This window comes from Mus musculus, chromosome 14 (assembly GCF_000001635.26).
Source record: "Mus musculus strain C57BL/6J chromosome 14, GRCm38.p6 C57BL/6J".
Taxonomy (NCBI): domain Eukaryota; kingdom Metazoa; phylum Chordata; class Mammalia; order Rodentia; family Muridae; genus Mus; species Mus musculus.
The window spans coordinates 105,674,095-105,746,183 of NC_000080.6; the positions used below are offsets into that span (position 1 = coordinate 105,674,095).

At 40.1% G+C, this 72,089-nt stretch overlaps 1 long non-coding RNA gene and 1 pseudogene across 3 annotated transcripts; one reads left to right on the forward strand and one right to left on the reverse strand.

Moving 5' to 3' along the window:
* On the forward strand, positions 7,732–8,125 carry Gm10076 (predicted gene 10076; annotated as a pseudogene).
* Gm35967 lies at positions 9,257–54,270 on the reverse strand. 3 transcript variants are annotated; one of them, XR_874934.2, is made up of 4 exons: positions 54,239–54,270; positions 15,471–15,634; positions 13,793–13,898; positions 9,257–10,548 (listed from the first exon to the last, which is right to left on the reverse strand). It is a non-coding gene; the product is annotated as a predicted gene, 35967 (long non-coding RNA). The 3 variants fall into 3 exon arrangements; XR_383731.3 differs by lacking the exon at positions 54,239–54,270 and adding an exon at positions 23,189–23,610; XR_874933.2 differs by lacking the exons at positions 13,793–13,898; positions 54,239–54,270 and adding an exon at positions 23,189–23,610.
* Between the last annotated feature and the right edge of the window lie 17,819 nt (positions 54,271–72,089).

Here is a 72,089-nt window from a genome sequence, read left to right on the forward strand (position 1 = left end):
ATGTGATTTTCTTTCTTTTTTTTAATTAGGTATTTTCCTCATTTACATTTTCAATGCTATCCCAAAGGTCCCCCATACCCACCCCCCCAATCCCCTACCCACCCAGTCCCCCTTTTTGGCCCTGGCGTTCCCCTGTACTGGGGCATATAAAGTTTGCAAGTCCAATGGGCCTCTCTTTGCAGTGATGGCCGACTAGGCCATCTTTTGATAAATATGTGATTTTCTACATCAGAATTTTCCAAAGCTAAGTATACTGAATTTTTTTGGTACTGAATGTGTATGTGTGTGTGACTGTATCAGGAGATGGAGAGGACTCAGAGAAGAAGTTACGTAACTAGATACCGGCAAGGCAAGGGAGGAGGCTCTTCTTGTGAATTGATTATTTAGGCTCTTTATCTGACCCATGCTGTCACTTCATGTAAGTGTCTCTATCCTACCGAATATTGATCCCTATCCTTGTTGCAGAATATTTGATCACATGGTGAACCCCGAAGTTGTACTAATTACTGGAAAAACCTGTTTATAGTTGTGGTGTGGCTCATCCCTAGCAAGCACCTTTAATCCAAGAGCTTTCTACTTAGAGTAAACCAGATTGAATAAAGTCAACCATAGGTCAAGAGGTGGAGAAAGCACAGAGTGGACTCAGGGAGTAAACATAGAGAAAAAGAAACCATAGAGAGTAATAGGAAGTCAGGGAGATGGATAGAGATACACAGGAAGTAGAAAGGAGGGAATTTCAGTCTGAAGGATTTTTGAGACAGTATGGAAAAGGAGAGAGCTTTGGGGATATTAGCAGTGGGGGAAGTTCAGCTGGGTGCTTTCTCTGCATCTCTGAGCTAGCAGGTTTTCAAACCCAATATCTGGCTCCCAAGTCTTCATTGGTAAAATTGAACAATGGAGATTTTGTTAAAAACAGCACTTCCTTGGAGCCTCCTTCACTTGGTAGTGAAGAATGGAGTCACATCCATGCCATCATTTGACTGTGGTTCTTGAAGCACAGCCAGGTGACCCTTTGAGCAGGAAGTAAAGCTAATGTAGCTTTTAATAAAGCCACAATTTCAGTTCTGGAAGGCACAATGTGTTCTCATACAAAGGACAGATGGGCTGTAACACACACATTATTAGTGAGCCTTCCTGAGTCACCAACCTTTGGAAAGTTTCATCTGTTGTCATCATGAAGAAGATGCATCACCCTGCAAGAGCATATGAAGGACAAGGACTCAGAGATTAATAATCAGACAGTCAGAACCCAGTCATGGACTAGAACCAAATGCCACAGACAGGAGAGCTCACTGTTGCATGCATTTGTTTATAAATAGCATGTTTGTGCTCGGCTAAATCAGCTATGTATTAGTCAGATTACCATAATAAAGTGACATAGGAAAGACTGTTTAAAGAGAAAAAACAAACAAACAAACAAACAAATAAACAAACAAACTTCTTGCCCACAGTTCTGGAGGTGCGAACTAGAAGGTAAGGCGCTAGCATTGTTGAGCTCTGGTGAGGGCTTTCTGTCCTGCATCTTCCCCTCACTGTGCCCTCCTATGGCATAGAGAGAACGGGAGAGAGTGAGGATGTGAGTGTGGGAGAGCTTTCTGTTCTCTCTCTCTCTCTCACACACACACACACACACACACTTGTGCATATATGCACATGTTCATGTGTGCTTGTAGAGGCCAGAGATTGGCATCAGGATGCTTCCTCAGCTGCTCTACACATTGTTTGTTTGTTTGTTTGTTTTGAGGCAAGTTTTCTTGGTGAATTTGGAGCTCACAGGTTCCATTAGGTTCTCAAGAGGTGAAGGTGAGACACAACTCCCAGCATCTCAGGATTCCAGGTCTGCAGCACGACATCCGGCATGGGTGTGGGAATATGAGATCAAGCTCTCGTGCTTGCAAGAGGAGTGTGTGACTACATCCTCCCTCCCTGTGATCTGTTTTCAGACAATGTGTAAACCTTCCGTGAAGTCCTTCATGGCCTCCTATAATCATCATTACTTCTTAGAATTGCCGTCTCTGACTCTCAGCATGCTGGAGCTTGGGGATTCTACTCATGAATTTTTGAAGGACACAGATGCTCGGCTCAGAACAAGCTCACTGCCTCAGAATACTTTTTTCACATTAAATTTTACTTTGCTACAGAGCAACGTCCAAGTTATTCCTTATGGGGTAACATCTACGTGCCAGGGAATTTTGGCGCTCAGTGTGTTTCTGTTGATTATAATTACTTTCAAACCTTTAGCTTATAGGGACAGCAACAAAAGAATAAATAAGTTGTTTCTTACCACACTATGTCTTTAGAAATACATTCTATTTTTGCATAATGGTGATAACCAATTTTGTAATGCACAGGAGAATATGGTTTCAAAGGTCATTTTAAGGGTGAGAAAATGTTACTTTCACATAGTAAGGTCAAGCTGTCAAGCGCTGCCACTAGCTTATGAATATTAGTTACCTTATACACGAAAACTTACGGTAAGTGGCCTGAAATAAGGTCATTATACCCTGCCGCTTTCACCACCTTCTCCTTTTCTCTGTAACAAGTGCTCACTATTACAGGAAGAATGCCGGCCTTTTCTTTGCAGCTTTGCAGAGCTTTAAGAAAGTGTGGGTCTTAATCACACTCTCCTTTTCTTGCCTGCACTTCTGACTTCTCTAAATTGGCAGCAGAATTTTAAGTCCATCTCCTCTGAGATAGCATCGCTCTTTAACCTTGGATAGTTTAAAAGTCTCTGCCCCGGCATTTCTGGGTACTTTCCCACTCCGATCCTTTATTCTCATGTCAAGGACAAGTTGACTTGAGCCAAAAAACCAAAATTAGAGCAGAGGCCTTACTCTATTTCCAGATCAGCTAAACCAATTAATACAATTTAATTAGAACTTATTTTCTTTCTCTTCTGCAGAAGGGTCTTGGGGTACAGCTGAGTCTTCAGTGTGCAGCTCCAAATTCACTTAACTCTTACTGGGACATTTTAAAACTTAGGCACACAGTGTGTCTGTCTTGACTTTAAATTTCCTGTGCGGTTCTCTGGTAAACTGCCACTTGGAACCCTGTTTTCTTTTTGAAAGAGGAGAGTTGCTTTTCCTTTTGCTCGGAGGAAGCAGAGGCTCACAGGGACATGCATCTTCAATAAGCTATTTATATTGCTGCATCTCGATTCACTTCAATGGAAGCATGTATCTCTGATATCACCAGCCGTGTCCTCTCATCACATCAGAACCACACTTCCACTTTGCTGTTATTTTAAGTAAAGATTCACAGTGCCGATGACTGCCTTTTTCCACCCTATGATACTTACCTTGGACATTTCTGCAAGCTTGCCATACCATGTTGGTAAGATAATCCTCTTATACATTTGCATGCACATACACATTTTAGATAGCAAAATAATCGCAAAAATTCTATATAGAGTATTTGTAAAATCATTCACTGCCAAGGGAAATCCAGTGAGGAAGCCTCCCTCTTCTCTTGATTCCCATTTGTGCTTTGGCTTCCTTAAGGCCTCATCTTAGGTTCTGCCTGCTGTGGAAGCCTTTTCAGTATGTATCCTTAATCTACACAGCTCTGATTTACTTTGCTGCTCTCTTTGGTACTCGCTTGCCCTTCCAGGGTCTCTGAAATCTTGATCGAAACAAGAGAGCTCGAAAAGATGCTTTAGTTTAACTCAGAACTGTGCAATCTGCAATCGACAAGAACCCTCAGAAGCTTACCCCAGAAGAGTATTTAACTCATGTCAAAGTGGCCAGGCAGGCAGATGAAGCTGAGGTGACATCCAGGGGAACAAACAGCACAGGACTCCCCTGTCCATGGGTCATCCCTGCCAGCATCAGTGAGTGGCCTTTAACCCATGGCTACAGGACAACTTCAGAAATGTTCCAAGCCATATTCCAGGCCAGAAATGGCGAGAGTTACGAGAAAATACCAAAGCCTGTGGCAGAAGCGTCTGTGTTACTTCTGAAACTCTTCCAGGAGAGCCTGCGCGGTGATTTCTGCACGCCTTGTTTAGTTACAGCTGAGTACTAGGGCACTCTTGGAGGGCGAATAGTTTTCTTGGCCTCATTATTCATTGGAATGAAACTGGGGTTCCTAGAGTTTAAGCACTTGCAAGCATATCTGATACGCAGTTAGCAATTACCAGCTGTAGCCTCCCCGCCGCCTATATGATGTCTGTGTACACGTTCCGTTTTCTACTTTACCCCTTAGCAAATACCAGAAAGCTCAGGAGACATATTGATTTGTTGTGGTGATTGAGGGTAATGCAAGTGTCCTTTTGAGTCAGGGCCTAGTAATGTTGACCATCATGTAGCATACAGAATTCTGGAGTAATGAATCATTGTCTCGGTTGGAATGTCAATACTGGCTCCCGTTGAGAAGCCCGTCAAACTGAGGAACACTGTTTAACTTCAGGAAGGAGATTGGATTCTGAACTCCTCTCCATTCCTTTTCTAGGCCAAACCATGAGTTTCTAGAATGGTGTATCTTTCTAGTATATGTAATGTTTTACTACCCAACAATCTAGTTATCAGCTTTCAAGATGTCCAGTGCACAATGGTCATGTGGGAACAGCATTAGCAGCGGTGAAAAATTGATTTGGAAAGAGATGAAGTCAGTATGGCATCCTGCTGGTGAGAGTAGCTAAAACCTCCCATTGAGCAGCATGGTACCCAGGATGGAGACCTCACAGCTCTCTGGTCTACTCATGCTTTACTACCGCGTCATGACTGAGTCAATCCTGAGAGTAACAGGGTAGAGTACTTCTTCAAGGGGGCACATGATGTAAGCCCCAAGGATTGCTTTAGGAGTTGAATAGTCACTGGTAAAATGTTGCTCTGTCCTTAGCAAATGAGCTGAGTCTCTCAAAAGTTAGCAAGCTTCTGAGATATTTGCTTCAGCCAGTGCTCTGAGTAATAAGAGCCAATGATTCTTTGTGGACTAGGTTTTACATATTAAAGTATTCCATTCACTTACTTCTACGGAGTAGCCATTGTAAACCTCCTAGTAGTCAGTGCCTTGAGATAGTTAGAAACAAATGAGGTGCTATAATAAGCATTTAATGTGGAGTTTTTCTCCAATGATTGCTACCTGCCTCTGGCAGGAAAGTTATGTGAGCTTATAGGAAAAGTATCAGTATAAAACAATATTGTTAACCTATTAAATCTCACAGGGATCAGACTACGTGAAGTTCATTCAATATTTCCATAATAATCCTAAACAAAAAGTAATGTTGCATATTTCATAAACTCAAACTTTAAGTTATAGAGCAGAGCCACAGTGACTGACTGAGGTAGCATCGGATTGGTATGCAACCAGTCATGTAGGTCGATATAGTATAGAGAGAATAGAAGGAACAGAAATAAATCCACACAGCTACAGTCACTAAAGACAAAACAGCCTCTTCAACATAGGATGCTGAAAAAACTGGATTCCACATGCAGAAATTAGAGCCTTATCCCGTGCTCTGCACAAAGTCAAGTGGAGCAATGGCTTTAACATGAAGCTTGAAAGGTCGCTGAGTCTTGAGGGGAACACTTTAAAATCTAGGGACAGGCAAGATCTGTGACAAAGGACCCAAACAGACAGCACAGGGAATAACCCTAAGGACTGACAAATGAGATTACACTGAATGAAAGTGTGCTTTCACAATAAAGGACGCGCTCAGCAGAGAATACAGACTACAGAATGGGAGAAAACTTTCACTAGCTATACTTCAAACAGAAGAGTTAATATTTAGAAAGTATAAAGAATGGTCAAATTTAAATAAACACACACACTCCCGAAACCTGCCAATCATTAATCAGGATAGTGAATTGAATGGACATTTCTAAAAGAAGAACAGAAATGACCTATAAATATGTTTAACATCTTTAGCCATCAAAGAAATGCAAACTGAAACCACTTTGAGTTTTCAAGTCTCCCCAATTAGAACTATAACCAAGAAAACCAAGGCTGGCAGGGACGTGGGAAAGAGGAACCGTGATGGACTGCTGGTGGAGATTGGAACCTGTGTAGCTACCCTGTGGAAGCCAGAGTGGAGGACTCACAGAACACTAGGGACAAACGTACCTTATGACTCACTGGTACCACTCTTGAATATACCCAGGCACCCAGTCCTCTGACAGAGACACCTGCACATTAGTGTTTAATGTTGTGCTGTTTATAAGAGCTAAGGAATGGGACCAGCCTGACGGCCTTCAACGGAGGGAGAGGGCTGAGAATATATGTGTATTATGAATATATATATGGAGAACTGGAAATTATTATATAGTTAAGTAATCTAGGCTCAGAAAGGCAAATGCCCAGTGTTTTTCTTCATGTAGTTATGCTAAATTGTGTGTGTGTTTGTGTGGGGGGGGGGAGGGAGGGAGAGAGACAAGGAGGGGGAGGGGGAGAGAGAAGGAGAGGAAGAGGGAGGGGAGGGGGAGTGTGAGAGGGAATGAAACTAGAAAAAGGACCATAGGAGTGGAGATCTTAAGGGAGGAGGAGAGGAGAACAAGAGGCACTGCATATGGGTGTTATGTGAGGGCGATGGCTGCTGGGAAGAGGACCAAGCAGGAGAAAATAGGGGGTTGGAGATGGGGATGAGGATCACCACAGTGTGCATGGCAATGTCCTAAATAAGTCCACGACTTTACACACTAATTCAAAAATAAAAATAGATTATTGTCTCCTGTATAAAAGTGGTTGTTCCATCTCTACTCTCATTGCTTATTAGATAACTTCTAAGATACTGTCGTTTTGATTTCAATGTTTTAAATTGTAATATGAGTATAGTACAATCTAAATCAAGTCACACACACACACATACACACACACACTAACACACACACACATACACACACACACTAACACACACACACATACACACACACACACTAACACACACACACATACACACACACACACTAACACACACACATACACACACACACTAACACACACACACATACACACACACACACACACACACACACACACACACACACACACACTAACACACACACACACCTGCTTTGGTACATATCTTTTAGAATTGACCTCCTTCCAGAAGACTGTAAATTCCATCTTGTCTAGTACAGTCTTGTCTTGTGCCTCTGCTAGAGACACGGCAGGCCTAGGTTCTATCTTTCCTTGAATTCGAAGTCCCTGAAGCGTGTCTGAGTGTCCTGTGATACTGACAGGAGTGTAGACAACAAAGACTCTTTTTAACTTAATGTTTAGCTCCTCTTCTCAGAGAACCCTTCAAACTTTCTTGGCCATAAGTTTGCTTCTAGTTATCAAATTTTGCAGAGCCTGGACTTCCATTTGGGTTTCTCCATCTTTTCTCCAACATGTTGTCTCTTACTTTGTCCTGTATTTATTTCTGTTATGCTTTTAGGCCCAGGAAATCGACTCTTCATTTATTTTATGACTGTATTAAGTCCCTGGCTCTTCCCCTATCATAGTAAAGAAGACTGTAAATGTATTTTTTAGAACAAGTGTATACTACATCTGAAGATTTCAGTATAAAGCTCTTGGATAAACTTCCCTTTGGAGAATCTTCCAGTACAAATGTTTATAAAATCATGGCGATGACTGCCCAATACCACAGGTGTAGAAGTAACTGCAATATCATATGTGTTTAATAAAATTTTATTTATTTTATTTTACAAACTGTAGATATTTAAAGGTGCTTCAACATTTCTCGGCCAGGCTAGTTAGCAGTAACTTAGCTGTGCATAGAAATGACTGCAAGCGCTCTCGGTCTTAGCGCCATCTTCCTTGAGACTCCTGCGCCATGAGAGCGAAGTGGCGGAAGAAGAGAATGCGCAGGCTGAAGCGCAAGAGAAGAAAGATGAGGCAGAGGTCCAAGTAAGCCAGCCTGTGCACCTACGACGCCTGCAGGAGCAGAAGTGAGGGATGCTGAGGGCCGGGACAAGCTATCGGACTGTGTGCTGCCATCGGTAATGAGTCTCAGTAGACCTGGAACATCACCTCGCCGCGATCGCCTGGAGAAATGACCGCCTTTCTTACAACCAAAACAGTCCCTCTGCCCTGGACCCCCGGCACTCTGGACTAGCTCTGTTCTCTTGTGGCCAAGTGTAGCTCGTGTACAATAAACCCTCTTGCAGTCAGCTGAAAAAAAAAAAAAAAAAAGAAATGACTGCAAGCATGCAGACACACTGTATCTTGACGTCCACAAGAGTCTCAAATGTATTTTTGAATCATAATTGGTGGCTCTTTTCCACTGTATAATCTATGGTCAACCTTGGAATGGCTGTTCCCTCAATATCTAATGTAACATTTTGGGGATAGATCAAATAAAGCAAAGTCAAATTGGGAGTATGTCATGATTTATAAGAACATAAAGACAGATCAAAAAATTAAATCAATATATACATAGGAGTTCATTTAAAATGTTTGCCGGAGCTAGAGAAAGTACCCATGGAGCTGAAGGGGTCTGCAACCCTATAGGTGGAACAAAAATATGAACTAACCAGTACCCCCAGAGCTTGTGTCTCTAGCTGCATATGTAACAGAAGATGGCCTAGTCGGCCATCACTGTGAAGAGAGGCCCCTTGGTCTTGCAAACTTTATATGCCCCAGTACAGGGGAACGCCAGGGCCAAGAAGTGGGAATGGATGAGTAGGGGAGCAGAATAGGGGGAGGGTATAGGGGACTTTCGGAATAGCATTTGAAATGTAAATAAAGAAAATATCTAATAAAAAATTGGAAAAAAAAAGATACCAAGCATTTGTGTATATAACTTTTAACAATTTTTATGTCTTTTTTTGGAAACATCTATTCAGGTCCTTCACCCATTTTTAAATCCTGCTATTTAATACTTTGCATTTGGGTTGTGTTGATTTTTAAATTTTGTTTTATTAAAGTTTTTTTTTGACATTGTCAAAATAAATGTTTGCCTTACAAAAGGCACTATGGGAACATGTTTGTGTGTGACACTAAACACTATGTTGTAAGATATGTATCTCTGGAGTACACTTTTCTTATTGCTTCTCCTACTCTGAAACAAAATGGCTGTTTAATAATTATTTCATGTTGCTAGATTCCCCTTCTGGCTAAACCACCATCAGACAATCTGGTGAAAGCTTTAGATGTGAAAATAAGCCCATATAACTTTAGAATATTACCTAAAGAAATTTAATGAGCAAGTAGATATTTAAATTGAAGGATTAGAGTCTCCCTGACTCATAGAGTTCCCTATACTCATAAATATCTAGAATTTTGGAAAAGAACAAAATTTGTTAGATGTGTGTGTGTGTGTGTGTGTGTGTGTGTGTATGTGTAGACACATATTTAAATTGGAATCAAACAACTGAAGTAGTATTAGTGAGTTTCAACTTTTTATCATTCACCCATTTATTCATTACTTATTTAAGAAATGGTTGTTGGACCCCTGCAAAGTAGCAGTTATTGGTTTATGGATTAAAGCATTCAAAGTTTGAGAGAATGAGGTCCTTGCCCTTGAACATGTAGCAAGATGTAGCACATATTATTTTCTTTAGATTTATTTATCTTATACATATGAGTGTTTGCCTACATGTATTACAAGCGCCATGTTTATGCCTGGTGCCCTCCGGTCACAAGAAGGCTTCAGGTTCCCTGGAACAATAGTTACGCATGGTGACACAGATGCACATGAATGCTGGGAACCAGACCCAGGTCCGCTGGAAGAGCCACAGATATTCTTAACCACTGAGCCCTCTTTCTATCCCCAGCACGTGGTAAACCTATTTTAAGAGAGACCTGCTGAAAACTAAGGAAGCAGAAGATCAAACTCCTACCTTTTGGGAAAGTACTGAAGATGCTACGTGAAAGAGGTTGGGGACCGTTACTGAGCCCCTGAGGGGAACACAGACCCAATAGGACCCGCTTAGGAAGGCCATTTTACTGTGGGAGCTGAAAAGTCACTTTGGAGGAGTCATGAGGGAAGACATTTGTGAGCTGGGCACACACATTATAAAAGGCCTGAACATTTTCCTGAGATGCTCGTTGTGGTCAATAAAGACACATTGCTGAAGATTAGATCTGGGAAAGGACAGAACTGTCCACAATGGCTTTAGAGCCTGGACTCTGTCTAAGACAAATTTCACATACGTCAGCATGGCATAAGTGAAATTCATGTAGATCCATAAAGATGTACGATGAAAAGTGGCGTTCTTATTAAAAGTTCTCTGTGTGTTGGTTAACTTTAGATTATTCCTGAAAGTTGTCCCAATCCTAGGGGTTAACTATAAACTACCAAATTTGTGTTTATTGCTCATTTTTCTTTTACTTAGCCACCCCTAGCCTACTGAACAGCATGACAGCCATAGTATATCACTTATCTGTTCCTAATTAAATGAGTCACCACCCCAGAGAGGTTCACATGCTCACTAATGGCTTAGAAAGGTGACTCAGAACGTTGAGTGAGGCCTCAGCTTCAGCTTCATTGGTGGAGTGGGAAATTGTTCTCAGGGAAGCATCATCATCAGAAGGAAGTCTATGAGTCATCAGGTGAATCCAGTGTGATGCCGCCATGTCAGGTGTCAGTCACTCTGCTGTGAGGGCCTGAAGAAAGGACAAATCACCTGCTCTTTTAATGTCACCTTGACCAATGAAGGGACTTTAAAAAAAATTGTAAATGAGTTACTCTAGCTAAAGTCAGTGTTTTGTTTCCTGTTGTTACTTTTGTTATAGATTCAAGAGAGTACAAATGGCCAAGAAACCATGTCCACAGTGGAAACCGGGAGGAAAATGTAAGGCTTGATAAATTAAAACTTAAGAGTAGAAAGGACTTGGCTGCGTGCAAGGGGCGGGGAGGGAAGGGTGGTTAATCCTGCAGCAGTTGTGCTGAGAACACTAAAAATGCTTCTGCTAGGGGAGGGTATCAACATTTTAATCTACCTTACACTGATAAAAAAGAAAAAAAACACACAGTGGGGAGGAGGAGGCTAGGGCAGGCAGGTCTTGATGGAGCCACGGGCAGTAGAAACAAAACTCTCTTTGTTTGGAGAACACTGCACCTGCGTTAAATTTACTGCTGACATCTCTTTGCAGAAATTTGATTTTTTTCTCTACTTCCCCCCACCTTTTATTGTTTTCAACACGGAAGAATGTGAGGCATGCCACTTGCCCTTCTGGTCGCTGTAGTGCTTCTGTCTGCGACTGTGAAAAGGAGCAGGGCTTCCTCCCCGCCCTTGCCATCAGCACGTCATCTGGGCAATGCACCTGCACCGTAACACTACACTCTACCTTGCGGAGCCTCATACTTTTGTGACACACTCAAGAGATCAATTTCCTGTGGATCTGGGCCTTGGAGACAGGGCCTTGTTCTGACAAGGAAGGGTGCTTTCAAATAACCCTGATGACTGAGGGCAGCTCAAATAGACTCAGGGCCTTCAGAGGAGCTGTTGTACCAACATTAGAGCTGGTGGCTGAGGGGACACTTTTAGGGGAGGAACTTTCATAACTTCAGTTTCTACAGTGAAGCAATTCTGGCGTGTCTCTCTTCCTTTTATCCTTTCTTCCTTTCTTCCTTTCTTTCTTTCTTTCTTCCTTCCTTCCTTCCTTCCTTCCTTCCTTCCTTCCTTCCTTTTTTCCAACCATGTGACAATGAAGATAACTGGAGGGTGGTAAAAAGTGCATAATATGCCTCACCCCAGGAATTATCATATGGCGATCCATACTCCTGGACCCAGTGCCTAAGCCCACTTTGCCATCTCAGCAGATCATTACTAAATGTTTGGAGTTTGAATGAATGAATGAATGAATGAATGAATGAATGAATAACTGATCAGTCAAATGAGTTATCTGCTACAGAGCCCTGAGGTACACATTTTAATAATTAATTTTTGTTGTTTGAAATTATCATTACATCAAATTTCCCCTTTCATTTGCTCACCCCATCCTCTCCCAAGCATCCTTCTTGATCACTATCAAATCCATGCCCTCTTTCTCTTTAAGTGTAATTATACACACACACACACTCCATAGAGGAATACATATATATATATATATAAATATATGCCTATCTGTCTGTATGTATGTATGTATATATGTATGTATACATACAACCTGCACAGTCTGTATAATTTTTACTTGTATGTATCTGCTCTCAGGGCAAACCACTTAGGATAGCTAATTAGAGATTTCTTCCCTAGGAAAGATCATTCTCTTCTTGCTATGACTCTATGTGTTCAACCTTCTCTCCAGACTTAGGAATTAGAAAACCCTGAAATGGACTAGAAGAGAAGGATGAAGATAGAACGGCGTGTGAAAGGCTCGTTCAGCTTGTTTCTTGAGCATCACATCAGCCGAGTGACAGACATGGCCCCGAGACCTTCAAAGTAGGTTATGAGGAACCAAGCTTCATATTGTCAAGTGAAATTAAAATAAGAAATTAATATAAAAGTCTCAGAAAAACCTACTCCACCCAAAAAAAGGAGATTTAAAAGCAATTAGCTGCTAGTCAAAGAGTAGTAAGGAAAACCTTTGACTTTGGTCTAGCAAAGACATTTCCTTATGTTAAAAAATTTAAAGATTTACAAAACATCTCAGGCACCAGATGAAGAACCCTTCAATGGGAGGACATGCCTTCCACCATCTGCTCTTTCTGTCCATTCATAAATCCCCGGGCAGCACCTGTGCGACCCTGCTGTTTGCGTTCTGAATACCTAAGAACCTCGCTGTGGTTGCAAATGTGCCAGGGGTTAACTTATTCCCTCCCAGAAGCAGAATTCAAACAAAAGCCTTCTCTCTCTTCTCAGACTAGTGATATCTCTCTCTCTCTCTCTCTCTCTCTCTCTCTCTCTCTCTCTCTCAATTTTGCAATTTAACCTTTAAGGTGAGTATTTTCTGGGTTCATTTCAAGCATTAGCTGGTTTACAATGGCCTGAAAGATTGTATCTATGTATTCCATGACTGCTTCCAAGTAGCATCTGATGTGTGAGATGTGAAGTTTAACTTTGGCTTGTTTATAAGCTGCCTATCTGTTGTGAATATCTCACATTTCCTCATCCTTTTCCTTCATATTTTATTGCTTCTTAGGAAGTCTGGAAAGGGAATCTAATAATTAACCCTGAAATATGTTTTTATGTGGCATTTTATAGAATCCTTAAGGATTTCTCTTTTCTCTCTCTCTCTCTCTCTCTCTCTCTCTCTCTCTCTCTCTCTCCCTCCCTCCCTCCCCACCCTCTCTTCTTCCTCTTTCTCCCTACCTCCCTCCCTTCCCCCTGATTCTGTGTGCATCTGCCTTTCTATCTGTCTCTGTCTGTCTGTCTGTCTGTCTATTTGTCTATGAGGTTGCTTGTTAGTTTTCATACAATCTAGGCTGAGCATGCTCACTGAAGGGTCTTGGAGGCTCAACTTTTGCCTGAGTTCATTTCTAATTCCCCAATATGTTGGTTTGAAAGAACTCACACATCCTCTGGATGTCCTTACTGACTCCTGCTCTGCCAGCTGACCTTTCAGTGAGAGACCAGGAGCTTCCCCTGCCACCTTGAGTTTGGCTGCTTTTCTACCAGCTCATCTCAATTCATCACACAGACACTTGGTCCAAATATCCAGAGTGTCTGGGACTTCACTGTGCCCTCTTCAAGTCTTAAAGATAATAGAGTGCTGGCCTTGTTTATTTCACCATGTAATATTTTTCATTTGTAATTTCTTTATAGTACAATTTTAATAAAAACTGGGGTCTTAAGAGTGAAAAGGAGACCTCCCTTGAACATGTGGCTTCTCTAAGACTCCACAGACCATGTCTTTTCTGTTCAGCATGTGGTCTTCCAGGCTTCTTCCTGTGATTTGTTCTCTATACCTTGATCATATTATATCATTTAGCTCATCTCTTCCATGTCTTCCCTTGAATGTGTCTCCTCCAGTCCGTTCTAAGTCATCTACTGAGAACCAATTATTCCTGAAACCTGGAAGAAGGAAGGATATTTTGTGTCTGCTTCTCACTCACCATTTTCTCTCTGTATAGAAATTCTCTAGAACGTTTATCATTGAGCTGTTCTATGCCCTCCAAAGTAGACTCATTTTGAGGGTTTGGAGGCGTATCATCTGGTCTTTGATTTTCCTAAAGCTGTCTGGTCATTGTCTATTTTGTATACAATGTATATTATTCAACTCAAGTCGGCTCAACTGAACTCCTCTCCCCTGACTAACACATGAGGAGATAGTACCCTCCTTGATCACTCGATATTTGCTTTTCTGCTCCACATATGAACTTAGCACTATAGCATCGAACTCTTGTGAATGAAGGGCATATGTCAGAGTAATGCAGTACAGTAGGTAATGATAGGTTTTCTCAAGCTCACCATCAAAACGTAGCTTTGTCCATCTGGAAGACAACTTTTTCTATAAAGAGAAGTATTTACATTATTGGGGCACGTTATCCCCAATTTATTTATTCTAGAATAAAGTTACATGTCACTTTAGGAGAATCCAAAAGCCCATGTGCCTTCTTTCTAAAACCTGGCATTATTTACTTTCAAGAAATTTTTTCTACTTTTACATATGATCATTTTTACATAATTTTAACCATTTCATCTTTGCTGAAATATTTACATAGCAGTGTAACAAGATATTGTGTAAAAATCAATATTTTGAGGCATTAGCTGATCTTTTTGTTGTGAATTCACAATATTCAGGCCCTTTGCATTTTTCCCTGGGTATTTGCAGAATACAAATTAGTATGTGGTAAATACTTGGTAAAAGCATCTGTAGACATGAACTTGTAGAACATTTCATGCATTGGTGAGAAACATGTTTTGTATTGAGGGAGAAATGGTTATGATGTTAAAAGTAGGAGTGAAGCAAATACTATTGATCAGGTGGAGCAAAAGCAGCAGCAATCAACCCCTCTGCCAGAAGAGGTGTCTGTACGTTGCAGAAGACAAGGGTTTGCAACTGATATTTAATTGGATGGATACAGTTATTTATGCCTCTCACATGAATAGTTCAGGATCATCCCTTCCTGATGTAAGGAATATTTTTAAATGAGTGCTTCATACTTCATAGACCCCAGTGCATCTAACGGGCTGTCTAGATTGTTAAATCATTTAAAGATATGCTTTATCTGTATGAAGCATCATTTATTCATGTGCCAATTATAAGCTTCACAGACAAGATGTGGAATCTGAATTCCTAGATTCAGAGTGTGGCAAGATCAGCTTTCTGCTGTGAAAACACTGCTTTCAGTGACAGGTCAGGCAAGGGGGTAGACAAGGATGAAACTGGAGACTTGGGGACTAGCGACTTCAGAGACTAGGCATGCTGCAGCAAGGACCTTACCTGTAGCAAGAAGGAAAACAGGAAATAGAATGAAATCAAGAAATAAGATGACTAATATGAGAAAGAATAATGGTATATCATGACTTAACAAAATCTTTTTGTGGGTTTGGAAGCAAAGAAAAGGGAAATAGGTTGGGAGGGAGAAGAGTGAATCTGGTAAATACAGAGATAATTAGCATTTTAGGGGGTAAATAACTTACCAAGGCGAGTCCATGTCCATAAACTCTCCAGTGGCCTTGTTTTAGCCATTGTTGTTATCCTGGATGCATTTAAAATCACTGTGAAGTGAACCTCTGTATGTGTGATGAACAGAGGAGACATACCATAAATTTGATTACCATTGTTTCATGGGCTGGGGTCTTGGCTGAATAAAAAGAAAGCAAAGTGAATGTGAGTATGCATCTCTCTGATGCCCACTGGGGATGCTGTGTGACCTTGTTCTCTTGTTCTTTCCTCTTCCCTGACTTTGAACTGCCTCCAATAGAACTGTAAGCCAAAATAAACTTTTTCACCATCAGGAAAATGCAAATCAAAACTACTTTGAGGTTCCATCTTATACCTGTCAGAATGATTAAGATCAATAACACAAGTGACAGCTCATGTTGGCAAGGAAGAAAAGGGAACACTCCTATATTGCTGGTGGGAATGAAAAGTTGTGCAGCCACTATAAAAATCAATATGGTGGTTCTTCGGAAAATTGGTAATCAATCTCCTTCAAGATGCAGCTATACCACTCTTGAGCATATACCTCAAGAATACTTTATCCTATTTCCAGAACACTTAGCCATGTTCATTGATAATAGTCATAATAGTCAGTAACTTAAAACAATCTAGATGTACTTCAACTGAAGAGTGGACAAAGAAAATGTGGTGCATTTACACAGTGGAATATTACTTGGCTGTTAAAACACACAGCACCATAAAAATTGCAGGCAGATGGATAGAACTAGAAAAATATCATTTTGAGTGATGTAACCCAGACCCAGAAAGATGAAAACTGTATGCATTCACTTAAAAGGGGCTATTAACCACTAGCTAAACAATAAGCAAGCTACAATCAGTAGATCTGACAGAGGTTAAATGTAGAGGAAGGGACTAGTCAGGACCCATGGATCTCCCTGGGAGGGAGAAGTAGAAGAGATTTTAGGAGTGGACCACAGTGGAGGGAAGGAATAGGAGAATCCGGTTCAGGGAGAGAGAGGAAAGAGTTAAGGGAGAGGATCAAGGAGAGCCAGCTAGAATTGGGAGGCTATTGAGGGGTGGTGTGGAATCCTAGTGTGGTGGAAACGCCCTAAAATACACAAAGGTAATACTAATGAAGTTTCCAAACAGTGAGGAAAACTGGCCATCTCTGTGACTAAAGAAAGCTTCCAGTACTGAAATTGAGTTACATCTAAATGAGTTGTTGGCCAGAGGGGTCCCATGGGAACCTACAAGCAACTGAGGCTGTTGCCAAGACAATAGGTTACCCTCCACAAACTGATAGCAAGTCTCCATTGCTAAAGATAACATCGATACAGCTCACTGAAAATGAGGAGGGTGAGCTGCCTACATAGAAAGTTCTATGCTTACATAGAACTTTCACCCCTATGTTCTAGTATCTTTGGTATAGAAAAGTACACTACAGGCTACCAAAAGAGAAATGTAAACACCAAAACCAGCCACAAAACCTTTGATATACAATCTGTCCTGACACCAAAATATACTAGGGCAATGGAGGCACAAAGTTTGTTCCAAGTAACCAACCAATGTCTGATTTCACTTAAGACCCACTTCACTAAATGGTACCTGTTCCTGATGCTGTTTGGGTAACCAAAAACCTGAGACTAGTTAGTCCGGCGACCTAGGGTAAAGCCAATTACTACTGGTCTAAAAAAAAAGTTACTATAAAATGACTCCTATAGATATTCTGCTGTACTATTCGGTCACCATCAGAAAGACTTCCTCCTGCAGAACATGGGAACAAACACAGAGTCCACAACCTGACATTACACAGAGAATGAGACCTTGAAACACAAAGATCTAAATGAGATGTATCAAATCCCTTCCCCTCGGGGCTCAGGGAATCCCCCCAGAAGAGCTGGTAGAAAGAGTGTAACCAGAGGGGATGGAGGACGTCAGGCAAACAAGATCCTCTAAATCAGAGAGTAAAGCTCATCTGAAGACTGCAGTAGCAAGCATGGGGCTGACATGGGTCTGTCCCAGATCCTCTGCGGCTTGTGACTTCTCTGTTTTTTTTTTTTGTTTGTTTGTTTTTTTGTTTTTTTTTTTCATTCTATTGGTTTGCCTCGTCCAACTTCAAGGTGACGTGGTTTTGTTTGTTTGTTTGTTTGTTTGTTTAATCCTATTGTATTTTATTTTGTTAAACCAAACAACCCCTTTCCCCTCGTGCTGCTTTTTGTTAAGTATTTGACCACAAAAGCAAACCCAGCAACTGTTAAAAACACTTGGCTTGCCAGTGTCATACAGCACAGGCCTGGAGAGCACACCTGAGACAACCCCTAGACACTAGGAGTCCCCACACCTGAGACAACCCCTAAAAATGAGGAGTCACCAAGTTCGATCAATAAGATGAACAGGCAAGTGGTAGAGATGTGGAAGAGAAAGAAAAGCGGAATGGTGTGTATTCAATGAAAAGAAGTAGAAGTGAAGACTTGAGGGTAGAAAGGTATGCCCTGATGTGGGCAGCCAGTGATGCCACCCGAAGCTATGGTGAGATCTTGGCATGTGTTGCTACCATGGACCACGCCTGGGCCAATGGCTCTGCAGCAGTAAAGGTCTGTTACCACCAAAAGCCATGCAAACATCCCTGGTCTCGACTGCTCCATCGAAACTTGTTGATGTTTGATGGCTGCATAGAACTGGCCCGCTCCTCACCAGTTGCAGCACTCTGGAGACCTGGCCCTACCCCTTGCCTAGACATTGTGGGTGAGCTGGCTCTAAGGGCATGAGAACAAGAGAGCTGGCCCAACTCTTCACCACCTACAGCACTCAGGAGAGCAGACCCTGTCCCTTGCCAGCTGTAGCACTGGGTTTGCTAGGCAGGACAGTGTTGGAAAGCTCACACTGGTGGTGTGAGTGAAGTAGAGCTGTCAGGCTAGCCAACTCAGCTACTATCTAGGACTTTGAATTGGCCTAACCAACATTACCCCATGTGTGACATTCTGGAGCATGTGAAGGGGCCCATCCTATAGATCCAAAGCTGTAAAATCTCCACAACACAGAGCCACAACAGACTATCCAAGGTGAGTCCCAGCAAGGATCCAGTACTGAGAGGGTAGCAGAAGCCAGGAACCTTGAACTAAATGGCTCAAGAAAAGCTGTTTAGGCAAAAGAGATAATCTCTGGCACACTGTGACACACTATATCTTCCCCAATGAGATTTTTTTTTAACTTAGTTTTCTTTTGGGGAGAGGTTGCAAGAGGTTGCATATGGAGGGTCAGGGAGATGAGGGGGACTGGGGTGTATGTTGTGAAATTACAAAAATAAAAATCAATTAAATATTTTAAAAACTAATCTCAGCCACTAGAAACCTGCCATCTGAATTCTAATACTATTAGTTTTTGAAACTAAGCTCATACCAAGACCATACAAACATCTAGCACTTCTATGTCTTCCTGAGGCAATTATTGAAAGTACTCTCCTTCTTAGTTATAGTATGTTTTCAGGAGCTGGGGTAGATTCAGGTACTCATAACTATGCAAGATTGAGAGGTACCAATCTCTGTTGCCACGACCTGAACATTGTCCCTGTACTATTCCTAAGTGGTCATGAATCTAACTATCCACCAAGATCAGTCTAGATCAGGATTTGCTCATTCATTCAAGAACTACTCAGTACTCTCTATGTTTATGTATGAGGCACAACTCAAGCTCTTGGGACTATTGTGAAGGATAAGATCTCAAAGGAGTTGGGGAGGGGAAATTAATCAATATATTTTATAGAAAATATCTATTGTCAATAAAAGAAAAATAATGGAAAATTTAAAAACATTTAATACATTTTTGAAAGAACACATTAAAAACAACAACAACAACATTGTTTTCAACATCTGTACATATTATACCCAAAATAAAACAGGGCAGATAAATTTTGACCTGTGTGGGTACTAAGTGGAGACAAGCTATCTGATTCAGTTGATCTGGGCCTAGTTAGTTTTTTGAGGAGCTACCTACAGGGCTGAGAGCAGGCAAAGAACTGCTCATACCTACAAGGAGCTCTCTCATGAATGAGGAAAGATGTGTTAGGTAGAGGCAAACCATGAAGGTTCTCCCAACTCGGGAGCTCAGATTTATGAGATTGAGCCTACAGCTCTTCTAGTTACCATTCCTTTGGTCTTCGTTTCCTCATCTCTACTTTCTCATCTGTAAAGCAGGGGAAGAGGAGTAAGCATATAGCAACCTTGAAGTGCCTTTGCATTTGATATAGAGGTGTCTGGTTGACATATAAATATCTGTACTAGCATGCCAACTTGTAAAGGAAAGGTTGAATCAGAAGATGTAATGACCACATGGCGTTTTGAGGTTTGGAGAAGGAAGTTGTTACGCAGTGGAAGGAGCAGACAGACATGTTGCTTAGAAACAGCTGAAGCTGCTTGGGTAACTTAAAAGAGACAAGAGAAGAGAGGTCCTAGTGGGGAACAATCCCCAAACTCAGTGCTGAGGACAATAGTTCATTATCAGCTCGAAGATTTGGGAGATTAATGAGCCAAACTGGGAGTTCTTGGATCATTGCAGTGAGACGGTAGCTGGATCTAGACACCCCCTGAAGATGTCTTCTGTCATGTTTTGGTTCCTAAGATGGAATGCCTTGAGCAGGCAGAGGCTAGTTACGCTTCTCTGTCTGCATAAGACCTCTTATCATGACTAGCTTGGACTCTCATAAATGTAGGTCCCATGTGGTCAGAATTTTTCCCAGTGACTTCCCTTAGAATGAGACAGAAAATGTAAAGTCTGCCTCCTATCAAGCCAGAACTTCAGACCCAGCTCTCTGAGAGCCCCGGCATTGGCCAGAGATGGCATCAATGTGTCCCAGTTCACACTCAGGCTTTGACAGAACAATGGTCAAAGGGATGTGGAGGGTTTTAATCGGTTCAAAGATGGTTCAAAGGTACCATTCTGGAGGGAAAGAAAGTGCTTGTACAACAGTCTGTCACACATCGCTTAGTCAAATTAGTACTTTATCTGAATCTATTTAGATTTTTCTGTTAGAATTATTTTATGTGTAAGAGTGTTTACCTGCATGCATGCATGCACACCTTGTGTAAGCCTGGTGCCTGAGGAGGCCAGAAAAGGACATCAGACCCACTGGATGGTTTTGTGAACAAAAATCCCACCCATGTTTAGAGCTACCTTGTTAAATGGAAGGATTCCTATGTGTCAGTCTCCAGAAAAAAAATGGAATAAGTGCCTAGGATGAGCAACATGTTGCTTTCTTCATCTTTAAAAAAAAAACCAGTCATGTTATCTTGGCATAGTAGAACACTCCTCTAATCACAGCACTTGGGAGGCAAAGATCGGTGCATCCTCTGTGAGTTCAAGACCAGCCTGGTCTACATAGTGAGTTCCAACCTAGTAAAGAATACATAGAGAAACGCTGTCTCAAAAAAAAAAAAAAAAAAAGTCATGTGCCTCAAAAATTGTTTATTTCTTTATAGTCATTTTCAAAAGTAGTGTATTTGCCTCTGTATCTCCCTTGTGCCATCTCATGGATATCTAAGTACTTATATTTTACTGCTCTCCAGGATGTGCAAAGTACAGAAAATTAGGTTTTAGGACAAGATTAGTTGCCAGAGATTGCTCAAGCAGTGATGAGTCAGAAGTCATATGACATTCCTGAACCAAATACTTCATATCATAGAGACAATTAGGAAAAAAATGGTGTCTTATATGCTAGTGATTTTTGTCCTTTCTGGAGATCATGGCTAATAATGTGTATAAACTATAAAATATGAAACAATAAATCTGCCTAAGAGCACTGTTGGCAATTGTCTATGTTATAGTCACTGAACATATATCATCACTTATCAAATTATCCTAGATACTTAAAATATATAGAAAAGGTATATAGAATTCAATAAATGTTCATTTTAATTATTTACTTCATGAATTAGCACCATCTATATTGCTTACAAACTTTATGACACAAAAAGCGATAGTTAATCACAGAAATACATATATTCAATTTATATATATTGGGAGAAGGCTTTTGAGATAAGATTTTGCTCTGTGGTCAAGGGTGGCCTTGAACTTGTGATGATACTCTTTGCCTCAGCCTCCTGAGTTCTGGAATTGTGGACCCAAGCTGTCATGCCATGCCTTATCAATTTAGTTTTAAGCAAGTCTCTTGACAAACAGAAAAGCTTTTTAAAAATGTTTAGTGGAAATATTGGAGGTAGACCTGGGAGGAGTTTACATCAAATATGTAAAAAAATATTGCATTTAAATTCTCAAAGATTTAATAAAATGCCATAGTAAAAAGTCTAATCTCCTGGATAAAAGGCAATTTGTGAGAAACTGGTAATTATAATTCCAGTTACCTGAAGTGATTAGAAGAGTTAGATTATTTATTGAAAACAAGACATACCAACATATGTAAGTTGTATATATAAATTGTGTGTGAGTGTATCGACAGTCAGACAAACAAACATATAGTCAGATAGATGAATAGAGAGACAGAGAGACAGACAGATATTTGAAATACAGTATTTAAAAATATTTCCTCTGAGCATTCCTCACCTCAATGCTCTGTCTTAAATCTTTTTCTGAAATGAATTTATTTAGAAGTATGGCTCATTTTGTACTTCAGGGATCATGTCTATCTCTGTGTGTATTTTAGTTTTCTTTTTCTACAACCATAAAACAAATATTATTTACAAAATTTAAATAAACTTAGAGACTGAGAAAATAAACATGTGAAAAGAAAGACAACTTCAATATTGTTTTAATAGAAGCATGTTTCTCTTATTAAATTTTTGGGATGGATTTAAGATGAGCAAAACACAAGCCAGAGATACAGTTGGAACAGCACAGGCTTGGAGATCTGATAAAACTACTTGTCCTCAGCCTCCATCCCTTCAGGGTGATGATTTCTGAACTGAGTGTGACTGTTCACTTGATTTGATAGCTATCTGCAATGGGCCAAAAGAAGGTCAATCCTTTGGGAAGGGGTTTTAGAGCAACACATAGTATGTTACAGCTAAGTGGTACTATAGTCTTCTCTTTAACTAAGAAGAACCCTACCAACACCAGAAACCCTGGCCACACCCAAGGCAGCTCAGATAGTACTGAGGAAAGTTGGGTGGTTAGTACCCAGGAGGCATTCTTAGAAGACCAAAGGCTTTAGGATCTAGTGAGAAGCAAGGCAACTAAAGTTACCTAAGAAAAACATAACCACTAACATGATGGAAAAAAAAAAAAAAACGGATATACTTTTCCAAACCTCCAATAATGAAAAGTCAAACCTACACTAACTAACTTCCCTGCTATCCATTTCTGAAATTTCCTAGGGTTCTATGTCCAGGTTTAAGGCAAGCAAGTGGCCATGCAAAGGCCTGAATTCAGCTGTGAATGCGTCTGCATTTACTTTTATTGAGTTTCCCAAAATTGCCAGGCTGAGGAGAGAAATTATTTACAGAACAACATCCAGGAGGACATGTGAAAGATCATCACGCCAGTCCCTTCTTAGTTTGCACATTTTAAAAAAGCCGGGCTCAGAGCACTTCTTCGGTTCATAGCGTTATTTGAGATCTAGTGCATATCCAATTACAATATAAAGTACCAAACTCCCCAAATAATCTTTTGATTCACACTCATATAATAAAGCAATGACTGTAAAACTGTCAAGAATGCAAGGCAGCACCTATGTCTACAAGAGAAGATTTACAGACACCCATGCCATCGTTTTAATGATACTTACAGTATTAACTCAGTTTAAAAAAAAAAAGTTTCATCATGAGATTTCAATGACCATTGCTGTTAATAAGGCATGGCTGCAGTTTCTTTGGTGAGCAGTTGAATAAATTGAACTCTAGAGGTAGCGTGACTCGCTCAAGGGCACGAAGTTGGTTGCCAAGCAGACAGCATTGCCAGGTGACGGAGTGCTAGTCTGTAACTTCCTCCTCCACCAGCACGCTCTGCTCCTTCTCCTTCCCAAGAAATGATGTGCTTCAGAGACAGGCAGAAGCAGCAGATGAGAGATCGATGAACATAAGGACCACGGAAGTCGCCTTTCTTTGCTCTAATAGCCAGTAAGCTTCGGATTTAGAAGAGGATAGACTTGCGGGACCCCTTCCAGAGGAGAGGGTTTCACGACTGTTTACAATGCATTATCGAGGACACTGCCTGATGCCAAGTTGCTTTGCCAAAAAGGCCATGTTGTCACACGGCATGAAGCCCAAAGGTTGTTTTGGAAGTCATTTCTGCTTGCTGGATTACAGGATATGAGACAGCATGTATAAGGGAAGTAAAATGAGAAAGGCTGGTATCACTGTATCAAAAAAATACAGCAAAGGCTTGTTTATTCAAATCACCCCCGACTCATGGTCCATCAACTCATTTCTCTTATTTTAGAATGAAATATTGAAACATCTTTTAACCCAATGTCAAGATATGACATGAAATATAAGAATGAATGCAATAACTGGGGGAGAAATCAGATCACACAGGTGTGCTGCAGCTAGTCTTCAAGCACGACATTACGGCAGACAAATGAACATGAAGGATTTGGTTGCTATCTGCATAAAATGGCTCACAAGAAGCCCTTCCTGCTGTATTGACCTTTTCAGAGCTGCAATGATGCCATCAGGGTACACTAACCCCTTATGGTCTCAAAAACCTTAATATTTTGTGGCCCTGAAGTGAGTGGCAGAGACCTTGCATATTTAGAAGCCACTGTGTTCACAGCCCTCTGTGGTAACTTACTGTTACAGTACCATTGGCATTGCCACATACTGTTCCTGCCTGAGGCAATATAGATGTCTAATTTGATCAATTTCAGACCCTATAATTTGAATTCAAGCCAAACCACAATCAAATCATAAAATTTCTAAAGCTGCCACCATCTTGGAAATGCCATATGCGGGCAGAGAAGCAAGAAACAGCTATACAAGGGATAAATACAGTCCACTTTAGTGAATTTTCCATCTGACCCTTATGTGAGGCTACCCATCCATTAACTGCAACTTATACATCTTGATGAACCTTTTCTTACTTTGTCTGCTGGAGAAAAATAGTTTTAGGTCCATGTACCATGCAGACCCAAATACCATAAACATCAAGTTTCAAAGTACTGCACACAGTTGTTTTGTGGCCCCTAGAAAGTATCTGAAATCTGAATACAAAGAAGAAAAAAAAAGCAAGCTGAGAGAAAGGATCACTTTCATACGTGCAGAAAGCAAGCCTGTGAGAAGCCTTGGCTGCTCTGGCAGGTCCTGTCAGGCCTTCTTGTGTCTGAGGAATTGTATGCTGCCTTCTAAATCCTTTTGGAAATTGCCAGTTTGATAGAATAACATTGCAGGAAACCACTCAAATTGAACATGTTTGTTGTTTTATGTTCTGCCAGGCAAATGTCAGAACAATGCCAGGAGACCAGAGTAATTTAGAATGAGAGCTAGCAGGAGGGGCTGGGGGAGGAGTAGAAACCAGAAGGCAAAGAGACAATGAGAAGAGGAGGCAAAGTTGCTGGGATGGGGAGTTTTATAGTAGAAAGTCAACTCTTGCTTTTAAGAATTAAAAGCAAAACAGATTATGTCTTCTGTGTAGTTTTGTGGTCAGTAGCATGGTTTCTAATGTGAGAATTATGTTGTAGAATTTAATTGTTGTGGTCAAAAGTTTTCTGGTAAATCTCCATCCATTGGTCAATGATGTTGGAAGCAATGAATATTAAATAGATGCCTCAGTTGGAGAATGCACTCATGAATCCTTATTATTACAGTTTTATGTTCTTCTTTGTCTTGAATATTCATCTTTTATTACTGGGATTTTTATTTCCCCTTTGCTGTTTTCAGTTACATATTATGCCCTACAAATCATCTCAGTTACCCAGAACAATTTACCCTAATTGCTTCTTCACTCTCATGTAGAAAGACACCGTGAGACAAAGCCTCTCACCATAGTTTTTCTAGGCCTCACAGTATAGCAGAACTTATTGATTGGAACATCAAATAGTCCTGCAGGAATTTATCTTTCCAGAAAGATTCACATTAAGCAAAGCTGCATGAATGGCCACACTGACTTTGCCTTTGTGTTGTGTTGTTAGTTTTAGTAGACACTCATAAATTAGGAAAAGTAAGGTGATGGATGCTATACTAGTTTGCTGGACTTCCTCAATGCACCATACACTGTATTGGTTAAGCCTCAGCTTCTTAGGAAGTGTAATGGCTTTGCTACACTAGACAGATGTTTGCTACTTTCCTGCCTTCATTCCTCAGCATAGAAGTATCAAATTATAAGTCTTTGGAATGAATCACATGATTCTGTTTTATTCTAATAACTGCTATTGAGTTGACCTGATTTCTGGAAAAATTCATCAAATTTGAGCTTTTGCTTGGGATTAGTACAGAATTTCCATCAACTTCTGAATGATCTTACACACACTTTTGCCATTTTGTACTGCATACTTATACATATTGGTTTGTTTGTTTGTTGGTTTGTTTGTTTATAGGGTGACATTTTCAACATTGATGATTATAAAATCAAAATATCAATGTCCAGTAGCCAGTATCAAATATTCAACCATCAAAACATCTAATTACTTATATAGAAAGAAAGAAGCACACTTTTCTCAGCTACACCAGGCTTGTGCTCATCTTCAATGAATTGTAAAATCATACGTATACTAAAGAGTTGTCTTAAAATAAATTTGTTATAATTAAATGTTTATTTTGTATATTTCATACATGAAGTTCATGTAAATTTGTTTTAGGAAAAGGGTCATGATTTGTAAAAGTTTAAGAACTCCTGCCTTATCATGGAAATATCTTTTCCAACTCTCTGAAGGTCAAGATGTGACACAGGTGACATTCTCAGGCTTCCCTCCGTGGCCTTCAAGTCCCCATCTTTTCTCTGCATCATATGTGATCTTCCATTTATAGCCATCTGTACTTTGATCTATGTTTCCTACGCAGGCCACATTAGATTAAGATCTACCACAGTGATCTCAGTTTTAGTTATTTCTTTGATCACTCCATCTACAAACACTCTCTGAAGTACTAGAAATTAGAACGTCACACTCACATTCTGAGGTATTAGAAATTAGAACGTCAGGATGCTTTTGACATGCTCTATCAACATCACATCAGCCAAAACAACAGCCACAGCATCAGCCAAAATCTCAAGAATAACCTCCAAAATAAAGTGTGACTTCAATCTACCACTTGAAACAGTGACCTTTCCTGTGGTAGAAGCAAATATCTTAGATCTTGATGAGAAACACAATTCTTGGTTCACATATCCAAATGTATACTTGTTCATACTTGTCCTCCATACATAAGCAGGCCTTAAGCAGCTTCCTAGTGAATGTCATAATATGTTAGCACCATGAGTGATATCACATCATCTCCAACATCTGAGCAATGTTAGCGGCATAGCAAAATAATTTTCTTTAGTTTATTTGGTTCTTCATTTACCATAATAGATTTAGAAGATAAATCAGATCTCTTTATGTTAGTGTTGCAGAGGAATTCACCAACTACCTACCTACAATGAGATTAGCTTTAAAAATTTGCCATTAGCTTTTTTACAGAGTAGCTTTTTTTATTGAGGACTATCAAAAGAATAATAACTTGTCATTTTCACTCTGTTTCTATGTACCTTGGAGTTCAAAGTTGAGCCCAAATAGCTCTGAACCTTTGCCCTGCATAATACAGTAATATAAACTCATTACATTCTGAACAATTCTTGGCTGTCTAGAACTGCCTTCTATGTTGCCATTGTATCTACACTGTTAACTATAAGTTAACTTCAAGTTCCTAGTAGTTTGCAACCATTTTTAGAAGAACATGACAACTGAACCTCGGGCCTCTAAGTATTTCACCTCTGTGCAAACCCTACAGTGTTAAAAGTTTCTTAGGGAATACAGCAGAAGAGTAAGAAAAAGAACGTATGAGCCAGAAGAGAAGGAAGATTTCTATGAAATGCACACATCAGCTCACAAGCAGACACAGTTAGCTGCAGAAGACCTGCATGATATCATGCCAGTCAAAATCCCAACATGAACTGGGGAGGGGCCTCCAAGGTCCCACCCTTGGCAAAGAGCTATTGACACTAGTTATTTACTGAGGGAGGGAGAGTCAATCTCCTATGGGGACATAGCTGCTAGTGAGTTATCCATATCTCAGTGGATGACCCCACACCCAAGGGCATATGGACAGCACTCGCTGAACTCAGCGGGCTTTTATAACAAAAACAAAGACAAAAATGACGGCCACGACCTTGGGTGGGAAATATGGTAAGGTTGGAGTTGGAGAGAAATAATGATGGATGGACACAATAAATTATATAAATAAACAAAATGTCTAATGGATAAAGAAGATACTATGAAAATGTTGGGGATTTCCTCTGTATACTTCTTCCAGTATCATTTCCCTCTTACCTCTTCCCTTTCTCCATTTATCTGCCGCTTTACACACACACACACACACACACACACACACACACACACACACACACTCACACACCTCCATCTCTCTAAAATAGTTTGCAGAGCAAGAGCTTCCGATGTGGAAATACATTAAGCAACATGGATTTAGAACACTAGAGTTTCAGAGGATGACATATATTAGTGTGAAACTCTGCAGTACTTTGCGTTTTCAACAGAAGTGGGCTGGTTACCCTGGATGCCTACTGCCCTCCACTTGCTTTCTCTCTTTTTGTAAAGATCATATAGTTGGAGTGTGGGGCTGTTCTCTCCATCTGTCTCCTTGACTTTTGTGCCATCTCTAATTCTCTCAGACTGTGTTGGTGACTCCGATACCATTCAGTGTTGTGGCTGCATTGAGTGACCCGCTTGTTTTGCTTATCCCATGAATTGTACTTTTCTGTTTATCTTTTGCTCGTCAATATGTGTTCTAGTAATAATATTTTTTTTTCCCAAGAGTGTGAGCTTTCCTGAGTAACATGGCAGGGCTTATAAAGACAAATGAGTAGATGATGGACTGCTCATGAAGTCAGGACTGCCCACCAACACTTACGTTCGGTTATTAGGACGAATCATGGTGGTGGTGTTCTAATATTAGCACTGGAGTAATTCCTCTTTGGTGAACATTGGTTAAGAGAGATGCCACCAGGATGAAGTTCATTCACAACAAATACCTATCCCTTGAGTCCCTGCTGAAGCGCTTCCTTCTGACTCTCATTGGAATCTTCTTGTCTTTGTTTCCCCTTGTTATTTTATTTAAATTCTCAATGAGTACTAGTACCTATTTGTCGCATACCAAGTGTGCTATATAACTGGATATGCTTCTGCACAATCTATCAGCTACAACTACCAACATTCACTATACAATTCGGAATTGCTACTTACTCATTTCCCATTTGGTGATCTGTAGCTGCTTTGTTTGGATTGATTGCTTGCCTGCTTCACTGTTACAGTTTTTTCTATTTCTGGTTTCTCTTTTTTGTTTTTCCAAATTTTTTTTTAAAAATTCAAATAAGGTTATAAATTTTTTCCTTAATGTGTTTAGTTCTTACAGTCTGTCAGTAATCTTGTATTTATTGCTAGAACCCAAATTATTAATCTGAGGATGACCCCCACATAAAGACCCTCCTGCTAATCTCAGCTCTTAGTGAAGACTAAAAAAATTCTCATAATGCCCCTGAGTCATTTTTTTTATAATAATCACGGTCTTCTTACAATATCAGTTTGGCTTATTATCTTTGAAGACCATCTCTACCTGAGCATTCTGTTCCTGAGGAAAAAGATGAACACAACTGGACTCTTGTTAGCAAGCTTACTTAAGTGTCTAATGGCACAGAGATTACTTCACTGTGATTAAGACAACTCGACTGCAGATTTCCCAGTGACAATAGGAACTTTCACATGCCTATGCTGATTGTGGCTTGAAGTCCTTTTCCACACTACTTCTTTGCATCCTTCTGGACCTAAGTCTGAAGCAGGGTTTGGTCTTCACTGTACAATATGTGTCAGTTATCTCTATGCTATAGAATCTAAGACAAAGGCTCTGGCGACCAGAGAGAAGAAATTTATAATCTTAGATGTGTCTCCTAAATCCTTTTAGCTCTTGTTTGACTCTCTCTATTGATATCAGAACACTCTGTGTTTAAACAGTATTTACTTGCAACTACTGTTTTAACAAACAAACAAACAAACAAGCAAACATCTTGATGGCTTAAAACACCTACAAATACATGTTTTAGTTATGAAGATTAGACAATCAAAACAGGTCTAACGGCCAAAAATCAAGGTTTTCTTGTTATTCTTTCTGGACACTCTAGCAAGAAGTCCATTTCCTGCCTGCGTTGGCCTTTGGAACCTTCCTACACTTCTTGAAAGGAGTTCTCTTCATTCATCTTCAAAACACAAATGGCTGATTGAGTCCTTTCCCACATTTAATTAATCTCAAGCTACCTCCATTATCATATTTTCTCTGAACCTTCAGCTTCTTTCCATATTTAAAGACCCCTTGTAATTTCCCAGGGACCATTTGAAAAATCTCCTTGATGTTATTAATGCCTTTAATTTCATCTGCAACTTTAACTCTTCCTTGCCACAAAATGAAATATATTTCCAAATTCTGGGATTTGAATTATAGGCATCTTGGGTAGCTATACTGTCTCCCACAGTGACACAAACTTTAGTCACCAGGGTTGTTATTGTTCTTAAATAACATAAGAATGTAATTATTTATCATTAGTATGTGTTTACCAAGTTCTAGATTACCCTCCTTAACCAACCTTGTATGTGGAATTTCTCTAGTGCTGTCTAAGATAGGCTGCATCAAAGTCATAGGATCTAGATTCACCTAAGCAACAAGCCATCGCCAGGCCTAGGAAGGGCTCTCTCTAGATGAACTGAAGTGGGAAGCCCACTTCACATGATAACAAACTGTTTCATGGACTGGAGTCACAGGACGAATAATCGGACTAAGTCATCTTTGGAGACATCATTCTCCTGGTTATAGATGCCATGTGGCCATGCCTTCTCACCATGACAGGTTTCCTCTTAAAATATAAGCCACAATACACCTTTCCTGCCTTACGTTGCTTTGCTCAGGTATTCTGTGGCCATAACTGCGGGCTTTTCCACCCACTCTCAGTTCCTGAAATAATGACTCTGAGATTTAATTATATGTGAATAAATGCCTAGGCCATAGCTTCGGCTTGTTCTCCAATTAGCTTTCAGCTTAATTAACCCAGTTATTCTATTCTATGAGTGCTACATGGCTGGTTACCTCTCCTCAGCTTCGTGCATCTGTCTCCTCCGAGTTTAGGCAAAACTATTCCTGCACCTGACTATTTCAGAGTTCCTATCTCCCTACTGGAACTCCATCTTCCCATTTCCTGCCTCAGCTCGTTGCGCAATCAGATTTTTATTGACAGGTAGTGCTTCTACTCAGTACACAGAGATTTTGTTTACATTTCCCCCTTTAAGTCCAATAAAAGGTTCTTTCTCTTTCAATAATAAGCTATAAACAATGATTGCAATTATGAAAACTCTCAGGTAAGATTATATTATACATCCAGTCTATATGTATATGGCAATCTTTGAGAGTTTAGAGTTTTCTACCTAGCTCAATTTCTATCATAACTTGAATTACCAAGCTAAGAACGTCTTCTTAGACCTTAAAACGTTTTCCTAAATCCTAAAAGGCTTAAGCTTAATTGTGAGACTGTAACTATCTAGTCTTCAACTCCATCAGAGACCTGAGAAGGAGTAAATACTGCCTGAATATACAGGAAGTGCAGGCAAGCAGTCTCCAAAAACATGACAGAGAGAGAGTTGGCTTCCTAGACAGTACCCCAAAATGTCTGAGTCATTAGAGCATCATCTTCGGCTCATCTTCAGTTTGTATATCTCACAAACTGAAACAGGAAATATGAAGGACAGCTTACCTGTCTTGGCAAAACTCAGTAGTCAACTTCCCAGCATCACATTTGTCCAGTTTGGAAAGCATGCTGTCATTAGTTGAGGTGAGGGCAGTTTCTTGTCCAGTGGCTAGCTTGCCACATAGAAAGCAAACTCCATGTCTTAGTCAGGGTTTCTATTCCTGCACACACACACACACACACACACACACACACAAAAATCATGACCAAGAAGCAAGTTGGGGAGGAAAGGGTTTATTAAGCTTATACTTCCACATTGCTGTTCATTACCAAAGGGAGTCAGGACAGGAACTCACACAGGGCAGAAACTGGGAAGCAGGAGCTGATGCAGAGGCCTTGGAGGGATGCTGCTTACTGAATTGCTTCCCCTGACTTGCTCAGCTTGCTTTCTATAGAACCCAGGACCACCAGCCCAGGAATGGCACCACTTACAATGAGCTGGGCCCTCCCTCCTTGATCACTAATTGAGAAAATGCCTTACAGCTGGATCTCATGGAGGTATTTCTTCAAGGAAGGCTTGTTTCTCTGTGATAACTCTGGTTTTGTGTGTCAACTTGACATAAGCTGGAGTACACTCCATAAGGAGATTCTCTGATGTTTATCATAGTCTTTGAAGTAGAATGGGGGTGCTATCAGGAGCAGACTGATCTCATTGTACGAATAAAAAGTCTTTTATTAACAAAACATATTTAAATGCCATATTCTTTACATCTCTGAGGTTTTTGAAGACTTCCTACCTATCTATAGTATATCTGAATTGTTTGTTTCTAGCTATTTATTGTCTGTTAAACTTAAGAAGTATTTTTCTGTAATTAACTAAATTAGTATGTAACCATAAGTTTGATTTTTGGACCACTAACTTGCATGTCTTAACTATTCTAAGCAGTTCATAATAGCAGCTTTTAAAAGGACTAGAATTTAACATTGAAGTGTTAATAACTACACAGGTATAATACCTTAAGAAGAGTTAAGACATAGTGCATTATAACCAAATATAACCTTAATTTTTTATCACTACACAAAGATCTATACCAATGTAAGATTCTTGGCCAGTAGTAGCTCTATAGTTTAAGTATAGATTCAATAACCTACTCTTTATTTCTATAACATTCCTATATTATTTCTATACCCCTCTTCTTTTTTCTCTTTTCAACCCTTTTCTTCTTTTTCCTTTAGTATGAGAAAGAAAAAAGAATAGAAGAAAAAAAATCCCTGAGTATAACCTGCTATATCTTGTTTCCTCCTTAATCAAAACCATTAGCAACTTGCAACCAACTCTATTTATTTATTTATTTATTTATTTATTTATTTAACTTACTTACTTATTCATGTTACATCCTGCTCACTGGCCACCCCCTTTTATAATCCTTCCCATGTACCCCTTCCCTTTCTCTTCTGAGAAGGTGGAGGCCCCCTCTGAGTATCCCTGACCTTGGCACACCAACTCTACAAGACTAGGCACATCTTCTTCCACTGAGGCCAGATAAGGCACCTCAGCTAGAAGAATATAGCCCATGTACAGGCGAAAGCCGTTGGGATAGCCACCTTCCTCCAGTTGTTCGGGACCCACATGAAGACCCAGCTGTACATCCATCACCTTTGAGCGCAGAGGCCTAGGTCCAGCCAGTGTATGTTCTTTGGTTAGCGGTTCAGTCTCTGAGAACCTCCGGTACTGTCTCTGTCTCCACGCCCCTGTCCCCCCACACCCCCCAAGAGATTTAGCCTTCCACCTGCTAGGAAACTGCTCTGGGAAATGTGTGTTTCCCACGTTCCAGCAAGGTGGTTTTTTGGTTTTGTTTTTTGGGGTGTTTTGTTTTGTTTTGTTTTGTTTTTTCAGGCTCTATACTTAGATTCAAAGAGCACATATGTTGGGTGCCATCTAACCCTGGGCCTTTCTACCAATGTCCCAGTTCCTGAAATAACGACTCTGAAACTTAATTATATATGAATATATGCCTAGGCCACAAGCTTTGGCTTATTCACTGGCCAGCTTGTAACTCACTTTACCAGTTAATTCTATGACTGCCACATGACTTGTTACCTCTTCTTAGCTTCATGCATTTATCTCCTTAGGGTTTAGGGTGGATCTCTTCCCAGGCCTGACTCTAGTCCAGAGTTCATATCTCCACACAGAACTCCCACATCCTATTTCCTGCCTCAGCTCCTTGGCCCATACAGTACACAGAGATTCTCTCTACAGTAGCAGCCTCGAGGAAAGTAACTAATACAAGATCATAAAATGCAGGAGCTATCATCAGACCTTAATGTCCCCTTCTCCTCCTCAACCCCACCTCTGCCCCTGGCTCAGATTTCAGAGTTTTCATCCATCACGTGTGGGCAGCTATTTAGGCAAAGGTACATACAGGTACTCTGTAAAATCATAATACAAAATGTTCATGTTAAAAGTCTTAGAGAAAGAAACTTGTCTGTTAGAAGTAAAACTCTTTGAGCCCTGCCATCCCTAACAGCGTTCCTAGTTTTCCTTAGTAAACTGAGCAAGTAGCGACTGTGCTTATTGTACCTTTGGTAGCTTTGGTGTAATACCTTACACCCAGTTCTTCCCATAGATGGGAGAGGTGCCTGTGCGTATAAGTACCCCAACATGCCCGCTCCCATTGTTACTTTCTTTGTAACAGAGCAAGGGAAACTCTGCTCCAATGCCAATTTTGTTTCTATTTTAGATGTTAGAAAGCAGCTTACAACATAACAGTGATGGTACCCTTCATTGTGAGGTCCTGTCTCTCAGAGTACTGGGTACCAAGCTAATCTTACTGCTCAAAGTTCTGACACCTAAATATAAACATATTTTCCAAGAGTGTCCTTCTAGATTGTCATGTATTTGTCTTAGTTGTCCCTGTTCAGGCTTAGGCATTGAAACTGCCATGTGTTCTTCTAGTCTTCACCTTAAATATCTAGAAAGAGCTCAACAAGTAGTTATCATAACTTCTACCCCTCTGCTCCTCCGAGGCCCTGTCTAAGTCCTCTGAGACCCACCTGAGCTCTCTCAAGGCCTACAGTGTTGCTCTCCAACTTGAACCTCTGGACGTGCAAATCATTTGTTCATTAAAGAGACTTTCCTCCTCTGCACCTTGCCCACACAATCATCCTTTGTCCCATGAAAGACAATGTCAGGGGCTCTTTTTCATGAAACCAAGAATACATTTGATTTATCATTTGCCTTTTTCTTTCTTCCTCCCACATATTATGAATTATGAGGAACAGTTTATCATAATCATCTAAAAATACACATCCCACGGAGGCAAAGGCTGTATTCTCCTTACATCCTATAACCTTCCAACAACTGTGTATAGAAAATGTTGAAGGGCTTAATTAACAAATGAATCAAGACACTACCATTTCTTTCTTAAATGTCACATATTTTTACCGAGCTAAAAATATTTTCTCTGTGGTCTTGGCATTTTGCATGTGGCGTGGCATCTGCTCTGGAAGCAACAATAGAATTATAACAGACCTCTCAACTGCTATTTTGAGTAAACTATTTTGTCATTTTAAATTCTTTTGTTAAAATGCAAAGAGAGGATAATTATTTTTCCCTAATGCTATTGTGACTAGAAATGCACTGTGGTTGTAATAGAAAAATGATCTCTGAACTGCCTCAGGAGGTTGACACAGTCATTTTAGGGATGTGTGAGAGGCAGACTGGTAACGTTGCCAAGTGGTCTAAGGTAGTGGATGTAGGGATATGCGAGCTCCCTTGGGGACCACTCTGTATTTTCTCATCCAAGTAACATAAACATTGATATACTGAGCATAATGCCCCACAGACAGACAAATATATAAGCAATTCCTTCCCATTTGAAATCAGTACAGGGCAAGACAAGCCTGTCTGAATAATAAAGTCCCTAAGCTGCCACTGGTACGTCTGGCTCAATAAATTCAGACGTGCAAATAGTGACATTTTCACAGAGTGTGTGCATGCAAACCCAAGCTCTCTAAGTGTTTTAGCATCCTGATTGCAGATCATCAAATTACATAAAGTCCAAACAACTTAAAAGTGGTGGGCATCATTTGCCTGAGGTGCCCAGGAAATGGCCACATGGCTTTTCCTCCTGTAGAACTGAAAAGTCAGTGAGTCATTAGCAGGCCCTGTGTCAGGCAAAAGGAGCAGCATGCAATTGGTCTCTGAGTTATGACAAAGATAAGGAGATTACAGACGAAATTGTTTTAAGCAATTAATTACATACACAATAGTGACAGGGAGTAGTCAATTTTGTGCCTGATCCATAAGGCTACATCAATGTCTCTGTGGTTTCTAACATAAGTTCTCAGTTTCTAATTTACAGTTTTTTTTTTTTGTGGCTGGGTCTGGCAGTACACTCCTGGCATTCCAACATTGAGGTGATAAAGGCTGAAGATTAACTGTAAGTCAGGGTACAGCCTGGTCTTCCAAATAGAAATAGCCTCAAAATGACATTTAACAATTCATGCATTGTCTACTCATTTTACTTTTAAGTTACAGAACTTAAAGGTTGAATAAATATTTTTTATGTGCTACATTTCAAAATTATAAATTCCTATCTCTGACTTGTGCCTCACATGTATGTACATATCATATATCACATTTTCTTCATTCGTTTGTGATGAGCACATAGAGTATTTCAATATCTTGACTATGGTATATTGTGCAGTGGCAAACAGAAGGGGGAAGAAGTTTTTCAGATGCTGATTTTAAAAAGGGGGTTGTATATGTGAATGTGTGCGTGTCTGGGAGTGGTTAGCTCACATGTGTGCTTGCGTGTGCTCACCTATGTGAGCTTGGACCTAATGTTGAGGTGTCTTTCTCTAACCAACTCCTTCTCTTGTCTTTTGAGGCAGTGTCTCTCACTGAATCTGAAGCACACAGTTTTGACTGAGCTGGCTAGGCAGTGAGCCCCGACATATCTCTGTCTCCACCCTCCAAAACTAGGGGCACAAACACCAGCCACTGAGCTGGGCTTTTATGTGTGTATTGGGGTCCCAAACTCTGCTTACAGGCGGACAACTCACTTACAGCAACCTGTCTCCTCTGCTGAAATACCAATTCTTGGTTTTGTTTTTTGTTTTTTGTACTTTGGGTTATTGTTTTGTTTGTTTGTTTGCCATTATCGTTTGGGTTTTTTTTTTCTGAGATATATTTCAGGAGTGGATTGAGAATCATTGAGAATTTCCTTTTTAATTTTTTGAGAAATATTCATACTGTTTTTCACAATGGCCATGCCAATTTACGTTTTCACCAACAGTGTGCATGGAGTTCTAGGTGTTTGTTGGTTCGTTGGTTTTTTGTTTGTTGGTTTTTTTTTTCCTGCTCTGACAAATGTTTGTTACCTACTAACCTGATAGTAACAGCCATCTTAAAGACAGTGAACATTATCTCCTACGAATTAAGTACAATTCCGGGCTGAAGAGTGATACCAGGCAGTCCATGTCTAATAGCACTTGGCCACCTGAGCATCTACTTGGGAAAAATAACTGAAGTCCTTTCTATATTTTAAACATCAGATTATATATATTTTTAAAATGTATCTAATTGTTCAAACAACTGCTCTCTGAGATTACGCATTCATTCAGATTTTAGCGTGTCTCTCTGTCCTTAACAATAACATACCCAGTCTATCTGCAGATATCTCCACTTGGGCATTCTTTACATTTATAGTTCTGTATCCTTTGTTATCTTTGGTGTCTATGCCAGTGATCTACAGTACTCTCTCTTCTCCTTTACTTAAACCACCCTGTCTCAAATGTTCACTCTTCCTCAGAGATGCCACCCCGACTGCCCTTTATGGGTCAGAATCCATTTTCATCCTTGTTCTATTCCTTTAGATTTATTACTTTCTCTCAATGACATACATCATTCGAATGCATCTCCTACTTTCCTTCTTTTACCTGCTTCTAATACATCATCTTCTTAGCTCATCAAGAGAACTTCTGAAAAAAATATAGTTTATTAAAAGATCTTGGAGACCTGTCATAGACCTTTGCTCTCTGTATTTAAGCACCATTTTCTAAAACAACAACATATATGTCTTTCATTCAAATATAGGCACCTATGTAGTAGTAGTAATGCCATTTCACAAGCAAGGAAACTAAGAACTAGAGGAGATTCGTAAAGGCGTATTGCTAGTTGCACAGCTGGTAACTGCTTTCCGAAGTCATTATTACTCTTATTAAATCACATATCAACTATATTTTGTCTGCTACAATCATGAGAGCCAAGATTGCTTCAGGCACATCTTCAAAGGAGGTGAAAATAAACTTGATTTTACTGGGTGTAACAAAATTACTCAAGGTGATATGTATGCTGCACATAGCATGTGATTGCCTTCTTATAGATGCAATAGATACAATGTTCCCTTGAGATTCATGTTATCAGATACAAAATACGTATTTATTTCAAAGTAAGATGATTTAACATAAAAAGTCAGTACCAAATTATGACTGAAACTGGATTTGTGGTAAATTCTAGCCTATGTGGATGCAAATACAACAAAGCAATGGGAAGACGATTGTTATTTTTTCCGTGATTCAGCTTACAGGACATACACATAGAAGCATTTTGGCCTTTCAAGGATCACTGGTGTCTTGTAGGTCCAATCCTGGCCTTTATTCTTTGGCTGAATGGGAAGCACCAACCTTGAAATGATTTCTAGATATCTTTGAAATATATCCCACTTATTATTATAAGGAGTGGGGTTTTGGTTTTGGTTTGTTGGTTGGTTGGTTTTATCCTTTCATGGTGTAGTAAGTTAAATGGTCATGGTAGTATTCTATCAAAGATACTCAATGTTAGCAATAGGGTATGTACCTTAGAATTTCACTTTATTGCATTAGCATGTGTTCTGGGAAACCTATTCTTCATCGGTAGCTTTATAGAAAACATTTAGCATACATGCAGAAGTATTCTGTCAAAATGAAGAAGCACCATCACAGGACACTGGTAGCTTCTGTCTTCCTCCATTGCTTGGATTTGTCAGTTCAAGAATAATATGATAGAAACCATTTTGAGTTGGGTTTTCTCTTTTTATTTCGGCAACTTGAGTTCTATGCGTGTCTACCAGCAGTTTGTTTTCCTCATAGCTGAATAGTGTTTTATGGTACGGGTCACAAAGCTGTATTCACCCATTTCTCGTGAAGAGACTGGGAATAAGCTATTTTAGATTGGGGTCCCTGATAAAACCATTATGAACATTATCTATAAGCATTTGGTTGAACATAAATTTTTATATTTGGAATAAAAATCCAGAAATGTGATTGCCGGGTCGTGTGCTTGAAATGCATGTTTGATTTTCTTAGACACTGCCAAACTTGTAGAATGACTGTACTATTCTACACTCTGAATAATAATTTATGAGGGATACATTTTTCTACATCCTTGCCAGCTCCGGTATTGTTAGTACTTTTTAAAAACTATTCTCAAAGGTGCATAGTGAAAAACAGATGGACTGCTAGTGGTATTTTTGGAACTCTGTAAAGTTACTACAATGAATTTTTTAAAGTGAACAAAATACTTATACCGCAAATCAGCATAGTGCTTTAATCATAAAGTAAAGGGACAGCAGGTCAGAACTCGGCCCTCCATCTTTGTAAAAGTGAGCACAAAATTAGGGAAATTTAAGACCCTTAGTAGCCACAAAGCTTTCTGCATTTGTAATAGACTTGGGATCTTTGGAGCCAGGTTCAGGGAAGGGTGGAGACAAGACCAGTTATGGTTTGTTAGATTCATGTAGCCTAAGTCTCATTGGTCAGATAATAAATGGTTCAGAGAGGTGGGGAGGGTGGAGGGCTTTTTAAAGAATTCTTCATGCTTGAAATAGAGAATAGTGATACAGAGGTGTTCACATTGACCTAAAAACACAATGATATTTAAAAATCAAAACCAAAAATACTTAATCAGGCACTGCTGGAAAATGCCATCTAACAAAACTGACTTTCCTCCTAAGGAAATTTAAACTAGATTAAGTTAAAAGCTTTTGCCTTTAGTCTTTGTTGTTGAATTATACATCTCTATGTGTCTTATTTCTTTTTCATCTATAAAACAAATTGGTGGACAAGTTGGCTATTTCAAACATTCCATCACTCTCTACACAATAGTTGGTGAAAGCACCTGGCTAGTGACACAGAGAAATCCTTCTAATTGTGAAAGATTATAGAGAATCCCTTAGCTCCTAAGTACCATCCTGGGAATTCCAGCTCTCTCTCGGAGAACCTTGCAGGAATAGAGAAAGGATATTGATGTCTTTAGAGCACTGGGGGCTGGCTATCTTCAGATTTAAAGAAAGGAGAAAATTAGCCAGGCATGGTGGCAGATCTCTGAGTTTGAGGCCAGCCTGGTCTACAGAGTGAGTTCCAGGACAGCCAAGGCTACACAGAGAAACCCTCTCTCAAAAACCAAAAAAAAAAAGGTAAATACCAAAATCCCACATTAATCAATAAATGGGCTAATGAACATATAACATACTTCATAAATAGCTAATAAATATGTCAGTGTTTAACTTCCTTAGCTATTAGGAAATACAAATTAAAAATGCTTTAAAATTCGGAATTACTCAACCCAGTCACAAAACCTTTGACTCACAATTTTTCCTGCCTACAAGATGTGCAGGGATAAAAGGAGAGCAGAAAATTTTGGGAACGGCCTACCAATGACTGTCCTAGGCTGAGACCCATGCCATGAGAGAGAGACCACTCATGACATTATTGATAGTCTGCTATGCTTTGCAGACAGGAGCCTAGCATAACTGACATCTGAAAGGCTTCACCCAGCAGCTGATGGAAACAGATGCAGAGACCCACAGCCAAACATTAGATGGAGTTCAGAGACTCTTGTGGATGAGTGGGAGGAAGGATTATAGGGAGCCGGAGAGGTAAAGGACACCACAAGAAAACATTCAGAATCAACTAACCTGGGCCCACAGAGGCTCACTGAGACTGGACTACCCAACCAGAGAGCACGCATGGGATAGACCTAGGTCCCCTACACATATGTAAAAGATGTGCAGGTTAGTGGGACCCCTAACTACAGGAGCAGGGGTTCTCTGACTCTGTTGACTGCCTTTGGATCTCTTTCCCTTAACTGGGCTGCCTTATCTAGCCTCAACAGAAGAAGATGCACCTAGTTCTACTGCAACTTGAATGGTCAATGTGGGTTGATATCCATGGGAGGCCTCCTCTTCTCTGAGGACAAAGGAAGGGGGTGGGGGGGGGGGAAGGGAAGGACTTCGAAGAGAGGAGAGAGAGGAAGCTGTGATCTGTATGTAAAGCAATTAATTAATTGGGAAAAAGAGATTCTGTGTCACCTTAGTCAGAAGCCCAGTATCCAAGAAAACTGTTTACAGATGCAGACAAGTATGTGGGGAAAGAGGAACTCTTATTTACTGTGGTAGAAATAGAAACTCATTCAGTCACTATGGAAATCAGTATTGATACTTCTCAAAGAGCAGAACAATATAATTGCTACATGGCCCTCCTATACCATCTGGGATTTACACCTGAAAGAGTCTTAGTTAATATGTCACAGAGATGTTTGTGCATTCATGTTTATTGCTTCATTTTTCATAATATCAGGAAACGGACCCAGCCTAGATGTCCATCAACAGATGACTAGACATAGAAAATGTAGCACAGATACACAAGGAAATTTTGTTCAATCATTAAAAAAAATAAGTAATAACATTTTCAGGAAAATTGACGGACTTATAAATAATTAGGTCAAGCAAAAAAAAAAAAAAAAAAAAAAAAAACCACACTTGAGAGAACCTAGATTTAAAATTTTGTATATGTGTATGTTTGTATGCATGCATGTACTTATTTCTGTGTGTAGCTCATGGAAGTATAAATGGTTCCATGAGAAAGTAGGAAGACATCAAAAGAGAGGTGGGGAAAAAGATGGTAATGGAAATACATGTGACACATAAGCAGCAAAAGATGTTATCTGGGTAGGAATGGAACCAACCAGAGGAGAACAGGGAATGTATACTGGGAGACTGAACAAATGCATCACCATACAGCAATAAGTGTATATCAAAATGGCATAATAAAGCCCATAAACAAAAAAGAAAATTAAGTATATGTCTGTCTTAGTCAAGGTTTGTATTCCTGCACAAAACATCATGACCAAGAAGCAAGTTGGGGAGGCAAGGGTTTATTCTCCTTACACTTCCACATCACTAATCGTCACCAAAGGAAGTTAGGACTGGAACTCACACAGGGCAGGAACTTGGAGGTAGAAGCTGATGCAGAATACATGGAGGGATGCTGCTTACTGGATTGCTTCTGTGGCTTGCTCAGCTTGCTTTCTTATAGAACCCAGGACTAACAGCCCAGGGATGGCACCACCTACAATGGGCCCACCCAGCCTTGATCATTAATTGAGAAAATGCCTTACAGCTGGATCTCATGGAAACATTTCCTCAAGGAAGCCTTCTTTTTCTGTAATAACTCCAGATTGTGTCAAGTTGACACACAAAAACATCTAGAACAACTGACCCCTAGAATAGGTTGAAAGATTGAGTGTAATAATGATGTAAAAGCTACCATAGTGCTATGAAAATAGAAGATAAATTTAAAAAATATATTTCCTTTAGCTTTTTTCTGAAGTGTTAAGTCTATACTCCCTAAAATTGTCCTGATAGCTACAAAAAGGCAGTTCCTTATCTAATAGAGTCACCAAAAATTTTAAGTGGTGCCATACCGAATTTGAGCTTAGAAAACAAGCTAGAAAATGTTCATTCAAATGGAAATGTCTCATTTTTCCTTTCCAACTCACCACCTATTTGGAGACTTATAATCATGAAAGCACAACTATTTTGAGTGAGCATGAAATAGGTGAAGCTTGAAACATATGTGCATAGTATGGCCACTTTGGGGCTGTGATTCTATAAAATTCTAGTAAGGTTTTTTTTATGTTAATCATCGCACAACGAAAAGAATGCTTTTATTCTAGGCTGATAGAGAGTAAAATTTTGAAAGTATTTGTATGAAGATTATTTTATGCATATTCCATGGGAATGAAGTGTTTTTAAGGAAGGCTGACTACTTAGCTATTTCTGGCCAAGGACTGTATTGTGTTGGGATTGGAAATGACTCCCAACCTTCATGGAAACCAGTATCATGCCATCTTAGGTTAAGTTCAGGGAACTTAACGTGTGCGTGTGCTTGTGTGTGTGTGTGTGTGTGTGTGTGTGTGTGTGTGTGCGTGTGCGTGTAGGGGGAGGGGTTCAGCATGAATTACTAAGGGATGTATATTTAAGATGAAGATCAAGCACTTTGTGAAGGCATAGTGCTGTGAGTAGTAAAGGAAATAGTGAACTGTATCATCTAAGAGAACTGACGTCTCTCTGTTGGTGGCCCCGTCACACTGCCTTGGATACACATGGATTTGATGCATCAGAGTGAGTAAGGTGGTCCTGTACATTCTGGATATGCCTTCAAAATCCTGCTGAAAGATTCAACTCAGAATCTTTAGCTGTAGCTCTATTCTGGCAACCTCACACAGGCCAGGGAGCAAGTAAAATCCTTAAGAGGCCTGTCTGAAAAGGGTTCTTTGAAATTAATATATAAGCTTCATGCCTCCTAATTGAATATCAAGAATTTGATTCAAGCAGTTTAATTTGGCATACCAAGTGTTTTTTGCCTTTGTTTTTAGTGAAACTTTGTGAGCAGTGAAAATGTAATTTGAATATATAAAAATATTTGCATATACATGGGCATGCATATACATATTAGTTAAGAAGTATCAAGACATTTAATTAGTTTCTATCAGACTTATTTACATAAGCATTCTGTGGTGGTTTGAATAAGAATGTCCCCCATAGACTCTTATATTTGAATGCCTGGGAGTCGAACTGTTTGAAAGGATTATAAGGACTAGGAGGTGTGGCCTCTTGGAGAAAGTGTATTATGGAGAGCTGGGCTTTGATATCCCAAAAACCCATGCTAGACTCAGTCTTGCTTTCTCTGCCCACAGATCAGGATGCAGTTCCTGGCTACTGTCCCAGCGTCTTGCTTGCCACCATGATCCCTGACATAAGGATCATGACTTACCCTCTGAAACTCTAATCAAGCCTCCAATTGAATGCTTTCTTTTGTTTGAATTGCCTTGGTTATGGTGTTTCTCCACAGGAGTAGAGCAGCGACTAAGGCACATTCCCAAGAATATATTTGCCATATTGAACAAGGACTATGTTACATTGGATATTAATCATTATCTGGGTGTTCATTGCTATTGGCATTAAAAGTCGTAATTCCAACTGGTTTCAATTGTTTTCCTAGAAGGAAATTAGAGTAAAGGACACATGAAACTCTACTTAAGAAAAGCAATATTTGTTTCTTGCTCTTTGTTTCTTCTTATTCACTTATCTATACCTCATCTGGAGTCCCTCCTATCAGGAGTGTGATCAGAGTTCAATAATAAAGTGATTACTTGAGAAAAATGCCCATACTTTTATTTTTGAAACAATATGATTTTGAAAATCAACTAAAGAAGTTTGCATTGGTAGTGAGGGATCCATTGCCTCAACCAGAGTGAAGCCTCCTGAGTACTTCCTTAGACCAAAGTCCCGTCTGGATTTTTATGTGTGGCATCTGGAAGTCTATAATGTGACTATCTCGGGTTTCAGTTCTAGCCTCACCCATAAACTGCATCTTTTAAATGCTAAGCTAACTTCCTGTATACTTATCAGAACCAGTCAGGAAACAAAAGGGTGCAGGCTTTCCCTATTACTTTCAACTGTGTTCATCCAAATGTTTGTTTTATCTATGACCATAGGACATTTCTCCTTCCATAAAATATGAGAGATGTATATACATTAGAACATTTTTATGCACAGTAAGATTAAAATCATACCATCGTAGGAAGGTCAATAATGTGTCTTTCCTTAAAGCAGTGAATACACTTGTTTTTAAGGACAGTTAGGAATCATGTTTATCCTAGAATGTATTAGAATAATCTTAATCTGTCAGCTAGTATTAAGTTTCATTAAGCTGCAATTCGGGTAGTTCCATAAACATTCTTAAGAAATCGTTTTTATGCGTGCTCAGTTTCACAGGTATCAAGTATGTAATCAAAAGACACATCGGGATGACTCTGCTTCATGAGAGTTACTGGTGATGGAGCCAGCAGAGAGCATGCCCTCACCATTGATGCTGCCCTTCATGGCCACCTCTGCACATATGGAGTTTATGAAACATTCTTCTAACTTTGTCTCCAAATCATCTCACACAACTTATTTTTTAAGCATTACATTATTTAAAAAAAAAATACAGGGGAAAAGGTCTGATCCAATTTATAGCTCTTTTCCTTTTAATCCTTGGTCTTTTTCCATATTTGGTTCTTTCAGAGCTTATAACACATTTTTCCTCTTTTTTAATCTGGGAAAATTTAGCTTTGGCACACCATCTGTTCCATAGTGAAGCGCTTGGATTCAGCTTCCCAGATGGGTTGAATAAGAGAAAAAGGTTAAGTGATTTAACTTGAATTCATACCGTGAGTCATCTGCCCTCAGCCTGGGCACGACAGAGTAGAAGACTGTCAAGGATTTTTTTTTCTTACACAAATTTGGATCATGCAACTTTGAGCAGAGCTTTCTCCAAACTGGACAGCGTGTCAACTACACTCGATATTGTTGGGCAATAATTTGGATTTCAAATTTATTTCTTAAATACAACATGAAAAAAAAAACCACTTTTAAAAAGTAAACATGTCCTTTTGGCAAGAAAGGAAAACATTGTTTCACTAACACTGCTCTCTAGCTGGTATTTTTACCACTCTTTCTCCCTTCCAACACATCTTTCAAGCTGGTTCCGGGCTGAGTCTGTAACAACACCCCATCTCTTTCATCCCTGCTTATGAATACACAGTTTCTTCCTACAAACAGGGCTCTAAGAAATACCAGCTCTCCAAAAAAGTGCCTGAAATCCATGTTTTTGAAAGCTTCCCTAGTCCAAAGGCCAGTCAGAGCTTCATATCAGTTCTATCTAGTTTAGATAACAATATTTCCATTACAGGAACCAGTTCAGATAGCAGATGATAACTCTGCGGCTTAATGTCTGTACTAGTAACTTATTTGACACTGAATGAGAAAAGTGAGTCACTTGGATACTATGATGAGGTTCTAGGGACATGGAGATGGTTCTGGTTCCCTGGGAGTTTGGCTTCTAATAGATGTCGTGATAAAAGTATCCCACAGAATACATAACTGAAATGACCTGTCACCCGTGAACCAGTCTATGATAATTTGTCTAGAATATAATGTGTAGTGATTTTTTTCTAAACAGATTTATTATTTTAGCCATTAATTCAGTTATGTATTCTGGTGTGGGATGAATATTTGTGTCCCTCCAAAATTCAAATGTTGAAAAAATTTAACCCCTCCCCCACAATGTGATAGGCTAGGAGGTGAGACCGTCAAGAGGAGTTAGCTTAAAAGGGTGGGGTTCGTATGATTATTATCTTTATGAAAACACGGGAGAGTTTCGTTCTCCTTCTGCTTTCCGACATGTGAGGATACAAGGAGAAGATGACAATCTGTAAACATCAAGAGAGCACTCACCACACACATAGTCTGCATCTCCTTGATCTTGGACTTTGTATCTTTAACACAGCCAACATATGGGAAAGCACTCTATCCTTAATATTTTCTGGAGAAATACCTAAATCTCTCAGTAAGCCATGAAGTTGTTAGTACTGTTTGATTAGTGGTTTGATGTAACCTGTTTGAAGCTATATCTATTTAATGTTATTATCTATTTCCAAAAAAATTTTGAGGGGAGAAAAAGCTTTTATTTATAGGATTAATTCAAGTAACATTTTGCTGTAAAAAAATAATAACAAAGAAGGTATAGAAGGATAGATGACTGTATAGCGATAATAAATGGTAGCTGAGAGAAGTTGGGGAGGGAGAGATCCATAGCATTGTACCTAGCCCATAATTTAAGAATTACTCTCTCATAAGTGAGTATTATTCTCATAAGAATGTACATGTTGGGGCCAGCAAGATGACAAGATAGCTCAGTGGGTAAAGGCACTCACTGCCAAGCTTGATGGCCTGTATCCAACATGGTAAATGGAGAAAGCCAACTCCCACAAGTTTGCCTCATACATACACATGCTCCCCCTAGCACATTCATGCCAACACATGAATGAATGAATGAATGAATGAATGAATGAATAAATAAATAAATAAATGTGTTTTTGAAGTTCTAAAGACATTTGAATAATAATTTCAAAAATCTAGAAAATGATTTTGAATATTTATGTTCTATAAGACCAATATTTAAGGCACTTTGTATTTCCAAACTTGGTTTTGTCTGCGTGAGTTTTCAGACACTGCTATCTTCTCTCCTCACCGGCATCATCTTTGCATCTTGATTGTTCAGTTTCTATCTTCCCACTGAGACGACAGAGTAAATCCTCTCTCTTCTTAACTGGGAATATCTCTGCTGCTCCTGGGTTAGTCTCTCTAACACTGCGTAACACTTTGCAGAGCTGAATTGCATTGTGGGTCATTTGTCTCCATCTTAGGATCTCACAGATCATAGGAGAGCCAACCTTAAAACACTGCTTTAATCAAACCAGTATAAACAGAGTCTAGTGCCAGACATAGAGACTGCACTGCCCAGGAATTCACTAGGGGTGTGGTGTGCCCTGGCAGGTGACTGGGGAGCTCCCAAGTGGTAGGTGGGCGATGAACTCTAAGCTATAGGACCAGATTTGATTTTCTGGAACTGGCAGGAGGGAAGTCGTCTTATTCTCATCTTTATCTAGCCAAAGAGTCTCAAAATGTTGAAGACATTTTTTTTTCAGTCACATACAATTCAGAAAGACGCCAGCGTGGCCAGATGGATAGTTTTCAGATCTACACTTGGGAAACACATGGTGCTTCTCTGAGGCAATTGTGTACTGTTTCTTTTAAAATAGCAGAAAGCATATGGGAATAGGAATGGATCTGTCAGCTACTATCAAGAGAATGGTGAAGCTTTTAAATAAATCAAATCAAACCTATAGGGTGACAAAATATCTTATCACATTTTGAAATTCTGAAGTTTTACATTTGTAGATATATTTACATTTTTTAATCTTTTTTTTTTTTTTCTTCACAGAAACCACAATCCCTGTTAGAGCTGTGGAGTCTGAGGCAAAGAATGAGAGAAGGTCAGGGCAGTAAGAAATTCTGTAGACATTACATAAATCAGCAACTGAGTCCCACTCTGTTATATTACAGGGTTCTCCCCCACTGAGGAACGCGTGTGTAGACCAGTTTTGATACTTCCTCCCACAGACTCTGCTTTCCTTCCTAAAGACAAACATACAAGCAGAAACATGAGATTTGCACATGTGAAAAGCGTGCTTCAGCTAAAGTAAACCAGGTATGATAGCTGCTGGTCCCCCAGTTACAGCAGCACAGAGCTGTAGAAAACTGCTCTCCCTGTGTGCTCTTAGCTCCTTCAGCAGGATGGCTCCCCACCAACTCTAACCACACTGCTTTCATGAATGGATTTCCTAACCAGGTCAAATCTCCTTAATGCTAGACTTAGAACTCCACCATACTCTTATGTTTTCTATGGCAATCTAGCTCTCCCTCAAATTGTTATTATGGGATTTGAAATGATTTAACTTCAAGGAAAATGATTTCATAGGGCAAAACCCAAGGAATTAAAGAAGCTTTAGATAGCAAGACTCTATTTTAGGAAAATATTTTTGTTCAAGGTGAATGACTTCCTTTGCCTTTTATCCATACAGGATCCTTGATCCCAGATAAAGCAAAAGCTCCGTTGGTGGCTTTGAAGTCACACGTTCGCCCTCCTGGGGCAAGACTGTATGTCATTCTTTTGGACTTCCACATACACAGAATTTGGTTTCCAAGATCTGTGTCCTGATAGTGTGAGTTTATTGGTGGGTGATAATTCTGGAAAACTGATATGAAGATCAGGTTGTCATTCCCACTTATTAATTTCTAGTGTAGGTATGATGGGCGTTATACGTGGTTGGAGTAGATATCATTCTCCCAAAATGTCTATGGGATCTAGGATGGCATAAATAGCAACAGAAGGAGGAAGAAAATCATCAAACCAAATGCACAGGGAAGTGTTCTATGAGTTTGGAAGAACATGAGTAATCATAGATGCTCAGTGTTCATAGGTACTTGACTGATATTTTTCTTATAATATTTCCAAAACAGTCCCTCGACACAGTAAGAAATGTTTTGATGTAAGTGTGCCAATCACACACCACGAGCACACGAAATTTTGTGTGTCTAAATGACACTAAATTATTCTCCACTCTTTCCTTCATTTTATCATAACAGCAGGCAGAAGCAGCGAGAAATTTCAAGATCACGTGTTCTTTGTTTTTAATCGTTCTTCAAATGAAACTGCATGCGATTCAAATCCTAATTTTGTGCTGTTTAAAGTCCAATAGAAGACACTTTTAATTAATTTTTAGTATCTGTTTTAATTTTAGAGCTGCAGTGTTCCCAAGACAGAAATAAAATTCCATTCATATCTTCAAATTACTGTTCTAAATTAAATCAAGAGCAAAAAGCTCAAGATTTGGAATAAGGAGTAGTTAATGTTTAGCCCTAAGGGGAATACTGGTAGCGGACTTCAAAGGCTCAGTGCCATGTGGGAGGTGGGACAGGAAGTGTGTGAGAGCCTGAAGACATGGGAAAAGGCTGTGTCCTGAGCTTAGCCTAGCCAATACAGTCTTATGCTCACAGCAGCTATGGCTGCCTGCAATAGGTCTATGTAAGCCTCTCACCAGTCAGTCATGGGTGGGACGAGATTCCTGGAGTCATATCCCTCTTTCCTGAAATTTGAATTTGACTATAATGGTGTCACCATCCACAGGTTTAAACCTTTTCCTACAACAGGAACAGGAAAATGGTTCTCTTTGTATCTAAAAGCACTGGCCTCGTGTTTTGCAGAGGCCTCTTTTTCTTTATAGATATTAATAATAATGAACCCCACTGTTTGTAAGCAACATTTATGGCCTACTCTCTACCCTACCTGGTCTGATGCTAAGGTCCAAGTTCAATGTGTCATATGGCTATCCAGAACATAACAGCTATAGCTTAAACCTCAGATCCCTACTTCAAAGCTGTTCTTTGGCCTTCCAGTTGGAATGACATCAGTTCAAAGACAAAAATCTGGTACATGCAAGTAGGCATTGCCATTTGTGATGTATCTGATGTGGATGAACGGTGACTCAGTAGATATCTAGGATCCAAAAATCCCAAGCATGGCAGCCTTGGGAATTTTGGCTACTGGGATTCCGGGTAGACTATTCCTGGAATGTCAAGGGCCCTGCTAAGGTTTGCCTGATCCGTCAATCATCTTTGAATGTCCTCCTATATGAGACCCTTTGCTCTCAATGAGGGAATCTGAAAGCTTTATAAGTAGAAAATCAAAACTGCCTTAAAACAAAACTAGCATAAAAATCAGAGTTAAATATCTTAAAACTAAGTATTAGATTTGAATTTTAGAGACATGATAAAATTATATTGAGTTGGATTTGTTTAAATTATTGCTTTTTTGTACTTAGTCATTGCATGACTTTAGATAATGACTCTAAGATAATGTGTCAAGGAGACATTTTGCTTTTTAAAGACATTTTGCTTCAAAGACACATTGCCTTTTTTGTTGTTGTTTTGTTTTGTTTTGTTTTTTTGAGGGTTTTTTTTTTTTTTTTTTTTTTTTTTTTGGTTTGTTTTTCTAGACAGGGTTTCTCTGTATAGCCCTGGCTGTCCTGGAACTCACTTTGTAGACCAGGCTGGCCTCGAACTCAGAAATCCGTCTTCCTCTGCCTCCCGAGTACTGGGATTAAAGGAGTGTGCCACCACGCCCAGCAATGACACATTGCTTTTTAAGGCAACAAGCTACAAACCTGTACATAGAGAAATGTTTAAGCATGAAAAACCAAAAGTTTTTCCAGTATCTGTAAATAGTGACATGTTGACTTTATAAGGCAAAAACATATAAAATCATGTTTACAAGGATTTATTTACGTAGATTCAGAATTGAATTCCCACTCTCTTTTCTAAAACCTTCCCTTCTGTGTTGTTGGGCTTGTCTATGATGCTCATCCTGGAAAGGAGAGGAAATTAGTGAGTTCCAAGCTCATGCAAGGCCCAGGTAGACGCCAACGTTCCTTAGGGAGCTTAGATGGTGAGCAGATTGATGTAGTTAACACAGAACAAAGGTGTAGGTAGAATGACACCCCCAAGAAACAAACAAATCACTGTGGAATAGTCCTTTTTTATCATGCCTGTTGAAGATCTTACTGAAAGCCAGGAGATTCCTCTAAGTTACTTGAGAAAAGGTAGTTTTTATTTTTTTAATTCCTAAAGCTTTAAGATATTCAAAACCAAGTTATATGTTAATATTTTTTAAAGATTTATTTATTTTTATGTATGTGAGTACATTGTAGCTGTTCAGATGGGTGAGCCATCATATGGTTGCTGCGAATTAAATTCGGGACCTCTGCTCACTCTGGTCTGCCCTGCTTGCTCAAACCAAAGATTTATTTATTATTGTATCTATTATTATTTATTATAGCTGTCTTCAGACACACCAGAAGAGGGCGTCAGATCTCATTTCAGATGGTTGTGAGCCACCATGTGGTTGCTGGAATTTGAACTCAGGACCTTCAGAAGAGCAGTCAGTGCTCTTAAATGCTGAACCATCTCTCCAGCCCATATGTTAATATTTTTTTACAGTTTCAAAGCTCATTTGAATTTCTTCAAATAGTGAGAGACATTAGATCTCTACAGTATCCCAATGAGAGACATGCTTCACAGGTGAACAACATTAGTAGCAGAAATATCAGTACTCTGTGCATAGAAAGCTGCTAAGTGGAAGACTGGATTTGAGCATCACGGGGTACACAGCCAAAGTCCAAGTTGTCCACCTCAAACACTAGGTAGCAGTTTGTAAGTTCACAATAATAATCATGGATTCTCCAACCATGATTAAATTTAGGGCTTTAACCACGTTTGGACCAGGTGACTTCCCAAAGTGCCTCTATCACCCCCACATTTCCACATTTCGTTTCATTGTAGCTGTTCTGGATAATTGTTTTAAAGATTGTGTTAGATTTTTCTATTCAAAATTCTAGTAGCCCAAGACAGAGACCGTCCGAACTGAAAAGGCACTGTCTTCACAGAGTCCCAAGACTCTATTCACCTTGGCGGGATATTATACCCAGATTGATTTTAGTCATCTTTCCTAAAGGGATTAATCACGGAATGGACTAAAGCTGGATTCGTCTGAACCGCACACAAGCCTGGCATCAAAAAACAGGGCAAGTGAGAGGGAGTGAAAAAGAGGTCGTGAGAGATTACAAAACCTAAAGCTTGTGGTAATTCCACTTATCTTCCTGTCTTCTTCCCGGGCCATACCCAGAGATCTAAACAACTCCTAACTTGACACCCCAGTTTTCTTGAGTTACAGACAGTTGCATTCCTTAAAACCGGTGACAGTCATGACGAGAAAGAAAAGCTTTTCAAGAGGAAGCAGCTGTCAAGGGTGACTAGACTGGAAATTTTACTTCTCTTGACAGCGGTTTTGACTCTAATGGATTAACCTCCGGGATTATTGTTTGCCTACTTTTGTCTCTTGCTACCTCTCCCTTTGAAAGAAATGTCTGGGACACCGTGATGTTCTTTTGTCTGGATTTGGTTGTCACAATGGAAAGGGGAGTGCCACCGGTGTCAAGCAAGTGAAAGTCTTGCGTGATTCTGAACACCTTACAGCGCCCAGTGGTGCTTCACCCCACGAAACATGATTCAGCACAGGAAGATCACATTTGAGAACTCCTGTGTTTCCCCCTTCCTTCCAAATATCAGAACAAAATGTGGGCTAAATACAATGCTGGTTTTGTGATGTTCTGGAATATCTCAACTAGTGCTCCTATCACAATCAACATCTTTAGAGAAGATTCAAAAGTGGGCACTGCATCCTTCTGTAGACGAAATCTGCTTCCACGCTTAAAACTGTGTGTTTTTAGGTGAGGAGAAGTAGAAACCTAGGTGCCACCAACTTAGACGGGAGACCTAGAAGTGAAAACTGCTTGCTTCCTTATGATAATGGCAACTTGCCACTATTAAAGTCACCCTCCACTGTACCTGCATATTCTAATTAACCCAGCATGATTTCCATCAGTTCTCGTGGCGGCGTGCCTCAATCCCTGAAGATGTGAGTTTAATTGGTCTCTGTGGGTTAATTCAAGAAATATAGGCAGGCATTTATTTTCAACCTCAATCCTAGAAAGGACTAGGGTACTCAGGAACAGATGCAGCTCTGACCTGAAACCAAACACTTAGTGCTGACTCCTGATTGTCCCAGAGTCTGGTTAGTGAATCAGAACAGGATGTAAAGGCCATCTATCAGCTGGCTCAACCCTCCCTGAAAGGTGAAGTCAGCGGGTCCAGTCCAATGGGAGCACGCATTTGTCTGCCCATTGTGAACTCTTACGTTATTCTTCTCCTTTGCCCGTTTTAATACACTGCTCATTGTGAAACTTTGGAGAAATGGGATGATGTAAAGGATTACATATTCAATTTCACCAGACACCTTTTTTGTTCCTTCAAAGAACTGTGCTAGTTCTACTTAATGGACTATTCAGCTAGAAATAAAAATCAGTATCGAAAAAATAGGATCCCGGATGCCACAAGAATCTGAGAAAGGTCTCATAGACCTTGGTTTTCTCACAGTCAAAACAGAGAGGCTCTCTCCATTTCTCCCCTTCTTTTTCTTCCTTTTCTTCTTTTTCTCTTCTTCTTCTCCTCCTCCTCCTCCTCCTTCTTCTTGAGACAGGATCTTACCATGTAGCCCCAGATGGCCTAGAATACTCCCAAGTAGTCTAGACTGGTCTTGAACTCACAAAGCTCTGCCTGCCTTTGAGTCTCCAATGTGGAATTAAATGTGTGCTCTGCAATGCCAAGCTTTAGCCCTTCATTCTAGTTGAGTGAATAAATTCCAAGTTCAGTGAGAAACCATGTCTCAAAAAGGACCTTTGTTTACTTCCCAGTGTCCACATGGCAGCTTACCACTGTCTCTATAACTCGAGATTCAGGGGGTCCAGCACCCTTTTGTTGACTCTATAGGCACCAAGTGTGTGTCTAGTGTACTTATGAACATGCAGACAAAACATACATATAAATAAAAATAAATCAATCTTTTAAAAGAAAGTAGGGTGGAAAACAACAGACATAAACACCTAATATCAGCCACTGGTTTCCACACGCATGTTCATACCCAAGCAGGTACATCCGCATGCATGTGTGCACACACATGTACAAATAAACACAACCTCTCAGATCATGCTCAAAACCTAGAGCAAAAGAAACATGCAACTTCATTAGAAAACCTTGGGCCCTTTGACACACAAAAGACCCGATTCTTTGAGGCTCTTTGTAGTTTTTATGTTTATCACTGTCTTCTTCAGAAGTATGATACACAAAAGTTCTAAGAAGTCACAACTGTGAGAAAACAGCATGATCACTTGTTAAAGTAAACAGGCAGATCTAAGGTTAATACTTTTTTTTTGTCGAGTGTGTGCTTCCTGGATGTTATATTTTTTGGGGGGGGGGGTTCAAGACAGGGTTTCTCTGTATAGCTCTGGCTGTCCTGGAACTCACTTTGTAGACCAGGCTGGCCTCGAACTCAGAAATCTGCCTGCCTCTGTCTCCGAGTGCTGGGATTAAAGGAGTACGCCGCCACACCCGGCCTTGGATGTTATCTTTGTTAGTTGTTAAACCTTTGATTTTCTCAGCTCCTCCAAGAAATCAAAGCAATGGAATGCTTAAAACCCTGCATGGTTTCCCTGGAGAGAAAATTAGCTGAGGTACTTACAGCAGCTTTGCCACAGGTATCTCCTCACATCTGGAGTGGAAATTGTTGGGTTCTTTACCTTGCAGCTGTTAGGAATCACCCCGCACTCTTGTTGTCTCCGTGTTTTGTTTGGCTTTTTCTGTATGGACTCGCTCCAATGATGAAGACAGGCTCAGCTCGACAGAAAGAATATAGCAAGGAGTGAGGACAGTGAACAGGTTATTGAAAAATGGTCAGAATGAGCTGGTCAGAAGAAGAAAAGAAGATGGCTCGGGTTGTGGGACTGAAAATATCTCCATCCGTGTTCCTCAGCAACACAGATTAATTATTACCTCAGTCCACAGATCTTGGAGAGTGAAAACTTGAATTCCAGGAAAGGAAAATAATATTGGCTTTAATGACTTGGCCTTCAGCACTCTCCATGATTGGAATTCTTTTCTTATTTTACATTTTAGTATTGTATGGTGTGCTTAGTGCAGGACTCTCTTTTGTCTTTGGTCAAAATGACTAGATTTTCTGATTTACAAGGCTAATTAATTAGCTTAGAAGAATAATACAGTAACACATTTCCAAAAGACTGTTGTTGCTGGCAAAGGTGTGTGCTTTTGACATTGCAACGTATTGTTGCCCCCTACAAAGTTCATGTCTAAGACCCATCCAATCAAGTAATACTTAAAAACAAAAAGCAAAAGGCAACAAAAATATCGGGCCACTTGGAAAATGGCTCATTGGATAAAATACTTGTTGCACAAGTGTGAGTAGCAGAATTTGGGTCCTCAGTACCAATCTAAATGCCAGGCAGGCACTGTAGCCCACCTGTAACCCTAGCATACAGGAGGCAAAGACAAGCAGTCCCCAGAGCAACGGGCTAACCCGATAGTCAAGCTCTGGGTTCAAGGGAGAGACTGTGCCTCAGAGTGTAAGGTGCATAGTGATCAGGGAAAACATCCAAGGACAATCTTTGGTCTCCGCACATATGTACATACACATGTAGCATACACATGTGCATACATATGTAAGAGGAGTGCTCACCAATGCTCATGCATGTCTGTGTACAAAACACACAGAGACTTCAAAAGAAAATCATACAATTAAACAACCACAATGTTTCAAGTCAGTTTGCAGTTTTGTTTGGGACTGCACTCACAGCCTACCCTAGAGCACGGGCAGCCTTGTGATGCACTGAGACACTTTAAATTAAATATTCGTGAAGGCCCGTGTGCCCACAGTGCTCTACAAATGTTTAGTATAGCTTCACTCAGTATTTTTTTCAGTGTAAGTCTTCGGTGTTGCATATTTGAAAATATTCTGAAAGTAACAAGTAAGACAAAGTAAATGAATATTAATATCTCCTCATGTCTGTAGTTTGAATAGTTGTTTTCTCTCACAGACATGCTTAAAGAGTTTCCATTCACCTAAAGAAAACCTCGAAGCCATCAAGCTAAAGTGTTAATTTATAATTAATATCCACTCCCTCCATGGTTGAGATGTGCCTTTGGAAGTAGCTCCCTGTGATGTTTGGAAGCCCAGTGATGTGCAATTTAGACCTCACACAAAAGCACCAGCTTTTGAACACACAAAGTGTTCTATCTCTCTATAGGGACAAGAAGAAAATAATAATTTAGGTCTACCAGGATGTGACTCCTTTTTTTTTTTTTTTTGGTTTTGAGACAGGGTTTCTCTGTGTAGCCCTGGCTGTCCTGGAACTCACTCTGTAGACCAGGCTGGCCGAAAACTCACAAATCCACCTGCCCCTGCCTCCCAAGTGCTAGGATTAAAGCCATGCACAACCAACAGCCCCCCCCCCCCACACACACACACACCCGGCAGGATGTGACTCGAACTCTTTTCTTCCCTTTAACACAAGTCATATAATGATCAAAATAAAAGTCACTTTAAAGAAAATATTTTAATTTCGATTTTATTTTTCATTGACAAGTAACTGCATCTACATATAGGATATAAGGTGATGTTTTGTGTGTACAATTTGAGCTAATTTGAATATCCATTTACCTCTCATATTTATCATTCGTTTGTTGGTAAGAACATTTAAAATCCTCTCTTTTGGCTATTTTTTTTATATGGCTTAGCTTATTTTTACTTGGTCAACAACCAGCATAGCATACCATTTTAGTAAAACTATAGAAAACATTTAACACAATGATATAGACATATGCATACAATTACATGAAAATAGGCAAAAGTTATTGTATAAGTCTATAAAGGCAAAAGAGAGGTATACTTGTATAAATCAACTACCATCAACAGTACTTACAGGAATAAAAGAGACCTACATGAGTGAATGGTAAGCAGATATGCCAGCCTAAGACTAATGTAAAGTGCTAGAAAATTATATAAGTTTTGTATGTTTAGGCTATGACGTGTTTCTTTCTCTTTTTTTTTTTTTTTTGCCATTTTTTTAAAATTAGGTCTTTTCTTCATTTACATTTCAAATGCTATTCCAAAAGTCCCCCATACGCTCCCTTGGCTATTTTTTTAATACAATTTATTGTTAAGTACAGTTAACATGTTGAGCAACCTGAGTGGGGAAGAAACTAATAGAAAGGGGGCTTTAGTCTACAGGTACACAGCCAGACAGGGCGAGTCAGTGCTGAAAGAACTCTGTTTGGAAATAGGCTGCTTGCCCCAGGCTTCAGCCACAGGCCGCTTAGCTCCACCCACACACACCAGCTACAGCTATGCTTTAACCCTTAGTGGGCACTATCACACAGTATTCCAGAAGGTATAAGAGCGTTATGTTTCTTGTTTCTTTGCACATTCCCAACATAAGTTTTGTCTGGGTTAGGTAAGAGGACAGCAGAAACACCGTTGGTAAGGTACAGAGAAATTACTGGCTGTAGTGAATCCTGACTCAAGGGCACAATGACTAAACATAGATCCAGGTCCAGGGCTCAGAAGAGATAATGGTTATGAAAAGTAGTTGAAGATGCCCAATATAAACAAAGTGCATCTAAGTGCTGGTATCACAGGTGGCAAGTAGGGGAGCCGGCCAATGCAATTATCATTCCTTAAAGGAACGAGACTGTATCAGGCAGGGCTTGTGCATTTGGAAAGAGCATTAGCAGAGCTAAGTACTTCATAAAGCCAAGAGACTTTGAGCTCTGAATCTCTCCCAGCTCCATGGAAAATGCAATCACCAGAGAGTTTGTTTTAAATATAAAATCTAATGAGACAGCTATGAGGATAATAGATCTGCCTTCTCCTCTCCAAGTTTTATTCAAAACTCATCACATAGACTTGGGGTAAATGACACACCTGAAAAGCAAAGCAAGCACACGCTGCTCTGTAGCAGGAACCCACCGGCAAGGGCTCTCAAACGCTTCCCTATGGAGATCTAAGCTGTAAAAATTAGTATTTTTCAACTCCAAAACTATATATGCAAAAACATTGGCTAACACTGTAGGGCCATGACTATGCTAGAATCTGATCGAAAAATAGTACAAAATTCCCCATATGGTGAAGGTCTCAACATTCTATTTTTAACAGATTTTGGAAAGATGGGTAGAAAACATATTAAATGCCTTCTCTGAATGGCAGTGCTGTGTCTGAATGTTTCTATTTTTATACTTCTATGCATATGTGTCATCTAATTCACATTTTTTTATTATCCTTTAGGGGAATGAAACAAATTTTCTACAAATTAAAATTCAGAAATGGACATATTTCTATTTCACCAGAAATGAACATTCACAATCCAAAACTCTAGCAGCTTCGCAGGCTTCATTTTTTACTTGCTGAATTGCTGTAATTATGCCAGGATATTTTTTGATATTTCTTCTTAAACGCGATGAGAATTTCTCTTTGAAACAAGAGGCTCCCTGCCCCCCCCCTCCCTTACCCCCAAACAGTGCCTGTGCTTTTTTTTCTGGAATCCAAATGAGATGCTTTAGCCAATGCTGATTTCAAAGGCTCCAGAAAAACAGCCTCCTCCAGCCCCTAGCCAACGCAGTCGCTGTGGCTTTAAGAGTAGCGTTCCGCCACCCCCCTGAGCCCACATACTTGTCCTCTTTGCACAGAAAGTGCCAAGCAGTGACATCTACTACAGTTTCTAGGACACGGTGCTCTCTGCTATACAGGGAGAAAAAGAGAGAGCGCGCTGTGAGAGAGAAGGCAGGCAGGGGAAGTGAACACAAACCCAGCTACATTCCCAGCGGACAGGCACTTCCCATGCAGTAATCCTGACCTGCTGTTTATGGCTGTTTGGCTGATAGGAAGCCCAGCTCCAGCGAGCTCTGGGGCCCAGCCTCCCCCCCTTGCTGTCCATTAATCATGAGAGGCTGTTACGAAGTGTACACAGAGTGGGAGTTCTGCCTAGAGTGGCCTCTAGCTGTCTCCAGCTCAATGAAATGACCCTGTGTGAAAACTTGTTTTATGAGAGATTGGTTTATTTGTAACTAAACTACTTCCTCCGTTATTTGATAAGCTCAAATATTTGCTGGTGATAGTCTGAGAGTGTCACATTTATTATCCTGTTTCTGTGGTTGCCTCACTCCTTTGGAACCAGCTCTGTTAACCCTTGGAAGGACAGCCCACGCCATCTTTCAGTTGGTCAGCATTATGTCAGACCAATTAGGATTTGTGACTCAAAGAGGGAGACTGTGTAGTTCCAAAACCACACGGACAACTCCAGAGGCAGAAGACTTTGATAAAAGTCCCCTAGGATTCTGAAACCACCATTTAAAAAAAAGGAAGGGCAGGGCTTCTGACTTCCTAACATAAATCTAAGGCCGTTCTAGACACATTAGTATTCCTGAAATGACAACTTTAGATAGGTCGGTGTGACTTCCTGTAGTTCTCCAGACCCCCAAAACGTCAGCTGTGTAAAGCGTGTGCGTTCTCAAAATGCTTAAAATGTCGTAGCATTCGGTGCTTTGACGCTTTGCCTGTTAGAGTCTGAGCTCATTTGCATTTGGCAGGACTTATTTCCTGCTTCCAGAGAAGGGGGGCGGGGTGGGGGGTGGAAGCCTTTGCTTGCTCTCTCAAAGGCTCAAAGGGCTCTCTGGACATATAAAACTATGTTTCCAAGAATTAAATGAACCAGAATGAGGCAGATCTCTTTTGGAATGAAAAGAAATACAGGCTTTTGTTACATGCAACACATTTGGAAAACCTAAATGGAATATCTCTCTTGACAAACCCACACTGGGACTGTTTTTGCAGCTCTTTCAGTCTCTGGTCAGCTACACGGAGTTCTCAGTGAATGCAGAAGAGGCTAAGGAAATAGCCACTTACGTGTGGCAAAATGTTCCAGCCTTGCAGAGATTTTTCCCAAAATCATTAGACCCACCAAAATGCTTTCCATTTGCCAGGCCTTCACCTTCCCCATCAGAATTTCCACAGTCCTCCAGCCTTGCAGCCCAGCTGTCAGTACCTCCTAAAACAGCCAGCCGTTTGTAGCTGAAAATGTAACCAAGTTTATACACTTCTAACCCAGAGAGCTCCCTGACGATCAGGCAGGAGAAAAAGAAAAACAAAGCAAAGTGGAGCAAAGCAAAGACGTTTTACTCTCAACTTGTTTCAAGGTCACAACAGAACACCCATGCAAGCTCCTTCCATGCTCATAAAAGAGGAGAATTTGGGCCAGCTAAGGCCTGTGGGAGGGCACATAAAGAGGGACCTGTACTGGGAACACAGCCTGGAGAGACCTTTTCCATCATGTGAAGGGGCATGGCTCAGGGTTCCACCTCTGGTTTCTTTTAGATCTCTGCAGGTAGCCTTTCCCCAAGACCCTGCCAATGGAACAAAACTTGGCCAAGTGATGACTAGAATTGTAATTATCTGAAATATATATATATCAAAATATAACTATATTTAATATGTTGAATAGATTTTATTATTAGTTTTCTCATTCTTTGTGTTTTTACGATTTTAAAATTGAGCTTTAAAAAGGATGAAATATCTCTCCTCTTAGGCATATTTTCTTTCCTGCCTTTCCTATTTTGAAGTTAGGGATTGAACCCAGACCCTCACATCTTAGGCAAGCACTCCACCTCTGAGCCACTTCTCCAGTCTTCCTCAAGGTTCCTGCCCTGTTAGAGTTCCTGTCTCTGTTTTCAATGATAAACAGTGATCGATCGGGAAGTGTAGGCCAAAACCAACCCTTCCTCACCAAGTTGCTTTGGCCGTGGTGTTTCGTCACAGCACTAGCAACGCTAACATTAAAACAATGAGTTACCTCAAATATAAGCAGGCAGTATTTGTCCTTGTGTGATAGCTTATTATAGGTAGCATAACGTCTTCAAGTTTCATCCATATTACAGGGTGTCACAATACTTCCTTTCATAGGAGAACATTCCATGGAAATTGTTTGCACTTTGTAACTACAGTGAACAACAAGTCAAAGGTCATATTGGTGGAGGCAGATATATATCTGATAACAGATTTTATTCAAAGTGCGTGAACAAATCCTACTAGCAATATCAAAAAAAAAAAACAAAATTAAAACTTGAGAGAAAGGACTTGAGAAACATTTCTCAGAAGAAGATATACAAGTGGTCCATCTGTAACAAAGGATGCTGCTCAATATCACAGAGTCTCCTTCTATGAAACTTCTTCTGTGTCTTCAGGTATCCACGTATGTGTCACTTGGGAGATGCAAGTCAAAACCACAATGAGATCTCACATTTGCTCAGATGACCATTACCGAATGGCACAGTACAACACGACCAGTGTCGTCAGGAACTCAGAGGAGCTGGAACCTGCTCACCACTGCGAGATATTCAAGTGGAAGCAGGTACACAAATGTCCGGCAGTCCCACCATCTCGCTATATAACATCAGTGATTCCATTCACTGCAGCATCTTGGCTTGGTTGAAAGTCAGTCCAGTCCATTAACCCTGGTACCTTATTAAGTGAGGAGAGGTGATAGCAAAAGAACTGGAGTTGGTCACAGAGCTGGCGTTTAGCTGTAACTTTAACCTTTGCTAGCAATATGCTTTCTAGTGGGCTCTCTAAATCCCTGGAGCTTGATTTTGGTTTATTTAAAGGGGTACAATTGTAGCCAGGTCTTTCTGGCTTCCCAGTGGGAATTGAGGCACATTACAGGATTATTACAGCTGATCAAGAGACATGGCCATTACTGTTCTAATTTCCATACACTTGCATGTATGGGAGGTTTTGAGTGCTTAGGGAACACACCGGTTTCCTGTGGGGTTATATTGGCACTTTAACCCACATCTATGATGATGGTCACTTTAATCCACATCTATGGTGATGGTCAGTTCTATTCTCAGACGATGAAAGAGGATAAGGAACACAGTTGCCCCTAGTTTTATGTAGCTGTTCTTAGACACAAGCCCACACCTGAAGGCTAAAACACAATCGAGTCCAGCCATCCAATGCACCCTCTATTCCAAAAGCGTGCACGGAGAGAGAGACACTAACTGAAAACTCAAATATTCAAATATGGTAACATAGATGACAGAGTTACAAACTGCAAAGTGCCACATAAGTGTTTGTTGTTATTGGATGAGCAAGATATTAAGGCAGCTGCTCCTTCTCCTTCCACAAAATAGGAATAAATCACTCTAGAACTTGAGTTTCATGCCTTATATCAATTACAGATTATTAAATGAGTAATAACTAACTTCGAGTTTCTCTTTACCACATAGACACTTGGGTATTAACTTAATATTCTTATTAATTCTTTGAGAGTTTAATATGAAAATGATACTAACCCCTGAGCCCCGGTGTTTGCTGTTCATATACGGTTGGGTGCAGATCATCCACTAGAGAGTGGTTGGTGTACCAGAAGCCACATCCATAAGGAAACTCACTTCTTCTGCCCCTGAAGCTATCACTGCAAAGCCCCTCAGTTACAAAGGGGAACTAATGAGCCTGTCCCCCTCACCTTGAATGGTCACTGCTTGATTGTGGAATGTATATGCATAACATTAGTATATTAACTCATATTAAAGGTACTTTTTTTAAAAAAAGAAATCCTGCATCGTGTTCACATGATTTATTTTCAACGTAACTTTAAAACATATTCCTCTATCTAAAACAATTCTCATAACACTTCTAACTGACCCTCGGATAACCCGTCACAGGCTGCAAGACAGAAGAATAACCAAGGCTTCAATAACTATGAAACTGAACAGAAAAATATCTGTGGTCAGAGTCTATGACAGTACTTCCTATGATTACACGTTTCCCAGCGAAAGACTGGATTCAGTAGTCTCCCAAGACAGTGCCCTCTACTTCCCAATTAGCTTCCTCAGCTCTCTTGTGCTACCCATCACGCCAGACTGTTTCTGCAGCTCAATTTACCAAAGGTTTCAGTGGCAATACAAGGCTCGCTGGAATCCCAGGGTCCCTTGGGAATATAAACTATATACAGCTGGAGTTCATTTCCTGCACAAGCTTAGATTACGTGTTTAGCTTGGTAGTTCCTTCCTGGGGCTTCCAGCTTTCTCCTTCTGCTTTTTTAAGTTCATAATACTTAATGTGTACTCCCCTCCCCTATTTGCAGAGGCTCGTTGTAGTTATTCTTTCATTTAACCTTATGTTCCTTTCTTTAAAATTAGTCTTTCCCATCTAGACTATGATGCTCCCAGGCTCTGGGTCCTTCCAAATCCACATGCGTATTATGGAAACTAGGCTTACATTTGATTTAAATTGAACCTAGATTTGAACGTTGTCTGTTTAATCTATAGTATTATAACCTTCAATGCATAGCTTAATTGTACCAAATTTCATAACCTTTGTCTATTGAATGGGAATAATACTTCAGATTATACTAGTTCTCTGGAACTTTAATAATTTGGGTTAAACTCTTGAACCAATGCTGTGCACATGTAAACTTCCACTTTCAGTTTCTTTCTGAATCATTCATGTGGTATTTTTTTTTGATGGAAGAAACAATGTAAAGAATGACAAAAAAAAATTCCCAGTAATTTTGAAATGAAAACAGATACTTAAAAGAAGTCTTATACACACGTTGGAATTCTAAGATCCGTACTGAAGTCATCACAGATACAATTTTGTTTTTCTCTGCTATCTCCAGTGACTTTTGTACTACATATTGGTTGAGATTTTATCAGTTACAAGTGATTAGAAACTTGAACTGAAATTGGAATACATGAGAAAGGAGATTTTAAAGCTTCCCATTGCTGAAATGCCCAAGAGTGGAGTTTGATAGCTCATTCCATAACGTAAACAACAGCACATAGTATGGTTTTGCTTTTTTCAAAGATTTATTTTTATGTCTATGAGTGTCTTGCCTGCGTATGTATATGTGCACTACATGCCTGCATTATGCCTGCAGAGTGCAGAAGAGGGTGTTGGATCCTCTGGAACTGGTATTAGTAGTTCTGAGCCACCATGTGGTGCTAGGGACCCAACCCATTAACCACTGAGTCATCTCTCCAGCCTCTAGTATTACTTTAATAATCTGCTATTATCCTTAACAATTGTCAGAGTTATTTATGTAAGCTGGATCATTGCTTCTTCTTCTTCTTCTTCTTCTTCTTCTTCTTCTTCTTCTTCTTCTTCTTCTTCTTCTTCTTCTTCTTCTTCTTCTTCTTCTTCTTCTTCTCCCCAATCTCATTCTCCCTCTCCCTTCCTCCCTCTCTCTCTCTGTCTCCCTTTCCCTCTCCCTGTCTCTCCCCCCCCCCCTCTTCCCCAATCCTTTCCCTTTCTCTCCTTAGGTTGTTTTCCTTAATGATGTCCTCTAAGACCTTAGGAGCTCTGATTCCAAGGTGCTACTTGTTCAAGTGAAGTCTAAACCTAAACTCTCTTCTGTGTCAGTCACTTGGTTAATTTTACCATGGAAGCACTAATTTAAAAGCCAATAAGAATGAGAAGGAAGGTTAGCCACATCTCTCGAGTTTATCTAAGTGGCAGATACAAGTCTCCATCTCAAATCACTGAATTAAGAAACCAAGAATTGTTTTTTCCCCTCCTTTTTGCTTTATCCTGACTGACAGCAGAAATGGAAGAAAGAAGAGAAAGGTTAATGTTTAAAACCTGATCACTTTCTTAGTTCATTGACCTACCTGACCTAAACGTTTCACTTCTAAACAGTTGCACATTTTACTTATATTTTACCAGTATTACCTACAGGAACAAACTCCCGTAAAGGTGCAGAGAGTGTCCTTTTTGTTTTTGTATTTATTTCTAAAACTTACTACAGTGGCATGTATATTATGGATAACCATAGCGTGTCAGTGCATTAAATAAAAAAAAATCATAAATTGTTAGTGATATCTAGGATAAACCTGAATTGAACTACACATTTTCAAAGATAGCTTTTGTTTTGGCATATTCATGGAGAGGGGAGCATGTTCATGCAGGTGTACCTGCACACATGTATGTATGAAACCCAGAAGTCAGCTTCAGCTGTAATTCCTCAGCAACACTTCACCCTGGATTTGGAGACAGGGTCTTTCTCACCGAGAACTGAGGACTGCTGATTAGGACCAGGCTGGATCTCCCATCTTCACCTCTCCAGCACCAGGACCACAAGTACATTCCAGCACCTGCAGCTTGACGTAGTCCGAATGACTCACAACAAGCACTTACCAACTGAGCCATGTCACACACCTAAGAAAATTTTCAAAAGTGTTAAGCACTTTTGTAGTTAAGTAAAATGTATTACTTCATATTAAACTATAAAACTACAGATCTTTAAAACAAATTCCAACTCGGTAGGCCGCATACACTGTTGCAACTACACAATTCTGTTGCAATGTGAAAAAACCACAGATAATACAGAGATGGGGGATAATCTTACAAACCTGGGCCAAGTGTCAGCAGCATTCAGGCTGACAGAAACAAGTCTACAAAGAGCGAAAGGAGATCTGCTGTTGTCTACATAATCAACAGTTCAGGCCACAGAATCTGAAGGGATTCATAGGAAAAGGAGTTCAAGTTTTAATAGCAGAGCAAGCCTGGGCAAACTGGACTGGTTAGCATCCCACCCTGGGCAAACTGGACAGGTGAGCGTCCCACTTTCTCTAGATTGTAACACTTCATTCATTTGCTCACTAGATCATGCAACACTGAATACCTATTCTTCAATCAAAGCTCAAAACACCACCTTAGAAAAATGCACTTACCTGCTCTCCTATTAACCTGGGCAATCATGTAACAGGTAATTTTGAAGCTGGCCATAGCAAGGATTGTTTTAGGTTGTTCTTAAGCCTTAATTTAGATATACTTTAGAATGAAGTTACTGCATTGTCCACAAGATAAGATGTTACCCAAAACTCTGCAAAATGACAATATGAACTTTTCCTTGCGTCGTAAGCATATCCTTCTCAACATTTCAACAACACAATTTTGTCCAGACAATAAATGACTTCTTCCTGCAATAAAAATCCCAAATTAGACTTCTTCACAGGCCAGAGGTGGGAAGAGGTTGCCAAACATGCTTAGGAAAATCCCAGTGACTTCATGATTCACCGTTTTGTATTCAAAAATTAGAAGGTGGGAAAATGAATGGGGGGAGGGGGTATCTACTAATAAGGATTAAAAACAAATGACTCATTTCTTAAACTTTTTTCAGAGAAGCAAATTATAGCCAAATTATAGGTCGGACCAGCCATAATTAAGGCATGAGACGAATTATGGGGGATTGAGAGGTGAAGGCTGTTAAAGTTCAATATCAATATCATTTAACATCATTCAAAATGGTTCTTTCCTGCCTCCAACCCTTAGCTTCTGAAGTCGCAATTTAATGAAAAGAGAAGTAGAATATTAGAACATATCTATCATCCAAATAAGATTAAACATAGGAAGGAACTGATATAAATTTTAAAATAATGTCCAGGTGTAGACATGCATACCATGTTTACCTAGAAACCAGCAGGTAGGTTTCGTGTCCCACGCTCAGGAGAACAGGTTAGGCAGCCACATGCGTGTCTCTTTGCAATCTGAGTGATTCGAGAGAATTTCAGAAACTTTCACTGTTTCTCTTAGAAAAGTACAACCTGAAGTAGAAGGTAATATTAACTTCCACAGTAGAACCGCTGTGAAAAGGGTCAATATCCAAAAATGTTGACAGCGAAATGAAATGAATTTCATTAAAATAAATGTGGGTGCAATTATTAATTTGGAGCATCTTTTTATTACTCTTTCTTTCAACGTTGTTGCATATCTTATTACAATGGCAAGGATAGACAGTTTTCTTTAGAAATTCAGGAATACAATAAATAACTTTAGAATGACCCATACTTGGGGGAGATGTCTCAGTGGAGAGAGTTCAGTGGCTGGGACCCACGTGGTGGGAGAGAACCGACTCCTACAAGCTGTCCTCTAACTTACACAAATGCACTGTGCCAAACACACACCCACACATCCAGCACATACAATAAATAAATAGATGTGAAAAATAAATAGCATTCTGTAATACAGAATTATACATGTGAGATAGACAATGTGTATGAGCTTGGATGGATTAAATCAGGGCAAGAGGGTTAGGAGTACTGAGTTACATTCATTTGTTGTCTAATGGAGGAAGTGGACAACACACTCCTCACCTCACATTCGACGAGGCAAAGAGAAGGAAAAGTGTTCTCACAGTCTAGCTGGACATGCCTAGTCAAATGAGGCTCTTAGCGTTAGTACTCTCTTCCATTATCTTTCCAATAGCGTTTCATTCATGAGAACTTTCCTAATCCTGTTATTAGTCATCCTCATCCGAGGTCTCCTAACTGAATTTACAGTCTTCAACTGTGGAAAAATTATAGACGTAGAGAACCGTGAGGGAGGCAACTCATGGTGTGAACTTGGCCCAAGCAGTTTGTACAGCTCCTTCTCCACCTGGAGCGCATCCAAAAGCAACAAAGAGGACGGGAAACGAAAATTTGCAAACTCCATTTTCAGCAGAACTAGGAGACAGCTGGAAATCCCTGGAGCCCAAAATAGGTGAAAGTTGCCAACGGCGCTGGAGAATGAACCAGAGTGCGGAAGCCACGTGGGCAGAAGCCCAGAGAAATATCAGGGTAGGCTGTGCAGCAGGTGTTAAGGCCAACCCCTACCAAAAGCAGAAAGAGAGCAAAACTCGGTGCCCAAAGAGAGGGACACGGACTGGGTGTTAAATCTAGACAGCCTAGATTCTCTATTGCAACAAGGGATTCGTGCACCAACGCCAGGAACAGAAGCAGTTCTAGGCCTGCGCTGAGCCTGAGAAATGGAAGATCTGAATTAAAATGCATGCAGGTAACAGTCCGTCACCGAGAGACTGCAAATCCAAGGTCTGTACATCTATATGCCTATAGGCTAGGGACAATGCAAGGCACAGGGATCCCATGAGTTTGCCCCACATCTCTGGATCCCCATTACCCACTCTGGTACACTCTGGTAACCCCATTCCATTTTCTGAGGGACTTCTCTAGAGTCTGCACAAGATCATGTGGCAGCTGTGTGCCTGTGCCTCTGTAGATTTAGTAGCTGTGTCACCTCTCAGTTGTGCTACCTCGTGAAGGATGGCCTTCTTCTCTACCCTCACAAGACTGTACTCCTTTGAACATGGAAACTGAGTCTGATTCTTCATTGAACAGTCCATCTACCACATCTAACACAATGCTTTATGATGTGTGAACTGTCTCCTCCAATCTCATATGCTAAAATCCTTGCTTCTGGCTCGGGGCACTAGTTTAGGGTATTCTGGAAACTTTAGGAGGCGACGCCTTGATGAAGGTCACTACAGTGTGCCTTGGGGGAACACTTGGCTCTGGATCCTTCCTGCCCCCTCTCTGGTCCCTGTTCATAAAGCAGAGAACCCCTCAGCCATACTTTCTCATTACCATCATGCTCCACTGAAGTGTTTGAAGCCAAGTGGTCCTAGAAACCATGACTCAAGATAAATAATTACTGCTCTGGGTTGTGTCGAGCATTTTGTAACAATGAGAAAGGAACAAACAGCTAGAACGGAGGGGTGAGCTAAGGCCAGGGTAATGGAGCTAGCAAAGGTCAGGGGTCTAGAAGTTGGCTTGCCAGTGGAGCCAATCAGCGAGTCTCTGCTGCTGCCTTTTCTTCCACTGTCACTGGTAAAGGAAATCTTGCAAGTCCCTTTATCACTGAGGCAGAGCAAATCATTACTGATAATTTAATCAGAAGATGGGTAAGACTTTACAAGCCCCAAGAAGAACAGTAACATGGTTTCCAGAGGGAGATGTTATAATTATAAACAGAAAAGTGCAAGTTCAGAATAATTCCAGGAATTCTGGCAGCTGAAGGAAAGGTGTAGTTTTAGTCCTGAGCAGAACACATCATTTATTAATTCTCATCCTTTCATCTTTAATCTATAGATTCTAAATTCAGCGAGATGGTCTAAGAATATTCTGGTCACAAGTTCAAAAACCTCTTGTCAGAATGATTCCATAAGAGCTCACCAAAGATCCATGTGGGCCCGAATAAGGGTTCCCGGTCCATTTTTCAACTGTGGAAATGTCAACGCTTAAGGCCCAGGTTCCCATGTTACAACAGAGTCAGGTTCTGTTTATTTCCTAGCTGGCCAGTTTGGAGGTTTCTGTCTTTCCAGGAAGCATGCCGACTTTTCGTAGACTCGGGGTGAGATCAGATGAATACCACCTAGCTCTGCAGATGGACGCCGAAGAACAGTAATTCTCTGAACTCTATTGCCTGTGCCAGAGGAGAGAGGTGATGAAAGGCATAGGTCTGCAGAACAGCAACAAGGACTGCATCTACAACTCTTCTGTGTGATAGAAAAAAGCTTTCTCCTTCCAAAAGGCCTGATACACCTCTGAAGTCATCCTGTAGGCTCACCCCTCCCCGAGCTCTCTGGGTTTGTTTGTTTGTTTGTTTGTTTGTTTTCTTTAATCATTTTTTACAGTCCATTCTTCATTCCCCTCCCAGAAGGTTCCCCCAACTGCTCCCCATTCCATATCTCCCCGCACCCTTCCCCCAGGTCTCCAAGAGAATGTTCCCATACCCCACCTCCCACCCCACCAGGCCCCTCCACTCCCTGGGGCCTCGATTCTCTCTCAATGGTTAGTTGCATCTTCTCTCACTGAGGCCAGACCAGCAGTCCTCTGCTGTATATGTATGTGTCGGGGTCCTCCAGCTTTCTGTTTTAATGCGACTTTGATTTAATACTTAGGTCCTTATATTGCATTTCTTTTAATTGCTACCTGATAGACTTTTAAGTGCTTGATAGATTTTTAAGTTTTGCTTATTACATCATTATATATTTGTCTCCCTTGTAAAGCTTACAATTTTCCACCCTGGTTTAAGGAGGGAGAAGGGGGACAAAGTGGTCGAGAGCAGTCCTAGGTACAGTTTTGAAGCTTGACAAACCGAGTTTGTCTACTTATGGCTTAAGAATGGGGACCTCTGTTTGCCCTCCTTTAACTGCAGTGTTGGGCTAGCATTAAGAATTTTTTATATAGACTCTCCAGATGTGTCCCAATTTTATTATAAAATAATCATTAATAAATATGATTATCAATTTAAAATAACTACCCACTGTGTTCATTTATAACAATTCATCTTTTAAGTATAAAAATTTAAATATTGTACAATTATTTTAAATATTTATTTACTCATTAATTTGTTAACTGTTTATTGTGTGCCAGGTCTATAATACTGTGTTATGTTGTTCTTGTTCTTGTTGTTACTGGTTTTCTTATTTAATTTTCCCAGAATTGAAAAAAATAACAAGGTAGGTGGCCTAGGGAGTCTCATTACAGCTCTATTCATTCTCTAGATTGATAATTTGGGATGGGCCAAGTAATGTTAAGTTAAGGTAAAGTTTCGAGGACTATAATAAACAGCCCCAAACTATAGAAATGTAACAGCCTACAATTAGTGAGCTTCCCTCTCTTGTTCTCTCTGTCCCTCACTTTCTAACTGCTTGTCATTGTTGGGTATAAGTTTCAAATCTATTCACCCATGAAATATATGCCCACATGTGGTTTTGCCTAGAGTAAACCCTTTGAGAGTTTCAGGCTTCTACAAGCCTATCGTCAACATAGTACAGCCTTGGCCCTAGAAAGTGCATCATAATTTGTGTCTTTTCTTGGCTGTGTACTTTTAGAATAGAGTCATAAGGAACATGGAATTTCCTGAATGACTCTCAAGGGCTTACAATGACTTCAGCCAAATGTTGAGTTGGGAGAGTTTCCCAGAACAGTGTGAGAATATCCACAGCACAAACTGTTACGCAGAGCAAGCACTCACTTTTGTTTTTTTACATGTCATAGTTACTGCTGCTCTCACTCAGAGGAGATCTCAAGGTAGAAACTAACTACTTATTTTCTCCTCCTCACGTTGTCCTGTCATTTCCAACCTTCCCGACATATTATTACCAGACCCTGAGTCCTGCAGGTTAGACGCTCTAATGCACTTCGTCTTCTCTGTCCTTTGATACAGGACATTGCTAATTTCTTCATTTGTGACTCCTCCATTTGCCTGTCCCTTCTCAAATGAAACTTCTTATGATTTTCCACCTACACTACTGTAACTCTATGAATCCCCGATTGAACTCAGTTCTACTGAGCAGCAAATATTTGCACTGTTGCCAGGAAAGTCTTCCAAACTCACATTCAGATAATGTCATTCTCTTGTTTTCAAAGTTACCACAGTTTTTCTTTGTTTACACAAGTGCATTTAAAGTCAGAAGCTGGCATCCATTTTAACCTACCTTGAAACCTTTTTGGCTTGTTGTTACCTTGTGTGTTTTATTTTCCTTTGAGTCCATTTTCCTGGCCTTCCTCTGCAGCACTGACTCTGCCTACCCTTACACAATGTCCTCCTCTTTGGACAAAAGTCCCTTCTGAGGAATTGTGAACTCAGCATTTAATGATTGGACAAAAGAGGGAATGAAATTGTCTTTTTCCCCTTGATTATATATTTGTATAAGATGGGGAACCATAAGCTTGGTGTCAACATAGTTAGTATATTTGGATTGTAGAAATAGTTTCACCTGGAAGTAACTGACTGTCAGATCTCTGCAGAGCTGCATCGAATTCCTTGCCTGCTCTCTAATCTCTATTTTTCTTCCTTCTTCCAGATTAAAGGGGCCTCTGCCATAGTACATTTTCCAGCTTACCATGTAGCTAGAAATATGCCTAATCTACTCTATTAGTTGTGTACATACTTAGCTGTATGCCTGAGTTTGGCCAACAATTTGCAAATAGACTTAATGGGTCCCATCTGTGGGTTTTACCAATATGTGCTGCTCTACTCTCTACTTTCTTCTAGATGCCTGGAAGGTCATGAAACTGGAGTGTCATTTTAGGTCTCTAAGGGAACCATTGTTGAAAATTACAGACACACCCACTTAGACCATTTTCTTTAATTTCTTTTAATTTTTTGAAAATTTAATACACGAGTATTGTACTTACATCATTTCTACCCCTCCAGTCTACTCCCTTATGCCCACATTCTCTCTCAAATTGACAATTTATTCAATTATGAACACACACACACACACACACACACACACACACACACACACACACCCTACTGAGCCTATTTAACATTGTTCATATATACATGTGTTTATGCCCGAACCTGGAACTGGATAACCTATTAGGGGATTGTCCTCAAAGAAAAGTGATTATCCTTTTTCATCAGTTGCCGTTATGAATTGTCTACATTTCTTCGTCTAGGTGTGTGTGTGGCCATGTGAATTTCTTTTATCCATATTGGCATTTCAATTGGTGATGTCAAAATGCAGGACTGGTGTAGGTGACCATGTCATTGAGATTTCATGGGTCCAAAGTCCCTATCACATTCTAGAAGATACCATCTCACATCAGGAATCCTGTCTCTTTCTCTAGCTCTTACAGTCTTCCTACAGTCTTCCTTTTCTCCAAGCCTTAAGAGTAAGGGGTGTATTGTAGATGTATCAGTTGGGATTGGGTACTTCCCACACATTTAGTTTTTACATCGTTACCAGTTATGAATCTCTGTAATAGTCTCCCTTTGTTAAAAAAAAAAAA